We start from the raw sequence: 57,408 nt of genomic DNA on the forward strand, positions 1-57,408 counted from the left end.
GACTAGGCATGGCAATTTTTAAAGGCCTGCTCCTTTTAACAGCAGTTTGATCTGCAGTATATAGGCGATAATGCTCCACAAACTAGCATGTATAGTATCAAGAATACTACCCCTTAACCAGTTTTTACTGCTGCGATCATGGAACATTTTAACTTGTAATAACCTTCTTACTGCTTCTATACTCTAGCATAGAAGGAGTAGGACTTTCAAAAGCAGGTTTGAAATGTGTTAGATAGGCAATGTAGAACCAAGTTAAAAATTCTTGCATGTTTTTTTAAAGCGTTCTCTGCACGGGGGTTGGCATCAGAAATACTTGTGCCTAATAAATGAACATCGACCTAACAACACGTCAAACAGTTTGATCTCAAAGCACACACTCATTTTATGTATGAAATAGAACTACAGCACATTCAGTATTCACACTGTATTCAAACATTTTAAAACAAAGTTTACAACTGTATAATAATCTGTACAAGTAGTTTTTCACATAGACGTACTACTTTCATTGTATAAATATACAATATAAACAGAAGCACACACTCTTATATTGGCAGAAATTGCCATAGTAGAAACAAAAAACAAACAAACCACAGGGTTTTTTTTTCTTTGTTTGCTTTTTAAAGCAATCAACCACTTTCTTTAAAGCAACTGATGTTATGTTTCAGCTGGCAACATTTCACATGTAGGCAGCCCAGCCAACATACATCTGGCACAGCAAGTTCTCATCGGTTGCATCTTGAATGAGATGGTGAACATGTCCTTCAATTGACAATGGCAGACCCTTTACCCTACTCCTAGTTTTAATCACACCCTGAAGTCGCTGATCTATATCCAGGACATGGGTCTTGGCCTGAAAACAAACAAAAAATGCCACTTACAATAGCAATCCCTATTAATACACCATAATGAAATCTGAGTAGCTGTAATTATTTTTCTCGGACCACTGAAGTAGTGACAAGACCCATTGTCATTAATTACTGAACAGAGATTTCACAAACTATGTATTCTTCATAAGCACCCTCTAAAGATAATCTTTTATCTTTTCAAAAATGCAGGGCAGTAAGGAATGACAAGGAACATTCACATGCAAACTACAAACAGGCATTTCTCATGACAGCCTCTGGAGGCACACACGATTATCATACAGGAGGGCAAGGCCCCTAAATACTGACAGCTGGATTGCTGACAGTGTCCTCTCCTAATCACTCTGCTGAAGTGACCCTGGGATGGCAAATAGCCTGGAAGGTTGACTAGACTGGACCAAACAATAATGGTGGCACCTAAAAAAGGGCTGCAATTTATTTTTCAGGAACAGACCAAAGGGAGGCTTTGTTCTCCCTCAGTTCTGCACCTTAACCTCTGACAACCAAGGCAATTGGCTGATAAGAGAACAATTGCCAGCACAGTCAAGTGGCAGAATTCAAGCACCAAGCCAAAGCAGCACACTGGTTCATCCTTTCCCCATCAGCTGCCCCACCATATGGGCACAAAGGGAGCTCACCCACCCCACCAGTGGGGGGATGATTCTTAATCTACCTTAAGACTTATTGTGAATGTAAGTGGAAGGAAAGTGGAAGGAAATAAAATAAAAGGGGAAGAAAATAACTAAGGAGCTCCTTGGAAGGAGGGCAAGATACAAACAGAATAAGTAACTAAAATCATAGTTACACTTCACATACTGAGCTCAAGAAATAAAAATTATGAATTAAGCAACTTTATGCAAAACGAATTTGTATAATTAAAATTTACATAGATAAATTCTGTACCAAAAAATCTTTAATCTAGTTCTGTCTAGAAGTATGTGTTTTTCCAGCTCACCTTCTCATTGACGATTTCTCCAGTTTCATTTGCTGGGGTTTTTGTATTGCCTCTCACTGGTTTACTCCATTCCACAAGAGGATCATGGAGAAAAGTCTTCAAAACACTAAGCAGACACGAATTTTTAAAATGTGAATGAGAAGCTATATTCCATTCCACTTGTATTAATGGTAATGGTAGGAAAGTAACACCTTTTTCAATATCCTCATTTCTGTAACAATATATTATACTTACATCCCACTGTTCCTCCAAAAAGCTCAGAGCAGCTTTAATATAATTTCCACGTAGTCTCCCCATTCAGGCAACTTACTTTCTGACTTGTTTAGTGTCAGCATAGAGTACATCATGTTCTAATTCTATTAATTTTCCCAAATTGATCACATTCGATTTACAGTGTGATCCTATGCATGTCTATTCAGAAATTAAATCCCATTATGTTCAGTGGAGCTTCTTTCAGCCTTAGGTATGCAATTTTATTTCAGGATTCAAAATAAACACATTTTGTTTAAATCTGATTTTTGTTAAGAACCATGAGCAGAACTCTGCTTGTGGAACAGGACTCTCCCTTTACACACTGCAGCCACTTGCAACCCCAAAAATCAACTAACAGCCCAAATGAGAATTCAGATACTCTCAGAAATCATGGTGTACTGCAAGAAGAGAATCAAAGAAAATAAAGGCCCTCCTCCTCATGTGAACAGAAGTGTCTTGGACGTGAACGCAGCCCTTGGATACAGCTCCATTGACATAAATGAATTAACAGCACGATCCTACACTTGTCTACTCAGAAGTAAATCCCAATGTATTCAATAGGACTTCTATAAAGTGTGTATTTGCAGTCTAACAGAAGCACATGGCCAGGACATGTGCAAGTAATGCAACAGTTGCCATTTAAGTAGTTCAGCCATATTTCAATGTGGCATGACTGCAAGAAAGCAAATATATATGAATACTGTACATGGAACCGCGTTCTATTGACCCAGATAATTTGTCTATGTAGCCCAGTAATGTCTACCTGACTGGCAGTGACTCTGAAGACAGTAAGGTAGGGGTGGCCAACCTTTCAGCTATAAGAAGGATTTCTGTCATCTCCCAGATAAGATGCACCTGCTGAAATTCCCTCCTCTATACAATTGTTAAAGGTCCAGGAGCCTTAAACTTGAAAAGTTGGCCAACCATGCCCTAAAAGCAAAAGGTTTTCACACTAACACCTTGTGCATTATTATTTTTTTTTTTTTAAACTGGAGATGCTGGGAACAGTGCTGCCTCTGTGGCAGCTTTAGTTTATGGAACTCCCTCTCTTTGGAACTGAGAACTTTCCCTGGCTCTCATCTGTCTGCCTTTTGGTAGGGGTATCAAGCCTTTTTATTTGAACTCACCTTCAGTTAATCCGTTGCTGGAGGGGGTCACTTTGCTCTTTTGTTCTTTCTGCTTTTTGCTTAGTCCTTTTGTTTCCATTTTGCTTTGTCTGGTTGTTTATTTTTAAATGAATGCTGCCAAATATTGCTTTTTTTATCATATTGTTCCACTATGTTTATTTTCAGCTTTTATGATATTAATTTTTAACTGTATTTTACTGTATTGTACTGAATGTCTATACAGCACCTCTGATGTCATTCACATTGGGAGAGACTTATAAATGAATAAATATTCAACCTGAAACCCAACCCTGTGCTGTATCATGGCTTATATGCCCTTGTGGCATATAAGGATCGGACCCTCACCTCTGGTACCCAGTCCTCACTCAGTTTTGACTGCCGCTGGCCCTGCTGTCTTACAGCCCAATCCTGAGCTGCCCATTCCGCCAGGCCTGCTGTGGCACCAAAATGGCTACCACTGCATCCTGTGTGCAACAGGGCTGCTGCCAGTGCTCCTTGGAGGAAGGGAAATAGCCCCACAATGGAGCTATTTGATTCTGCAGCAGCCCAACTTGGGCTGCTGTAATATCAAGAGCCTCCATGAAGGGCTGCACAACCCAACACTGAGCTCAGGATCCGGTGGAACTGAGCTCCACCAGTCCCGTCTCCCTCCCCCCCCAACATCAGAAGGCCTCCTCCCTGCCTTCCCCCATGCTCCCCTGCCCAGCGGTTTGGGCGACCAGTGCACTGCTGTTCTACCGGCGCTAAGGGTTTGCTAATGTGCTTTAAGACACATTTGCGACAGTGCGTGCCAGCGGTAAGCCACTGTGCACTGTTTAGGATTGGGCCCTTTAACCCTTACTAGCCAACCAGGTTGTAAGATGGTCTGAAACTTCTGGAAGTTGCCAGCTACTAACAGTCTTTGCTCTTACCGCTCCCAGTTAGAATTATACAACTGCATGGAATCTTCCTTGATAAGTGCTCCCCCCAGTAATTGGCTACTTGCTCTCCTTGGCCACTGAAGAACAGATAGCACATTCCTTTCACAATAATTACTTTTCTCACCAGCTGCAGAGAAACTGTTGCAACTCCCAAATTGGTTCAGACTTGGGCCTAGATTTAACCTCTTCATGACCACCATCATGCTTAAAACTCTTTTCATATTCTGACACTGTTCCTGTTGCCACTTGCAGCTGTGTGACTGTAAATGTACATGCTCTGGTAGAGATATTATGCTTTAAGTCCTCATTAGACAACAAATGTGCAGTGGTTTGAACACTATGTTGTACACTTAGATCATTGCAGTTTTTCCCTTCTAAATAAAGATGGTTACTGTACCTCATTAGGGGTTCTCTCTGATCACGCATAAGTCTCAGTGTAACTTCACAAGCTCTTTGGAAGAGACCTTTTGTCCCCATTGGGCCCATCCCATTGACCATGTTATGAGTAAGACGAAATGGTACAATTTCCGGAAAGTCAAACGTTTCCCCCTACAAATTAATAAGATCACTAAATGAAATCTCACAACAAACTATGCTTTTTTTTAAAAAAGGAGATACAGTATTACCATAAAATATTATAGAAAGAAAAATAGTTTTCAACCAAATGACAATAAAACATACATAGTTTCTCACCTTATTGAACAGACAGTTGAAATCCACATGCACACATTCACCTGTCAGTGAATCAAACAGAATATTTTCACCATGGCGGTCCCCAAGGCCTAGGATGTAGCCAACCATTGACATGACTGCAGTGGAACGGCAATATGCTGATCTACTACTGTACCTAGAAGAAAGAAAGAACATAAGACCCAAGGACTACTGTTTAAAACAAGCAAACATTGGGTAAATTATCTATGTCCATATACAGCAACAAAAAAGATTATTACAATTAGTATATTTTGCTTTCATATACTTGACTATGCTAAACTTCGTTTTCTTAAACCCATAACATCAATTTGTAGTGGTAACAAACTGACCATGAAGTAGGATCAGGGAATGTTCTCAGGAACCATTCATGAAAAACTGGAGGGTGCCGAGGCAATAGAGTTTCTTTAAAAATTTTCAGCTTTTCAGATAAAGGCGCTGTCTTTGGAACAATACACTGACGTAGTTCCTTCCCAGTCATATAGACACCTAGAAAAGAAAGATCTGGGCTTAATAAGTTAGTGCCAGGCAGCCAAAGGAGCCAAGTACGGTTGCTTGGGAAACAAAAATGCTGCACTCCGAAGGATTTTACGACTCCCACCACATTCGCACACACATTTTTTTCCATTTAAAGAGTTTGCTTACCTTTCTCCTTGTATAGTTTGTTCAGGATATGTCGCAAGCCAGCTGTGTTGTTCACCCATTCAATTATACCACATTCCTCATTCAGAGGAATAACTGCATAGGTCCGGATGTGGAGTTCTCGCCTACGTGACTCTGCATCTTTTCTTAAACACTGTGACAGAAACACACCACCAGCCATTAATTGGATATGAAATCATTCACTTTAAAAATAGTTTAGCCTCCTGCAATCTAGAGTTCAAACTCTAAATGTACATATAAATCTTCCTTGCTTTCTTAAAAAAAAAATCCTCCCTTAAACCAAAAGTCCATCACTGAATTCAAGCAAGCAAGTTCAGGAGCCAAAACATGTCGCCTACAACTCTAATGTGGGATCCTTTAGACATGCGCAATGCTTGCATGTATTCAGTGAGTCTTTAATCTTTGAATGCCACCCCACTCCCATGCATCATAAAAAGTGCCTGGATTCAGGCAACTTTTCACAGGGTGCTGCTTCTCAGAACTCTCTGCCCCACTTTGCTGACGGTAGAGTTGGGTTCTGGTTTAACATGCCACAGAGTATGTTTAATGAACACCCCACTTAACCTATTCAGTGTTATACACAGCTGGCATCACATTTAAATAAGACTGTCCGTGCCTACACGGCGGTTTAGCATGGCCATCAGGCCATGGGTCCATTATATTTCAACCAGGCCTCGCTAACACTGTTTCCTCATTTCTCATATGTTTCTCTTTATTATGAAAAATTATCAGTTCTAAATAGGCAAATATCACAGAGAGGGGGGAAAAATCAGCCTGGTGTGTGGTTCCTGGAGGAAAATTACACATGGCTGCTTCCATCTTACAGTATGGGGGTGAACCTTGGCTGCATTCCGTATCTTACAGAACCAGCACCGAGCAGCTGAATCTGGCTTTATGACCACTCTTCTTATGAACTATACCCAACAAACACATTTAGAAAGAGTGAACCTTATTTATTAGTGAGTTGAACTCCATGAGTCGACAGTCCTTTCTTAGGTCATCTTTTGGCTTGCACATCATGATATAGGACTTTCCATCTGAACCATTTAAAGTAATTTTCTTTGGCTTCTGAAGAGATGCAAGGATTTCGACCTAAAGGAACAGACAGAAGGATTCTTCAGCCTTGAAAACCACCCACTTCACAATGTTTTGTTGTGATTTATAATGAATTCATACAAACGCAGTTGTTTTAGCAATTGGTAACCAAGGACTAATCTGGATTGGTGCATCAGAATTCCGTTCATATTGATCCTCAAATAAAATGTTTTTAACTTAATTGTTTTCATGCTATTAATCACTTCTGCAGGCAAGCAGATTGTTATAAGTTGAAAAACAAACTTGTTTCAGTCAATATACTGAAAACAAAACACTAAATATTTACCACGTCGCCGAAGCTAGTAATGTAAGCCCAACATCCAGGAAAAGGATCATGACTGGAATGTGAGCCAGGAACTGAAGGAAGAGTTGGTATCATTACAGATTGCAAAGGAATAAGGATCTCACTAAAAGTCGGCTCTTCTACCAGCTTCTTCAGACTTTTGAAATGAATTCTCATGCTTAAGGTAGAAGTGTTTCCATCAACCTGGAAAGGAGTAAGAAGTACTACTCACATTCAATATAATTACTGACAATGGGCTTATACAGATGATACTCCGGGTGCCCCAACACAATTACTTGTGAAAGGAGCATGCAGTTCTCATCCCTCCCCCTCAGTACATTCCCGCTGCCCTCTAATCACATGGGGGACAATATCAACCTAGTTTGACTACAAGATGATGCTTAGTTTATATCACACTCCACGTGACTGGATCAGCCCTTTATGCTGATAAACTTATTTTGCCTAAAATACAGCGTCTTTATCATCCTTTTTATCAGTGTAACAGCCCAATCCTCTGGAGCACACAGGCCAGTGCAGCACATGCTACTCCAGTGCTAGCTGTCAAAAAAGTACCACAGAGCACTTCAGAACAGGCTAGCAGTTGCTGGTACTGGTGCACTGGCAGAAGGAGCAGCGCACACTGGATCAGGTAAGATTACACTGAATAGTGCAAAGGCAGAACAGGGTGGGGGAGGGGTATAATGGGGCAAAGGGAGAGCAGCAACGCAGGAGGCGGGCAGGATCAGCAGCAGCGGCCACATTGTATACTATCCCCCTTCCTGGGCCTGATCTGCCGACACAGATCCACTCAGACTTGCACCAGCTATTTAGCTTGCACAGGTCTGGGTAGACCCACTGAGCTTGGGTTGGAGCTTGGGCAAGGGGGGACGGATGTCCCCTTAACATATGGAAACCTCCCAACTTCCCTATAGGATGCAGCATGACCCATGCTGGCCCTGCTGCTTAGGCGTGGGGGGAGGGGTTGGATAAGATTGTGTTGTCATTTATTTGGCTTACAAGATATTTTATCGTCAAATAAAACAGGATACTCCACTTCCACAAAAACAGACCTTTTATCCTGGACAGCAATTAACCCACAAAAAAAATAATATGCAGAATAAATATTACCAGCTTATTACAAAGCTCTAGGAGTTTATCTGTCAGGCGAGCTGCATCTCCAATAAACTTCCCCAAAGATGCTTTCATGTGAATAGCTTTGTTGAAAATTTCCTTGCATCTATTCACGCGCATTGGATAAGATGACTACAAAAGAGAACACCAATCACTCATTAAAACTCATATGCCAAGTCACTTCAAAGTGCATACTGTAGTTCAGTCATAGAAAACAGGCTAGAAAGATACTGAAAATTACTGAATGGTATACAGTTTTTCTCTTCTCATTATGATATCTTCCTGAGGCATACGCATGATTGCTCCATAGGACACTGCAAGGGAAGTGGTAGTTCCACATGCACAAAGTGACTTCTACTTCAATTGTTTTTCTCTTCAGGGCAAAAAAGTTTAGCATGTCAAACTAAAAGAAGAATGAGACTATATTTGTGGAGTTACCTTAGATACTGCAGCCATCATCCACATTGCTTGTTGAGGGTAGGCTAGAAAAACTTTGGCAATGATTGCCATAAGAACAACAAAGACTTCATCATGGGAATGGCAGATTCGGGAGATCAGCTGAGAGAAAGCTGTCAAAAACTGATAAGGAGCCAAGACTTGTGTGTGCTCTGAAATCACCTTGTTGATTGTAGCCAAGTCACATTTCATTTGTACACGATCATGACGACCAGCTAAACAACAGAATACACAATGTTAATCTTGTTTCACTGAAGTCCTGTTTGGTACATATATACTTAACTACCCCCACTTTCTCCAAGAAATTCAATACTACATGCACAAACTCCTCCCACTTCCTTTTTATGCTAACACACACCCTACATGGAGAGATACAGCAAACACAGCACAAGGGCATCAACAATTGGCCATTGAAAACAACGGACTTTAAAGGCTACTTCAAGTGTATTTGATACATTTGTTCAAAATAACAAAACAAACTTGAACTTTTCAACACATATTATAGAATATGGAAAGATCTACATCTTCCATATTCCATAATAGATAACAGTTAACAAAGAACAATAATTGGATTTTTAAAAAAAAAACCTTGTGCAAGCACTCTTAAAATTCTGTGAGCACTCTTAATTGAACTGCTTAATTCTGAACTGCTGTATCACCCTCATTTCACAAAGGATTTATATAAAATCTGGAGAGGATGCTGTGACCACACTGAATATTGGATGGATAAGTTTAGGATGTAATCCTAACCACACCAGTAGAAATGTTGCTCAAGTTCTGTGTCTTAGTTCAAAAACCAATTTGGAACTTTAAGTTCCTCTCCACAAAGGAGAGGCAAACTCCCTAAAGTCATCTTTGGAAACATAGCTCAAAGAGACCCACCTTATCAGATCTCCTCACCAGTCTTCAACACCCCCATTCTCAATACAATCTTTTCTGAAAAGGGGAGGAGCTAAGAAACCCAAGCTCCTGGCCATTCAGTGGGAGAAGTTGGAGATGAATAGCAGAGTTAAATCACTGAGCAAAAAGTCTCTGCTGTATTGCTGAACTGTTTGAGAGACAGATTGCAAACAAAGTATCCTTTCTAAATAAACTCAGTTTTGTTTGAACAGCTGCACTGTCTCTACTTCAATCCTGCCCAAGTTTTTAGCAGAGAGCTTGAGTTAAGAACATGAAAGGGAGTGCCCCTAAGGTCTAGCAGAGAGTGAGGCCATGACAAGCTAGGGATTGGTGGAATAACATATCCTACCTTTATCACATTCATATGCTTTTGCTCCGAAGTCGAGCCACAAAGATAACATTCTTGGCATTGACTGGTAGATGAACTGATTCCCAAACTGTAGAGATCTGAAATTATTATTATTAAGAATATTTATATACCACTTTTTAACAAAGTAGTTGCTGAAGTGGTTTACATATCTAAACAATTTTTTTAAATAGTTCCCTGCCCCAAAGGGATCACTATCTAAAAGGACCAGCAACATCCACTAGAAAAGACACCATGCTGGGGCGAAGAGGCACAATTTCTCTTCTTTGCCAAATATAAGGACACCACTTTAAAAGGTGCTGTTTTGCCAATACTGGAATATACTGTAGTATAAAGTCATTTCCTCAAAATCATTGTGGAGAATACCATACATTCTAATGGGATGCACTACTATGCATTCCTCAATAGGTCACTTTCGTCCTAAGGAGCATTTGACATTATGGCAGCCTACAGCTGCCTGTTAGCCACACGGACAACAACAGGTTTGCCACCCAAACAACAACACAAATAATCACATAATGCACACCAAGTGCATGTGTTGTTTTCTACCATGCTTCCAGTTTATAGCCCTAGAGAGACTGGTGAGCAAGCAATACAAAAAAGGTACATACATTCAGACGATTTCAAAAATGGTAACAGTTTTAGTTACCTACAACAGACTGATATTTATACTTGTATTGTATAACTATGCCATCTAACCTTCCAAAGTGAAGAACTATATATTTAATCAGATCTCCCTGTTTTTCCATCTTATTTTCAGTTACTGTAGGCATCAGCTTATCATAGTATTTAGCAAGGTAGAAGTGTCCATTTTCCCACTCTGGCAAGTGAACTGTGACATCCTGGGGGATGGAAAAATGAGGAAACATTTAATGTATAAAAATGAACTTTTGACAGTTAGGACCTTGTTCCAAGGCAACTAATGAATAAACTTGCAAAGATACACAAATGGAAGCAAGTTTATCATCATCAATAGTAATAATAACGTATTTAGTTGCAAAGTTGAAGCCATAAAAGCTTCAGGCTACTTCAGCAGATTTTGCATAACCTTCTTCCACTAACCCAGAAAAATAACTGGGTAGTGCAATATAGGTGCAAATATCAAGTTAGCAAATGAAAGTAATCATGTCAAGAGGATGTGTAAAGGTATAGGAAACACTAGGGGGTTTCAAAAACTGCAGGGAGTTTTCCTATTACTGGCATTATTTGCTAGTAACATAAAACAGAAAAAGTCAAGGTGCTTACAACACAAAGCTTTTCCACATTGGTGTATGGTGCTTTGCTGATTTAAAAGTAAATTCTAAAGCATATTTCAATATACCTGCACATTGTACAGTTAAAATAGTTTTACTTAAAACTTTTCTGCCGTTTGTGCTCACCTTATATTTTTTCATGACAGCATTACTCTCAAAGTTGGCAGTTTCTTCCATAAACCTGCCCACGAGCAACAGGGCCTGCCCATGGATTAGTTTGCTTTTAGCGTCAGATTGCACTTTACTATCAGGAAAACATAATTCAACCCCTTTCTGAAGAATGATTAGGCCCTGGTGAGCTTCACCCTTTAAAACAAACAAAAAGAACACACGTGCACAGAAAATCCAGTATCAAATTTGTATTCATTTAAATGACAGATACTTAGGTGTAGCTCTAACATTGAGTGGTATTTTCTGGCATTCTATCATTGTAATTTATTTTTCCAAGGAGCTCCTTGGATCGGGGCTTAATTGGGATTTGGGTGCATAGCCTGAATGAGGTAGCACTCTCTTTGAAAGGCTGGGTTCATAGCTTAAGAGTGCTTTCGGATCCAGCCTTCTCCTGAACAGCCAGGTGACAGTCACAGAGAGAACCATTTTTGCAAAGCTTTGGCTGAAGCACCAGTTCATCCCCCTTTTCTACAGCAGGCATATCTGCCCAGTGTTACACATGCCTTAGTTACATCTAAACTGTCTCCTGTACCCATCAGAGCTCTCCCCCCTGCCCCCTACTGTGCAAAAAAAAAAATGCTGGAATAGAGATTGACCTGTTCTCTGGCATAGAATGCCTCTTCTTATTGGAAGAAGAAAAACTTCACTGAAGTTTTCCAACAGCTTCATAACCAAAAGAAAAGAAACTTTTGTTCGAAATCATTTTTTGAAAAAATGATATTTGGACCGCTCAGAATTCTATTAAAGCTCACAAGCCATGTCACCTACCTTTGACGATGGTTTTATTTGAAGACATAACATTGAAGACAAGACACTGAAGACATTTGAAGAAGATAAATAGTAAACACTATGAATTAAGGCTGATGAAGCTGCAGTGAATTCCTCCAACTGAAAAGTCTCCAATAGGAGAAACCTATAACATGCTCTAATTTGAATACCCATTTGACCAAGAGTTATATTTAACAAAGATTTTCTAAGTAATGTTTTTATTTATTTAAAATGCATACTCTTTTCTCCCACTGATGGACTCAAAGCTTACAACAAAAATTTAACACTAATACAAATCGTACAAAAATACCTCCAGCATAGGCAGCTAAACACTTTTACCAAAGTATTTTAATCAAAAGCAACATAGACAGCAACCAATCTAGGAGAGCCCAGGAAATTCCTGCTAAAGAAGTATTTCATAATGTGAACTGCAACCTTGTGTTTTAATCCAGTGCCATAATTCTGACACACACACATTAAAAGTGGATGTCACTTCTGCATTTATTTAAAATTATTCAAAATGTTCATATCCCACCTCTCAACACCATCAGATTTTCCACTGTCTTAAAGCAGAGTGGTTAAAGAAGACTTAAGCACTCGGCTTGATTTCCCTCTTTCTTACCTTAGACCAGAGCCACTTTGCTCTTTCCACATAGAGTTCAGATAACTTGGATTCCCCAGCATTGAGGAGAGCATTATACGCTGTTTGGTGATGACCAGCTTTACGGGCAACTCGGGCACTTTGGAGCCAACATTCTCCCATCTGCTCACTGTAATCCTCTCTGAAGGGATATTTTAAATCAAAAATATAAAGAGCAACATAGGAATGGTCTAGAACAGAGTGGTCCAATATGAGGCTGGCAGGCAGCCTGCAAGGCCCTTTTGGTGGCCCTTGAAAAGCCCCACCACAGCCACCACCCCCTCCTGCTTCAGTGGCTTTTCTGTCTCTCTGCCACAGTGTTACAGCTTCTCCTTTGGAGCGAAGATTGGTGGTGGGCCCCCAGTCTCATACTTTATTTATTGGTGCAGTGGCATGAAAAAGATTGAAGACCACTAAACTAGGGCATCATACCTATGCAGGATGAATGGGTTCAGGACATACTGGTTAATTCTAGCTTAGACAGGAGGTCTGGTCTAGAGGGTAGAGCCTCCATTTGCCTGAAGATAACATCCACAAGGTCGCCAGTTCGAGGCCACCGGCACCGTGCGACCTTGAAGCAGCTGACAAGCTGAAGCCGACCTATTCCATCTGCTCTGAGCGTGGGAGGATGGAGGCCAGAATGTGAAACCAGATCAGAATGAAACACCTGAATGTTGTGGTTCTTGAAAGAAAGAACCTTCTTTCAATTGTAAAAATCCCTATGGGGATTTAAATAAGCCTGCCTATGTAAACCGCCTTGAATAAAGTCTTGAATAAAGACCAAGAAAGGCGGTATATAAATACCTGTATTATTATTATTATTATTATTATTATTATTATTATTATTATTAGACAGCCAAAATGATATAGTCTATGAAGCATCACCTGCACAGGCAGATCAAAATCCAAATCCTCATTCAGTCACGAAGCACACCTTGTAACCTCAGGCAACCACCATCTCTCAGCCCAACTTTTACCTCACAGGAATGTTGCCAAAATAAAAATGGGACAATCCCCAGAACTCCATTCAATACAGAATTTTGCTGTAGTGTTCTGGAAGTAACTGGTAGTGAACTTATTTTTTGCTCCAATAGTTCATATTAACTTGCAGCTCACTTAAGAAAAAAAACAACTGCTACAGTTTCAGGGAATAACACACACAATAAGCCTAGTCTTACCTTTTAGCAAGGCTGAGCAAAGCCCTTCTAAGTGCCAAGATGGGCTCTTTCGCTCTGTATGAGTTCTGTGTCATTTCTATACGAGCATGCCAATTCAGAGAATCTTTACCATAGTCACTACCAGGTTGTTCAAGCATTGATCCAATGCTGTGCTCCAGCTCACACAGCATGTGCAACCTGCAATACAGATTTAAAGATCAGAGGAAGAAATAACATGCTTTAAAACAGTGGTTCTCAAGGTCCTACAAAATCCTACCATGAACTTTGAGACCATGGTAAGTATTTGTGGGGGTGGGGTGGAGGCCCAATGACACCACAGCTTTTGCAGCAACGCCAGGTCCCAGGGGCTTTTACACCATCTGGGGGGGGGGAGTTGCACTGGCCTCTGGGAAACTGCAAGTAGCTCCAATCGCAGATTTTATTTTTAAGCCTATCAGAGCTATTTGCAGCAGTGGGGATGCCCACAGAGGGGGCTGTGAGCCTCCCAGATGCTCCCAGAGGCCACTGCGATCCCCTAGGTACATTTAAAAGCCCCTCGGTCCCAGCAGCAGTGCAATCACTGTGGCGTCGTTGGTGCACTCATTTCTGGGCCACTCTTCTTAAGGGAGAATGGCCCTCTTTGGTTCCTCTGGTGAGTTGCAACCCACCAGTTAGGGAACCACTGCTTTAAAAGTTGCATTTTATTTTATTGTCATAGCCCCCACTAGCATTTTATTTGAATAATACCCCTCAATAAACATTTCCAGGGCAGTTCACATAAGACAATTATAATGCAATATATAGCAAAATAACAGCAATCAGTATAATCAAACATACAACAGAATAGGAAATTGCTACATAAAAATCTCTTAGTAACATAAATGGCCTGGGAAAAGAAGAAGGTCTTTGCCTGGCATTTAGTAACAGTAGCAAAACTCATTCTGGTTGTGTCATGTGTTGTCTTAGGGGAGTGCAAATAATAATGGTTAATACACTTTGGGATTTTGGCCAGACTTCCATAGTGTAAGTGGGCAGGAAAATATGTGAGAATAATTCAGTTGACTCTCATAATTTCCTGCCCATTTCTCCAGAAAGTTGTGTTAAAAGTGTAAGTATCCAAAGAAAGTTGGATGGTGCAAGAAGAGCAATCAGGCAATTTAAAAAAAAAAAATCAGATTCAGAAACGTAGACCAATGAACATGACTATGCTCTAGAACAATTATAGTAAGTGTATGCTTTTGACCAGAATTGTGGCTTCAATTTTATTTTGCTCTGGTTCCAGAATCCCAATCCCAAAAGCAAAAAAGTTTCTCTAATTTACATTTGAATTTCAAAAAGAAAAGTTTGAACACAAGACAAGAGGCTATGAAGGAGTATTAAGAGCTTCAGACTTTGAAATATAGAACATGCAAAACAGAAACCAAAACAGACCTGATAATGTATTCATATCCTCGCTGATATGACCCCCTTTCAAAACTTGCCGCTGAAAGAGGACCTATCTGCTCTGATCTGACAAGTTTCAAGGTTTCATAAAAAGTGGCAGCATCATTTTTCTTTGCTGATAATAACAACTGTCCAAGCCTAACACTCCAAGTATTAGACTTCCCATCTGAAAAAAGGAAAAATCTTTTCAATACAGCTTAGTTACAACTCCAGAGTTTTTTTCCTACTGATTACAGAAACACTGCTGATTACAGAAATCTGCACAATTTATTACAGTTTCAAACGAACAAATTTAATATTGGCATTTATTTGCTAAATAAATTCTAGTCACATTTTAAATGACAATTTCCAGAATGCTTAATCCTCAAAAAGAAGTCAAAAGAACATGGTTTTTTTCACTATATGGACCAATGAGAGATTCGAATACACAGGAACTTCTTTTAGGCCTAATCATACTGGGGCCTAAGGTGAGAGGTGAGGTGAATGCCAGGAGGCTCAGCAGGCACAGCTAATCTGGTGGTGGGGGTGAGTAATGGGACATATTGAGGGTGGAACTTGGGGGTGCATCAGAAGAGGGAGGGGTGAATCTGGCAGCAGTCATTTGCACCAGATCTTATCCTCCATTTAATGCCTGCCCTGCCACTGGCTCTCCTCAGACATGCACCAGCTATACAGCTAGAATAGATCTGAGGCAACCAAGCAGCCTACTGGGGATAAGTAAAAAACATAATATAGAATAAAAATAATTTTACTTACCTCTTGCAGGTTGTCCAACTCCCCCCCCCCCCCATAGCATGCAGTACATTCTCTGTTGGTGCAGCTGCATGCTTAGTGGCAGGGGACAGGATTGGGCAGTCAGTATCACAGTGACAGATAACCAGTATACCTTTGTTCATATCTAGGAAGTTAAACTTGGTACAATCTTAGTTCTGTGCTAAGTCTAACTTCCTCAAACAAAAAGATAAAAGAAAGCTCTCTAAGGAGTTTCATTTTGAAAGAGGTATGCAAAACACTCCAGATTTCATTATTGTGCTTCAGCAAATAGTCACTGATCTTCATATTTTGGATGGTAGTATTCATACAAATCAAAACTCATATGGGAATTTTTAAAATGGTTTTTCAACAAAATATCAAATCACCTGGGATATGAGGGATCTCCTTATACCTCCAAATATGCATCTATTAAAATGTTTTCCAGAATTATGTGATACTACTTCCCCACCCCCAAAAAACCCCAAATATTCTTCCTTGTGAAAGAGGGAAGAAGGATTACCAGTTTACAAAATGCATTCAGCTAGTACTGACTGATTTTATTTATATATATATAAATCAATTTATATCTTTATAAATAAAATCAGTCAGTGCTAGCTGAATGCATTTTGCACACACACACGCACACACACTGCATAGGAGGAAACTGTACCACATCCAAATTCCTGAACAAATATGAAGGTCTTCATTACTGTACAAGGATTCTATAACAGTTTAGATAGAAACCTGCAGCTATGTAATTTTCTAGTGAATCCCACTGTGCCAGTTTCCAGGCTGCCTCCACTCTGTAGGTGTTCAATTCAGATGTCCACTCAGGTCTATTAAAACAGAAAGCAAACTTAGTCGTACACACAGGAAGAGTTCATTATTTACTGTTACTTTGCACTATTTTTATGTACGCTTGTGTTGAACATGGTGAAATCCCTAGCTAGCACCAATTCCATTTTGTAGACCAGGAACCATTTTGAAGCTGCTGTGAGAAGGCTGTGCTGTTTCAGACAATGTGAGGCACCTCATCAGCCTTCTCAGTCACAGTGGAACTCTGAAGCCTGATACGCCAACCTTCACACCAGCACAAAGAGCTCCAATTAAGAACAACAAGGTGTAGCTGTGAATCTCCAGTTAGGAGGGGGTGAGCATGATTGCATGGCACTGCATCAGCTGATGAGGTCATCTTCCAGAAGCTTTGGTTGGCCCAAGCCCCTGGTTGTTCAGAAGTTACCTTCAAAGTATATAAACCTGTTTCTAGGGTTGGAATTGGTGGTTGCTCATTGCTCTCTTCCCATTCCGTCATGAACATCTGTCTGTATCTCTTCTAGCACAACAAGTGGAAGAGCTACCACCCACCTAAGCTCAGTAGTTAGTCTGCCCCGCTCACGACTTGCTATCCATTCCTTTCCCCAAGAATTCTAGTGTAGACACAATGCCACTGAACCATGCAAATGAAGTTTCCTCTTACTCAGAATTTGCAAAAGGACTCCAAATTCCTGTTAGCATTAACCATAGCTGATGTTATTGCAAATATAATGCTGAAGCAAGGACGAGACAAAACAAGGGGACAAGCAGAAGGGTCTCAAGCTCATTATATGGAAACTGATTTCAGGAAGCCAATGACCAGACTAATACTGTATATATACAAAGTGTATTACTATATAAGGCTTTAAATTTTAAAGGAACTTATGAGATACAGTACCTCCTAGCAAGCACTCCATTCACTTGAGTGATTACAGTAGACAATTGACCAAGACCCAACATAGACTTCACCACCCCATGATAATGAATTATCTAGAAGTATAAAAAGAAAACCAGTTCTAGACAGTCTCATTATGGTTTCAATTCTTGGACCCATTTTTTAAACACAGCATTGAAAAACTCTGAATATCAGCATAGCTGACAATCTAGAGATATTTTGCATTACATTGTCTGAACAGCAAGATAGCTTTTCAGGTGCCACAAGACTAACAAATGTATTGTATTACGTTTACTAGCTTTCATGAACGAATAGCCAAGCTCAGCCTTGGGCCAAAGAACTTGAGTGTATCTACATGGGTCAGAGTGCTTTCAAATCTTGCCAAGTGGCCAAGGACAACCATCTGTGCCTAACTGGTGGTTCTGACATTCTAGATGCTAGCAAATCATGCCAAATATATATTTTCCCAATTGGATAAGCTGACCTTGCCTTACGTTGTATATGAAGAGACACTATTCACTGAATCCTCTACTGTTTTGGGAAAAGAAATTGCTTCTTGTTCTTGGTTTTAGTAACTCATGTGGTTGAGTCTACAGAAGAGACACTTCACTCCCCCTAGTTTCTTATTGTTTCCCAGATCATTTTCTTCTCCTAGCAATTCCCAGATTTGTTTTCTTTTAAGAATACAGTCAAAGCTGCATATGGTATCTTCAGCCTGGAGGAGGCTAAGTAAATTTTACCCTGCATTTCTTACCACAGATGGATGCCAGTATCTAACCCAGGAACTATTTTGATTCTTTTTATTTTGGTTCTTATTGCCCATCCCCAGTGACAAACAAAGCTCTTTTCTGCCCATTTTGTTATCCACAGGGTACACACTAGGTTGGAAACCTAGTGTTCTGCCTTTTATTTCTTTGACTGTACAATTTTAAAAAGGAAGGAAAACGAAAATCTGATTTGTATTTTACCTGGTCAGGCTCTAGTTGGATTGCCCTATCATAGCAAGCTGTTGCATCTCTCAGTAAACCAATGCTTTCGTGCTCAAGGATCTGTTCTTTGAGTGATGGCTCTGCCTTCCGTATCGCACTCACTCCTTCCACGCCATCTGGCTCATGCATAGCAGCATACAATTTCTTGATATGAACAAGAAAAACATTCCAATTGGAAACAAACACTAGTCTAAGCATTCTGCCAGCAAGACATTCGTGCTACAGTTATCAACTACGATTGTGTGAAAAATTTTCCTAGAACATTTAAATGGTACAACTTTGCACTGCACAAAGATAAGCTCCTGATGTTGCTCGTAATATTATTTTTAGAAGACTCATTCTTTCCCTTCTGAAAAAATACACGATGTCATTTTTTATTGCTCTGCTTTGTTTATCAGTTTAATAAAGCTTTACAAATATGCAAACATAATGGCCACATGCTTTTCTCATATAAATATTCAAACTCTCACATAAATACTCAAACTCAGGCCATATAAATACTCAAACATGAAGTTTTCCTTCTAATAATATCTTACTCCCAAACTGCAGCTCGTCTTCCACATAAACATGTCACAGCCCATATGATTTATAGCAAGATCCTATGTATGCTCACAAGTAAGTCTCATGTCTAATGGAATTTTCTCCCAGGCAAGCATGCTTAGGATTGCAACTCTAGCCTATATAAACTTACCTACAAAGGGAAAGTAAATTTAAAGTTCTTACATTATTAGACAAGGGAACAATTCTTCACTTGATGACAGGGCCATAGCTTGGTAGTAGAGAACATGCTTTGCACACTCTACAGGTTCAATTCCTATAATGCCCAGGGAGGACTGGGAAGAAACTCTGTCTGAAACCCTGGATACTGCTCCTCAGCGTAGACAAGACTGAGCTAGGTGATCTGACTTGGTATAAGGCAGCTTAGGGCGCAATCCAAACCTGCGCTGGAGCAGGCAAGCCAGGAGGCTTGCACTGCATCTAACACAGTTTTTTGGCTGCAGCGGCTCAGCCAGGGGCAAGGGGAAGCTCTTCCCCTTACCCCTGAGTAAGGGCTGCACACCCCAATGGGTCTCCTCAGACCTACGCCACCTCTGGAGGTGGCGCAAGTCCGAGGAGAGCGAAGCGGCTTGAAACCGCTCCGTTCTCCCTGGGGACGGGGGTTGGAATCCGGCATAGCCGCCAGGTCCCAGCCCCACCCCTGGGTCCCCGTGCACCCGCCCACAGGGTCGCCCACCGCCCGCCCTCCCCTGCCCAGAAACGCCCCCCTCCTGCCTCCTCCCTACCCCCCATGCCTACCTTCGCTGCATGTGTCAGCGCAGGTGCACTGGCACAAGCGGCAGGAAGCTGCTGCAGAGGCTTCTGCTGGCCTCTGTGCGTCGGCGCATCTAGATGCGCCACGCAGCTTCCTCCCACGGAGGCGCAAATGTGCTTTACAGCATGTTTGCGACCCTCCAGGGGCTCCTATGCCAGCATAACTGCCAGTTAGGATTGCGCCCGTAGTAAGTTTATTCCAGTTTCAATTCTAAAGAACAGTAGAAATGGTTACTTCTGGAACAAATGAAGGCAACCTGCCTACTCATTCCATGACCTTATAGATGGAGAAAGTAATAGTATGAAGCACTGATATTCATGTTTATTTCATGTTATAACAAAAAGCCAAACCTGCAGAAATCCAAGGTGTTCCTGAATGTTTTGTTTCTTTTCCATGATAAATGATTCAAAGTGCATTACTGCTCTTGTGTATGCTTTGGAGCGAAAAGAAGCTGCAGCGAGTGTGTCCTGAGGTATGAGATCAAGAAACTGGACCACACTTTGATATTCTTCATATTCTTCATTTGGTGCTAAGGAACAAACATTTTAGAAGCATGCAGTTGTAAGTGAAGTTTGTAACACCATTACTCAGTTTATGCATTGCTATAAGTTGCCTAAATGAAACCTCTGGCAGCAATACCCCAGAAACCTCTGTAATATCATGGTCTGTTCATTAATGTTCTAGTTACCTCGAGATCTGAAACAATCAGCAACAAGATTCAAACACAATTCAGCTTAATGAGAGCACATTTATTGCTCACTTATTGGCTGGAACTAATGCTTCACCTTGAAGCACAAGGCCTTGTGTGGGCAGTAGGTTCTCAGGACTACAAATCTGAATGAGAACAGACCCCAAGAGATAGGATGGCAAAGGCGCAGGAACCCCCAGTGTACAGAAAAACTAGAAACCGAGAAATATGAAGGCAGAGCAAGTAGAGGCTTGAAGCAGAGGAAGTCAGAAGATAAGGATCAGTTAATAGAAGGGGACTAGAAAAAGCTCACAGAGAATCTAAGCTCAGGAAAAGCTACACTAGAAGGAGACAGGATAGTGGAACAGTGCTGGTCAAGAGTCAGAAATGTACAATGTTCTCCTTTAATTTAGTAAACAGTCTCAAACTTCCTATTAGGATTGAAAAGGTGGGATATAAAAGTTTTGAAACAAGTTTTAAAAAGGAACAAACTGTACACAGGCACTTTCAAGCAGTTATCTTCTTTTTTAAATCAGCAATGCGAATGGGAGAGTTAAAAGAGTTACAGCGTAATCCTATCTTGCACTGGAACAGGCAGGCCAGGAAGTCTGCACTGTACCCAGTGCAAGACAGGGCCCCAAGATGGCTCAGCCGGAGGTAAGGGGAAGAGTTTCCCTTCCCCTTACCCCCAGGTAAGCCACTGCAGCCCTAATGGGTCTCCTCAGACTTGCGCCACCTCCAGGGGTGGCACAAGTTCGAGGAGAGCAGAGCAGCTTGAAGTTGCTCCGCGCTGCTCTGGAATGGGGGCTAGGATCCGGTATAAGAGCCAGGTCCAAGTCCCGTCTCCCACTCCCCATCCGCGGGACCACCCTCCACCCACCCTCCCCCCGCCCCGGAACGCTTCTCTCTCACCTCCTCCCCATGCAACCCAGAGCCTTGCATTGGTCGAGCTCAAGGTTGGATTCAACCTCCACGGGCCAGCACATGTCCATGTGCTGGCCCAGCCTACTCTAGAGGAGCCGCAAACATGCTGTACAAACTTTCTTGGTGGTTCGTGTGGGGGTCTAAAAGGCAATCCTTCCCCACGGAATACTTTATCATATGATGCGACTGGTCTTGGTTATTGGCAAGTAACAATATTTCTTTGCTTCTTCTTTTGAAAAGTTAATTTAAAAGTGGGCAAATCATTTTAAAACAAGCCAAAACAAGAGAATTACCAACCTCGCAGTTCCACATTATCCTTGTTTAATTTGCTAGCAGCTTTCTCAGCACGAAGTTTCTGGAATTTATACCTAGCCCACTGTGTCAGATGATCGAGCATGGAGAATACCGTCTGAGTGCTTAAATGACTCAGATCCGAGGCACTATCCTCACAACGTCGGGCACAGGTGTCGTCGTTTTTCAGGACAGCCATAATTTCTGCATAGACCTGGGAATAGTTAAAAAAAACTCACAATTTTCTTTGTTAAAATTGGTGTTCCTAAATTGTGTGGAATTTAGTAAGAAACCCAGAGCTGGTTTGTACATTATCCCGATCATATGGAAGGCACTGGAAAACATTTACCTGTGGCAGCAGTTATAGGGGAGAAAAGGGGACATCATAGATCAAGGGCGCAATCCTAACTGCTCCCTATGCTGGCTGAAGTTCCTTGGGCCGGCCTGGGAGGATCACAAACGTGCCGTAAAGCACATTTGTGCCTCCTCAGGAGGAAGCCAGGCCAGCGCTCTGAGAAGCGCCGGCCTGCAGAGGCTGACGGAAGCCTCTGTGCCAGCTTCTCCCCAGCTCCTTGTGTCTGTTCAGATGAGCCGACACAAGGACGAAAGGTAGGCGTGGGGGGCGGAGAGGAGGGAGGGAGGCATTCCTAGGCAGGGGGAAGAAGGGCGATGGGCGGCCCCGCGGGCAGGTGGGCGGGAGAGGGAGGAGGGGCTGGGATCTGGCAGTTATGCCGGATCCCCGTTCCCAGGGAGAACGGAGCAGCTTCAAGTCGCTCTGCTCTCCTCAAACTTGTGCCACCTCGGGAGCTGGCGCAAGTCTGAGGTGACCCATTGGGACCAGCAGCCCTTACCCGGGGTAAGGGGAAGAATTTCCCCTTGCCTCTGGCTAAGCCGCTTCTGGCCACAATTCTGCACTGGATACAGCGCGAGCCTCCTGGCTTGCCTATTCCAGCGTAAGTTAGGAATGTGCCCTAAAAAAGAGTGACCGCACTGTTCCTCTCAATGCTTTTACCATACTGATCTCCTGAAATACATGGATGATCAAGCCATTGCTAGAAGAAAGGAATGGTGGCAGTACTGGAGACTCCAAGTATTTCAGGAGAATGATACAGTAAATATTTTTCTAGAAGCTTCCAGATACCTGGAAGATATAAACTGCCCAAGAGCTGACATCATAACACAGTGTTATCTAGGTCAGTTTTGTCCTATATTAGGAGAGGGTGATGTGTAATAAAGTGTCTGTAATAATATCCAAACAGCATAATGCATAATCAAATGCAAGTGTACTCCAAAGTAAATTTCACTGTTCAATTAGGTTTATTCCCAAGCAAGTGTGCAAAGAACTGTAGATTAAAAGAACTTTTACTCAGAAAAGTATGTACAATATATGTTGTTCCTGTCAACAAAAGTACGTAGGTTGCATGAAAAATTGTGAAAAAATCTGAACAATAAGCTTCAGGCTGAAGGTTACAATATGCAATAAAAGACACCAGAACAAGGAGCTGCATTTCAGAAGGGCATCTGTAACTCACCATTTTGTTTTACATGTTGGCAACTTGCTAACTAGCTGCCTTCCTACAGCAAAAATTATGGCTACAGTGTATGTGTTGAAACTGTGCCTAGAACTAAGGCAGGTGTTTCCAAACCCTGGCCTAGGGACCGGATGCAGCCCATGACAAGCCACTATTCAGCCGATGGCAAGCTTCCAACCCTTGCAACCACAATCTGACCAGAGCTGCGCTCCAACTGTGTTTGGAGGGTATACTGAGGGCCGGGGAGCCTCCTCTCAGAATGCCTTCTAAAGGCCCCCCAAAAATCATAAGAACATAAGAACAGCCCCACTGGATCAGGCCATAGGCCCATCTAGTCCAGCTTCCTGTATCTCACAGCGGCCCACCAAATGCCCCAGGGAGCACACCAGATAACAAGAGACCTTATCCTGGTGCCCTCCCTTGCATCTGGCATTCTGACATAACCCATTTCTAAAATCAGGAGGTTGCACATACACATCATGGCTTGTACCCTGTAATGGATTTTTCCTCCAGAAACTTGTCCAATCCCCTTTTAAAGGCGTCTAGGCTAGACGCCAGCACCACATCCTGTGGCAAGGAGTTCCACAGACTGACCACACGCTGAGTAAAAAAATATTTTCTTTTGTCTGTCCTAACCCGCCCAACACTCAATTTTAGTGGATGTCCCCTGGTTCTGGTATTATGTGAGAGTGTAAAGAGCATCTCTCAATCCACTTTATCCTTCCCCTGCATAATTTTGTATGTCTCCATCATGTCCCCCCTCAGGCGTCTCTTTTCTAGGCTGAAGAGGCCCAAACGCCGTAGCCTTTCCTCATAAGGAAGTTGCCCCAGCCCCGTAATCATCTGAGTTGCTCTCTTTTGCACCTTTTCCATTTCCACTATGTCTTTTTTGAGATGCGGCGACCAGAACTGGACACAATACTCCAGGTGTGGCCTTACCGTTGATTTGTACAACGGCATTATAATATTAGCCGTTTTGTTCTCAATACCCTTCCTAATGATCCCAAGCATAGAATTGGCCTTCTTCACTGCCGCCGCACATTGGGTCGACACTTTCATCGACCTGTCCACCACCACCCCAAGATCTCTCTCCTGATCTGTCACACACAGCTCAGAACCCATCAGCCTATATCTAAAGTTTTGATTTTTTGCCCCAATGTGCATGACTTTACACTTACTGACATTGAAGCGCATCTGCCATTTTGCTGCCCATTCTGCCAGTCTGGAGAGATCCTTCTGGAGCTCCTCACAATCACTTCTGGTCTTCACCACTCGGAAAAGTTTGGTGTCGTCTGCAAACTTAGCCACCTCACTGCTCAACCCTGTCTCCAGGTCATTTACGAAGAGGTTGAAAAGCACCGGTCCCAGGACAGATCCTTGGGGCACACTGCTTTTCACCTCTCTCCATTGTGAAAATTGCCCATTGACACCCACTCTCTGTTTCCTGGCCTTCAACCAGTTCTCAATCCACAAGAGGACCTGTCCTCTAATTCCCTGACTGTGGAGTTTTTTCAGTAGCCTTTGGTGAGGGACCGTGTCGAACGCTTTCTGAAAGTCCAGATATACAGTGTCTACGGGTTCTCCCGCATCCACATGCCTGTTGACCTTACCAAAGAATTCTATAAGGTTCATGAGGCAAGACTTACCCTTACAGAAGCCATGCTGATTCTCCCTCAGCAAGGCCTGTTCATCTATGTGTTTTGAGATCCTATCTTTGATGAGGCATTCCACCATCTTACCCGGTATGGATGTTAGGCTGACCGGCCTATAGTTTCCTGGGTCCCCCCTCTTTCCCTTTTTAAAGATCGGCGTGACATTTGCTATCCTCCAATCTTCTGACACCATGGCCGTTTTGAGGGACAAGTTGCATACCTTAGTCAAGAGGTCTGCAACTTCATTCTTCAATTCCTTAATAACTCTTGGGTGGATGCCATCAGGGCCCGGTGACTTATTGATCTTTAATTTATCAATGAGGTCTGAAACATCTTCTCTTTTAACCTCTATCTGACTTAACTCCTCGGTCAGGAGGGGCCGTTCGGGCAGCGGTATCTGCCCGAGGTCTTCTGCCGTGAAGACAGATGCAAAGAACTCATTTAATTTCTCTGCCATCTCTAAGTCTCCTTTTATCTCCCCTTTCCCTCCCTCACCATCCAGAGGGCCAACCGCTTCTCTGGCGGGTTTCCTGCTTCTAACATATTTGAAGAAGCTTTTATTATTCCCCTTAATGTTGCTGGCCATGCGTTCCTCATAGTCTCGCTTGGCCTCCCATATCACCTTCTTACATTTCTTTTGCCACAGTTTATGTTCCTTTTTATTCTCCTCATTAGGGCAAGACTTCCATTTACGGAATGAAGCTTCCTTGCCCTTCACAGCCTCTCTAACTTGGCTGGTTAGCCATGCAGACACCCTCCTGGATTTAGTGGAACCCTTCTTTCTTTGCGGTTCCTTCCTCTCAGAATGTCTTCTAAAGGCCCCCAAAAAATCACTTTGTAGTTTTCCTGAAAAACCATAAGTGACGTTTATGGGCCGTCTGAAGGCCTTGGCTTTCTTATTTAAATTTTATATTTAAAATTTATTTTTCCAGCCCTCTACACCATGCCAGATATTTGATGTGGCCCTCTGGCCTAAAAGTTTAGAGACCCCAGAACTAAGGGAAGAGAATAAGAGATCAGTTATTCTAATATAGCTGCCACATCCTTCAATGGGAAAACCAAGGAAGTGCTCATAGAAAGTATACTAGTCAAGGGGCTCTCACCTCTTGCTGATCCTCCTGACTGCATCCCAAAAGAACATAGACAAGAATGTGTGGAAGAAGATATATTGTCACCTTGAAGTCATTCTTCATCATAATACTGCAACAGTTGAAAATCTTGCTGGCAAGATCATGTCGCACCTAGAAGCATTTTCAGCATGAATTTACTTTGGCATGCAAAATGCACACACTAGCACAGCTGATGAGAAGTTGTAGAGAAGTAACATTACAAGCCTGCTCCAAAATTACGTACATGCTCACTACTCTTACCTTTGTTATAAGGTAACCGGCCCAAGTTGCTGACCATTCTGTGAAGTTTTTGCCTAACTTGCTCAAATAAATTGGCTTCTTCACCTTACACCAGTTTACGGCCTTCTGGTAACTCTTGTATCTGTAAACGTAATTTTCAATACTGATTCAACATGTATTATGACCTTAACAGGAAAGACAGAACAATGAACCAATAGTCTGGCACGAATTTCAGGCATTTCATACTAGAACTTTGCTGAATGATCTGTTTTACCTCTGATTTGAGATAACCAAACAGCCTGTTGGAATAAAGACAATTTAATATTCTGTGGAAGATGGTAGAAGAGGCACATGCATGGGATGGCCAGGAGAGTCATTTTCTTTTGTTTGATGCAATTAAGATCCCTGAACTTATTTTCAGCATCACCTACCGTGTATTTAAATGAGGTTCCAGTATTTCCTGAACATGATCAGGAAACATTTTCCAAAGCTTGGAGCCTGGAGAGTCAGTAACTGCCTCCCTACAATCATAAATGGATAGTAACTCCTAAAAATAAAAAGAGAATGCTTTACATGAACTAGTACAGTGTAAGGCAGTAATACACCACTACTTATCCTTATGAAATAAAATGTTTTAAAAGCAAAGAGAAAAGCTTTGCTAGAGTCTTTTTTGGAACCATCAAAAAGGGGTTGAGAATAGAACAGCCAATATTATTAAACCATTGTACAAATCAATGTTAAGGCCACAACTGGAGTAATGCATACAGTTCTGGTCACTACATCTCAAAAAGGATATAGTGGAACTGGAAAAGGTATAGACGAGAGCAACCAAAATGATTACTGGGCTGGGTCACCTTACTTATGAGGAAAAGCTACTTTAGGACTCGTAAGTACAGAAAAAAGGAGCCTGCGGGGTGGTGAGATATGATTGAGACATACAAAATAATGCATGGGATGGACAGAGTAGATAGAGGGAAGTTCTTTCCTCTTAGAGGAAAGTGATGACATGGCCAGAAATGACATCAAGGAGGAAAAATTTTTTAACAATCCTAGGTTGCAATCCTATCCGCACTTACCCAGGAGCAAGCCCCATCATCATTGTTAAAAGCATATACATTGTAGCCTGTTCAAAGTACAAATCTCTCCAAATACAGTCACATACCATGTTGGCATCAAGTCTAATGTACTGAAAATAAAATATTGAAATGTCACAGAAGTAAAACATTTTTATTGTCTTCAGCTTTTTAAATGGTTTGGAATCTGTGATAGTGCCTTGGACTTTTTATTGTTTTTGTTTAAGTGGTAATTAAGTTTGGGTTTTTTTTTAATCGAGTATGCATCACTTTAAGTGCTCTTTAGCAGAAACGAGATTAACTAATGTTTATACACAAACCAACCTTTCTTACCTGAATAGCATACGAAGCAGAATCCTGAGCCCGAACATTGTCAGCATAAGCGAGAAATGCTCTTGTCAATTCCATTAATAACCCATATGCAAAATACGGATCTTCTACCCCAGTCTGGAGGGAGGGAAGTTAGATTTCTTGGATTACCAACTTTTGTTACTATCCTCACAACCCAATACTATCTAACTCCCCCCACCGACGAAGCCACACCACCAAAGCATATGCTGTATACTGGAGGGAGGGCAGTCCTGGAGGTCTCCTCTAGGTAAGGAAACATTTGTTCCCTTGCCTGGGAACAAGGTCTAGGAACAAGGTCTACTCAGACGTGCACCAGTAATTTTACTGGCACAAGTCTGAGTAGACCCAGGAAGGTGGATCAAGACAGGGAAGGGAGATAAGATAGTAGTTCCCAAACTATGTGCCATGGTGCACAAGAGTGCCAGGGAGACCCAGCAGCCTCTTCTTACCAGCTCTCCTGGGCACTGCCATCTTCAATCTCACACAATTCTATACGGTGGCACCCGGGAGAGGGGACAATTGTGCCACCGTGACTGCAGGATGGCATGACCACAGGACAATGAGACCACAGTAAGTTTGGGAACTGCTGAGGAAGGATATTGGAAGCATTGCTGGCACCAATACCATCCCCCTTTCTGCCCTCCCTGCCCTCCCTGCCCTGTTCCTCCTCCCCGCCCCATTCTCCCCCCCCCCACCAACTTATCAGCACAGGGACACTGTCAGAGGCAGTTTGCTGCAGCAGCCCAGCAGCACAAAGTGGCATGTACCACCAGAAAACATGCTGTACCACCAGAATGCAAGATCTGATGGTGCAGCAGGCCCATACGATTGGACCCTTAGTCATGTTGCTATTAAAGCCCAATGGCAGTGAACTTCCCATGCATGTCTATTCAGATGTAAATTAACTGAATTTAACAGGTCTTACTCCCAGGGAAGCACGTAAAGGACTGTAGTCTATGTTTCAACATTAAATTAGAAGAGGAATTCTCAAGAGCCACTGAAGTAAACAATAAAATTCACTGACAGCATCATTGCGTTTGGTCACTACATGTGGAAGAACAGAGTCAAAACGTCTCTTCTGACTGACAGCAGTCTCTTCTGACTCTAAGCTGTCCAAGGGATCAGGAAATATCACCTAAACATTCGCCACAAAGCAACAGCACACAAGAAAGGAACATAGCAAATCCTATACTTTTTGTTTGATCTGAGGCTATATTAATATTCCTCACCACAAATGTGTGCCCTTTTCCTTGGTTGTTGCTTGTTGAAAAGTCCAGCCTGCCTGGATCTACAGCTCCCAGTTCACCTAAACATTCGCCACAAAGCAGCCGCGCATGAGAATTCACATCTTGGCAGCCAATGAGAAGGGCAGTTACCAGCTCAGAAATAACTGGCTCAACTGTTTCACTGTCTGTTGCATATTTTATCAGTTTCTCCTAAGAAAGGGAATAGAAATAAGTCATATATGTACACTTCATATTAAAATGTGTACTGTTTTGATAATCACTTTCCATGTGGTGCAGCATTACAGCCAAGAACAACATTTTTACACACACATACACACACACACACACACAAGAATAAAATTAGAATAAAAGAGGAACATATCCTTTAGGACCACATTAGATGTCACTGAAAATGCATACCTGCCATCACGTATCAAATTCACCACTCCATTACACTACATTTTTCTGCTTCAAACCACTGGTGACCAGCAATGTGGAGCAAGGAAGCACAGTATCATGATGTCATGACAGAAGGTAAGTTTACATTATATAAAGGGGACGTAAGTGGAGACAGGCTATGGTGGAAATGGGAGGAACTATAGCTTAGCAGTACAGCACATACTTTGCAGGTTCAATCCAGACATCTGGATCTCAGCTATGGGATCTCAAGTATCAGAACTGAGAAAGATTCCAGCCTGAAACCCTGGGCTGGATAAACCAATGGTCTGACTCATTATAAGGCAGACTCATTTAAATATTGGAGGAGGAACTCTCTCTTAACAACACCAAATCAGTGCTGAGTAATCCAAAGGCAAGCCGAGTCTCAAGTCATTTAACATTAGAGAATGTACTTCTGAATACTTCCTATTGTCCATTAATCATTTGGTAAGCACACTTACACTCTTGGAGATGGAATTAAGAAACAGATACTTTAAAGAGACTGAGAGAAAGAATGCTTCACATACAAATCTTTCTTCTCTTGTCAGGCTGATACTGAAACAACAAGCTTGCTTACTGTGTGGCAGGTAACTGAATATCATGTAATTTATCTAGTAAGGATCACCTTTCTCAGCAAGGCTGACAAGAGAAAGGAAGAAAGACAGTGGACTGTGAGAATAAGTGAGTGGGTGCTTTAAACCCTTTGAGAAAACAGACATTATCTTTATTTGCTGGGAGCAAAATAATATTATTCTGATAAAGGTCAGAATCAAAGAAAAAAGTTTCCCTGGGTCACAAGCACAATGTAGTTAAGTTCAGAAAACATTTTTACATATCCTGCATTCTGAAATCAAAGGGTAGCTTTATGAATATCATGGGATATTGGATATTACTTGTCTGCTAGCAATAAGAATTCATTTGCCAGCAAGGGAAAGGTGGGATAGAAATCTTTTAAATAAAGAAAGCAATTTCAAAACCAACAGTAACAGATGCTGCTATAGAAAATGGTTGGGTTCACTCAAAGAAAAATCATCATTTATTTAGCAAAAACCAGACATTTTGCATTATGTCTGAACCAGAGTCTTACCAGAAACTGATCTGTTTGGAAACAACAAACCAAGATTGGAACCATGACTGTTTTATAAACCAAGATGAAATCAACTATGGTTTTTGCATTCTAGCTGAATTCACAGACCATTGATAATCTCGTTACAGCCATTGCTGCCCCCTTAGATGTTACTGAACCATCTAAGGTTCATAGGTGCCTTCATAGGCTGAATGCTGAGCAGCTCAGAAACAGACAAGCAGTTCTATAGCATATTATACATCAGAAATCTCAAATCACACTCCAAAAACTTAACTATAGTTGGCAAAACTACAATTTTGCCTTTCATTTGAACCCAGCCAATACCATGGTAGATCCCTAACTGTATTCATAGACATGAAGTATCTTAGACTGTTGAAGTGTTACTCTTCATTAGATTTCAAGGCTCAAAGATGTACATACTTGGTTTTTATACAATGTTTCCCTCAGACTGGTGAGAGCATGGATTCGAACATCTACATTCTCATGCTGAATGGCTCTCATGGAGAGTTGTAGTATAGTCTGCAAGTCTGTACTCCTGGAGGTCTCCTAAAGTGGGGAAAAACCCATACAGAATAAAACTCCAATAGTCTGGTATCAAAACAGCCAGGACCTGGTGATCTCTACAAGCCAATGAAGCTGCTTGAACAATGCTGTTAGTGTGCTTGAAAAATGTTAGTGGTGCCCCAGGCCAGCACAGGTCTCCATCCCCTCTACACTCTCCTACTCCCAACCCAGTCAAGCGAGGTGCAAGAGGAGCCATCTGTGCTCACTGCCACGCTCTGAGACCACACAACAGGCTCCTTCTGTTACCCAGCACACCCAAAAAGCAGCACAAAAAAGAGATTCCAGCCAGATAACTGGTACCAGGTGCAAGCTGTGGAGGTGGGAGTAAAGGCTGCAAGCTGCGTATTCAACAATCTGGCACAACCCAAGTCCCAAAAGGTACTTTAATGCTGGGGTTCTACTGGGAACCTGTGGGTAGCACATGTTCCAGTGATCAAACACATTAGGCCCACTGTTCTATGCAGTTGTACAAATAGCTTTTAGGTGTAAAGTATCGCACATCCGCAACTTGTTCTAGTTTTTTATTAAAAGATTTTTTATATATGTATGTCAGATTTATACAAATATAAGTATATATACAATTGTTTATATATATATATATATTTATATATATATATATATATATATATATTTCACTGTATACTTAGAATAGTATGCATCTCACTTATTGTGAATTAAAATGCATATATCAGATTCTTTTGAAAACTATTTTTTTAACCACCATATTTTTACAGTGCAATCCTATGCATAAATACTCAGAAGTAAGACTCGCTTTGTCTCATGGCGCTTACTCCCTTGTAACCATGTTTAGGATTGTAGCCACAGAAATGTTACTAATCCAAATAATCAACCAACCTGGTCTCCCGTATTGTCTATATTAAGGTAATTTACATAGATAAACAGGTGTTCTAAAATACAGCAAAATCTATACCTTTCTATATTCCTGAAGAACGGCTTGGATTTCTTTTAGTTCAGGGTGGTCAGGGAGAAAATATATTTCATGTAGAAAGTCTTGTACTGCATCTCTAAACAAAACAAAACATATTTTAAAAATGTTTTCAGAAACCTATAGAACAGGGGTGCCCAAACCCTGGCCCAAAGGCCACTTATAGCCCTAGGGGCTCCTAATCCGGCCTACGGGCAGCCCCTGATCTCCAATGAGCCTCTGGCCCTCCATAGACGTGCTGGAGCCCGTGCTGGCCAGATGCAACTGCTGTCAGCATGAGGGTGACTGTTTGATCTCTTTCGTGAGCTGTGGGCCAAGGGCTCCCTCCCCTGCTTGCTGTTTCATGTGTGTGATACAGCACCGGCAGCAAAAGAAAGGCCAGCCTTGCTTTGTGCAAGGCCTTTTATTGGCTTTGAGCTATTGCAAGACCTTCATTCATTCATATAAGTTCCATCTCTAATGCCATCTCTAATACCATCTTACATAAAATTTATGTAAATTTATTCAAATTTGAAATGTAAATTAATTGTTGTTTTTTTCCTGGCCCACAACAGTGTCAGAGAGATGATGTGGCCCACCTGCCAAAAAGTTTGGACACCCCTACTATGACATTAAATTGGAACACACTATTACTGCAGTCAAAATAACTTTACAAAAAAAGTGTAAATATCTCCAGTGAAAAGGATATATAATGAAAGCAAGACACTACAGACAAGTAACAGCCCAATCCTGAGCTGCCCGGGGCGCCCAGGCTCGGCAGCACCGAGGAGGGCTGCCGCCGAGTCCAGTGCCTCTCGCACTACCGTGGGGGGCGCCTCAGGAGAAGGGGACATTCGTCCCCTTCCCCCGAGTAAGGGAAGCCTAATGTAGCCTAATGGGGCTACTCACTTTACCGCTGTCCCAAAGGTCAATGGTAAGGAAAAGGCACTTGTGTAGGGCGCAGAGCCCTCCCCAAGTGACTTGGATCCTGCGGAGCAGAGCTCCACAGATCCTCCTCCCTCACGCCTCACGCCCACCCCGGCACCTCCCTCCGCCCTCTCTCCACCCTCCCTCCGCCCCCGCCAACCTCCCCCCTCCCTGGAATGCCTCCTCCCTTTCCCTGTCCCCGCCCCCACCTACCATGCCGCCGGCCGGTGCTGGGCTAGCACTGGGTGAGCCCCGCGAACGTGCCTTATGGCTCTTTTGCGACTGTGCTCGGCAGCACGAAGCCGTGCCACTGAGCACAGGATTGGGCTCCAAGTAGATTATGGGTCCAAAGATATGCTTTGTGATTATGCCTGCAGAGTTTTCAGAAGCCAGAGAAGTGTTTAAATAAGACCCAGTGAAGGGTTTCAGGACCCTGCTCTTCCAGTGAAGTGCTTCAGGGCTCCATGTGCTAAACATGATTTGTCGGACCAGAACAAAACAAGCAGGCAAAATTTTCCTCAATTCGCATAATTTATAAAAGCTGCAGAATTTTAACTGTGGTATACAGTACAGTGTTTCAACATTCTTTTGGCCACAGAATACACACAGCCCCGACGAGAGCTCTCTCCCAGTGTAAGAAAGCTGCCTCCAACGCATCCTTTAGAACATTACATTGCCATACCTGTTCTCAACTATGAGAAAGTGGAAGACTGCTGCGGTCTCTTTCGGCTGAACATGCATGAGGGGCAACAAAGCTACTATCACATGACTGAGAAGGGAGCCAAGGTGACTCTGGTCCAAACATCGTACGAAGCAGTCCCAAGCCCTAAACGGGAGGAGGGAAGAACCGCACTACATAAAACACGGTTACCTTTTTCTCTTTACACAGTCATTTAAGATCAATCATTACATTCTCATGTAATAGCCTTATTAGCACTGTTTAATGGTTCAAGATTCACAAGAGAATGCAACAAAGCACTTAGATTGTGATACTAAATCATTGTTCCAGCACAGTTTTCTTACTTGCAGCACAACTCCGGAAAATCATCTTTATATCTCAGCCCTGTCCTGAGTGTAGTCATCATCTTCACTCTCACTGCGCTTATATGTTTGGAACCCATAAGCTTCATTAAAGTCATCAAACTGTTTAAGGCCTACAATTGAGAAAAGAAAATTCAGGCTACTTGTAGGGTGAAAAAGTACTCAGCAGTTAACAGTCCTTTGTTCTCAGGTTGACCTGAAAGTGCCCAGTGAAGGATATGAAAACTCTGGATTTCTGCCCATTTCCATCTAAGTTTTATTCACTTTATACTGCCCGAGTCTATTTATTAATTTATTTAAAAATGTATATCCTGTCTTTCCAAAAAGCTCAAGACAGTTAAACAAAACTCATAATACAAATCAATAAAATCATAAATACAAAAAATAAAAACGTTAATGATAAAATTAAAATAATCAATAAAACTCAAAAACTACCAATGCACAGAACCTAACACAAGCCCCGTTCAACCTGGTAGCAGCACAGATAGACAACAATGAAAATGGCAACATAAAAAATCAGAAACCTGGATAAAACAGCAAACTGGTAATAGTAAAAAATGCATACATTGTAAAAGGCAGCTTCCCCCCGCCCACAGTACCCCACACATGCTCAAAACACCAAAATAAAAATATCTTCAGCCCCTGTTGGAATGTCTTTAATGACATCTATCCCTGTGGTTTGTGTCAAAAGATGTCCCAATTAGGGATTATTAAAAAAAAAAAAAAGATATCCTCTGTTAGATCTCCTCTGTTTCTGTCTAGTCCTTTGCAGACCCCCCCCCTTTGCACAATCCCTATTAACAGAACAGCCTGATTCCCTCCCAAGGTAAGAACATAAGAACAGCCCCACTGGATCAGGCCATAGGCCCATCTAGTCCAGCTTCCTGTATCTCACAGCGGCCCACCAAATGCCCCAGAGAGCACACCAGATAACAAGAGACCTCATCCTGGTGCCCTCCCTTGCATCTGGCATTCTGACATAACCCATTTCTAAAATCAGGAGGTTGCACATACACATCATTGCTTGTACCCCGTAATGCATTTTTCCTCCAGAAACTTGTCCAATCCCCTTTTAGTATTTAGATTACCTTTTAGAAGAAGGTAATCTACTTCTGCTTTGTCAACCAGCAGAAGGGTTAAATAGGGACGATCTAAACTGGGTTCCAGGGCACCTTTTAGGAACACCTAATTTCAGAAGCTGAACAGAACCAGTTGGAAAGAAGATTCATACATGCAGGATCAATCGAGAGGTTAACTGTGCTGAAAACAAAAAGCCACAGAGAAAACACTGACACTCTTAAGCACTGGCTATAAGCTGCTTATCAACTAGTAGATACCATTACCAGCCAGAGAGGAAATATAACCTACAAGCACCAGCCGTCATTCAAGAAACTACTACACAAAGCTTTGGTCACCAGCTTAAGTCAATATTTTGGTACCCGTGCATGCCTGTGTGTGTATGCAAGTGCATACCCAGAAAAGTAAAACACCAAATATAACCATATCTGTTCTACTTTCTAGACAGGCAGTTTACTCACCATTTTCTTATCTTCAATACCAATACTGGAGCTCAATAGCTGCATGTTGAAGAAAGCCAAGATGCCCAGCAGTTTTGGTTGCAGATAATCAGCCTGCATGTTTACAAAAATAAAACTGTGAGACTGTTTTGAAGTATTTTTAATACCTGATACTGTTAAAATTCCACCATTTAGCTCTTAAATAGGCAGTTGTATTTTCATTCTGTTATAAACAGCAATCTGAGATACATTATTTCCATTCACATCATAACTGTTAACAGAGAGGACAGTGAAAACTGGACCTGGTGACTATGTAATCTCCGACTGCAGAGTCAACTCGTGGCAGTCACTCTGAAAGAAGTGAACTTCTCTGGGCAAACTGAATAGAGCTCTGCGTTCATTGAAGAGTGAATGCTTTTTAACATAACCACTGGTCCAAAACTGTTCTATATTGAACAAGGGTAATTTACTAGGAATATGCTAAAACACCCTAATGCTGTCTAGCAACATAGGTCACTCTTGTATATCTGAGCCAGAATACGCCACAGAGCATTACATTCACAGTTTTGCTACGTGGGATATGAACACAAGTTGTTAGCTTCTCATCCACTCATCTCCAAGATATGCCTCTATTAAAGACTCTTCTCCAAATGCAATGGAATGCCATCTGTGCTGCATGTTTTTAAAAGATGTACCATATTAGTACAACTCATCCCTTTCCTATTAGTAGCACAGAGGAAACCGTGATGGCATTGCTGCTTACCATTAACTCAGGAGAGGTTATATCCTTAGGTCCCTGATATGGGTCATCGTTAGATGCAAACGAAGCCAGAATTGATAAACCATTGAAGACTTGCTGATAGTGCTCTCCTATACGAAGCAATAATTCATTATGCAATCCCTGATAGTCCTGTCTCAGCAAGCTTCCCAGTTCTATCTCCGTTTCATTCTGTAAGGTACCAATGCCAAAAGATTAACAAGGCAACATCCAAGCACACGAATAAAATACTGTAGTAGACCAGGGGTGTCCAAAGTTTTTGGCAGGAGGGCCACATCATCTCTCTGACACTGTTTCAGGGGCCAGGGAAAAATAAGAATTAATTTACATTAAAATTTGAATAGATTTGCATAAGTTTACATAAATGAATATATTAAAGATGAACTTACATGAATGAATGAAGGTCTTGCAATAGCTCAAGGCCTATAAAAGGCCTTGCACAAAGAAAGGCTGACCTTTCCTTTGCTGCCTCTGCTGCATCACAGACATGAAAAAGCAAGTAGTGGCGGGAGCCCTCATCCCACAGCTCACATGAGAGGTCAAACAGTTGCCCTCACGCTGAGAGCAGTTGCGTCGGGCCAGTGTGGGCTCCAACAAATCTCCGGAGGGCCAGAGGCTCATTGAAGACTGGGGGCTCCCCGAGGGCCGCATTGAGAAGCCTTGAGGACCACATGTGGCCCCAGGACCAGGGTTTGGGCACCCCTGTAGTAGACTGTGAACCACTAAGTATGAAAAGCACCATCAGATTCAGGAGGATGCCAGAATGCCTCCCAAACAATGTTCCCTTTAAGGGGTTCGTGCCAGTTCAGCTTCTGGCCCACCTCACCCCAGCACTGTCTGTTCTAGTGGCTGTCTGCTGGTATTCATTTGCATCTTTTTAGATTATGAGCCCTTTTGGGACAGGGAGCCATTTAGTTATTTGATTTTTCTCTGTAAACCGCTTTGTGAACTTTTAGTTGAAAAGCGGTATATAAATACTGTTTATTATTATTATTATTATTATTATTATTATTATTATTATTATTATTATTATTGATGGCTGTGGGAAGTTGTATGCTGGACTGGATGTGTATTTGTCCTGATTCAATAGGACTTTTCTTATGTTCTTACATACAGAAAATGCAACCTCTGAGTCAAGTATCACAGACTAGTGACTTCACACAATCCCATCTCCAGACAGTCCACTGAAAGCTCCTACAGCTTTTTGGAGACTATTCCCAATAAACATCAGTCAGATGAAATTGAAGAGGTCAGTTTTGGTTATGCAGCCAGGGATAATGGCAGCTATTAACTGAAACCTGTTTTTGCTGACAAAAATAATTTTTTTTAAAGAACCAGGAGGATCCCAGATATCTCATTGGTTCAATAAGTTATTGCATGCTTGCACTAACTTCTGAATGTGAGGGTGCCACTTATTTGTGTTTCAATTTCAATGCAATCCCCAACTAGTTCAACTCTTAATTGTTCAAGCTTTTGTGCACACAATTCAACAGTTACCTTGAGATAGTGCAGTGCTCGCTCCAGCTCATCCTTACTACAGAAGCAGACTAGATGAGAGAAGATATACTTGAAGTTGTTGATGAGGATCTCTCTGCGGTTTACATTCAGCTGTTTTGCTATCGTTCGGATAAGCGCAGAAGCGGCAGGGCTGGCCTTGGCAGCAAGGTCAGGCAAAAGATCCTGGAGAATCCTCTGAAAAAATAAGAGATAGCTGCTCCTTTGAAAACTCATTCCCATCCTTTGTGTCAGTGAAAATAAACTTCTGTACTTATAATTAAGAAATGCACGTGCTCCAAGCACATAAAATGCCCGTATATTTTTCAACAAAGGGAGAAAAATAAAACTTACAACAGCTGCTGCGAAGTATGTGTACAGTGCTTTTGAGCACTCAAATTATTTCACATGCCTTATCCTGCTGTAAAACTTATAATACTACCATGTAGGGGGAGGGACCACAGCTCTGTAGAAAAGCACATACTTTACATGCAGATTGCTCCAAGTTCAATCTCTGAGTAGATTATAAAACAGCTTCCTATGGTCAAGGCAAATACTATTATTATCCTTATGTTGCAGATGGGAGCTGAATCTGAGCAGGAGTCTCAGTGTCTTCACAAATTTCAAACTAATGTCTCGCTGATTAGCATTAACCATCATGCTATATTCAGCTCTTTAAATACAACATATGTACATTCCTATAACCAGTAAGTGTTTTCATTTAGCCTAATGTCAAGATTTTCTGTGGAAGCCATCATTCCCAAGCACCTTTGCTCCATTGTAGGTTTCAGGACTGAGGTCTTTCAAAGTTAAGGGCCAGATTACCCATGATGGAGGCAGTCATAAAGAATCATGCATGTGTCTGCCCCATAATGACTAGTCTGACCCCAAGTCCTCCTTTAGTCAGAGGATTCCTTTTGCATACTGGCAATTGCAATTGTCTTACTCCAGTGTCACCTCCTGAAATCTTCTGCAGAATCAACTACCTATCCAGCAGAGGGACACAGCCATCAAGTAGCACTGACTGCTTTTGAAAGACGCCTTCCTAAAACAAGCAGAAAGAAGTCTTCCCAGAAAAATTTAGGAGAAAGAGGAGGAAGGTCCACATATAGTGTGGAAGGGAAATCTTGGAAAGAAAGCAGCACTCCCCTGAACTCCATTTCCCTTCCAGATGCAAACAAATGTGGAAATCCAACAACCCTAGGCCACTACCTGCAGTTCAAAAATGAAAGAATGTTGCAATAGGAAACAGTAGAAACAGGAGGAAACTTAATGTTACATTCCAAAGGAATACTATTAACTTACACTGAGAAAACGATTGAGGTCTGGAAAGTCAAAGACATTGGCAATTTCAGATAATGTGTCCAGGGCTGCCTCTCTCTGATGAGCAATCTCTTTTTTCTGCATTTCATTGCTTTGGCAGGGAGTGTTAGAAAGCATGGCCATCTGATTGGAGTGCAGTGATTCCACTAAAAACTAAGCATTGAAAAACACATTTTACTATTAATTTCTAATGAAACAAATTCTTACAGTGCAACCGTATGCATGATTATTCAGAAATGTCCCACTGCACATCCCAGGTAAGTGTGCATAGGATTGCAGACTTACTTAATAAAATTATGACAAAAACTATTTGACTATTAATAAGAAAGTAGTTTATTTCTTCTAACATTCTTTAACATTTAACAGTCTCAGTCAGAAACCTCATGTCAGACCCAAAAAGATCAAATAGCAATATTGATGTCATTCCCCAAACATTTTCCCATTTCCATGGAAACCACTAGGCCAGTAGTTCTCAAACTTTTTAGCACTAAGACCCACTTTTCAGAATTACAATCTGTCGGGACCCACCAGAAGTGATTTCATTAACCTGGAAGTGATGTTATGGCCAGAAGTGACCGCATCAAGCAGGAAAAATTTTAGCACCCCACATACAACAAAATCAAATCAATTAAGGGTGCAATCCTAACCCCATTATGTCAGTGCTTTCCAGCACTGACATAAGGGCAATGCAGCTCTGAGGTAAGGGAACAAACATTCCCTTACTTTGAGGAGGCCTCCGTGAGTGACACCCAAACGCAGGATGCAGCACATGTCCCATAGGCACCGCTGTGCCAGTGCTGGAAAGCACTGACAAAAGGGGTTAGGATTGTAAATTAAAAGTTTACCATAACTTTTAGCATGCATTTAAAATAAAGAACCTTCCGAACTCACCCAAGCTGATCTATTTAAAAAAACATCCCAAAAAAACATTCCCCAAACATCCAAAAGGCTGCAATCCTATCCACACTTACCCAGGAGTAAGCCCCATTGACTATCATCGTTAACAGTCTACACATACGGTAGTAGCCTGTGAAAAGTACAGATCTGTAGCATTTCCCCAAATGCAGTCACATATTATGATAGCATCAAATCTAATATAGTAAAAATAAAATACACATTAAAATTAATGGGGACCCACCTAGTGAGCTATAGCATATGGAAATTCCCAGGTTCAATTCCTGCCATCTCCAAAGAGGTCTGGGAAGAAATTTTGGCATGATAACCAGGAGCGTGGCTGCCTGTCAGTACAGACAATATAGACCGAGGTCTGCCTCAATATAAGACAGTTCCACAGGTTCAATAAGTCTATGATCAAACAAGCTGCAAAAGAGTTCAGGGAGTGGATATTCTAACCGGTTGCCTAGCATCTCCCACGGAACTTACGGCTTGAACATGTGCATGTTTGTCTAAGCAGCAACTAGGTGAGCCATTGATGCTGGTGGGTACAGAATTGCTCAGAGTGAATGCCTTTTGAACTTGCATGGTGCCAGAAGTACACAAACATGTCGTTGTCCACGTTGCAGAATAAGGAGGCAGAATAAGAGGCAGGGTAGAAGAGGGAGAAGATGTTAGCCCAGCACAGAAGTCAATACAATGTAGCCTCCCTATTAGCAATCTTTACCTGACAGATGCGTTTCTTGTACTGACTGAAAAAAGCCTGCAGCTTCACCGACTTGGCAGCTGCCAATGTTCTGATTTCTGTATATGCTGCTCCAGCCACAGATGCTGATTTGGACAGCAAGCAATGCAGCAAGTGCAAGAGCGCGAACGCCACCAAATCCCCTTTTGCAGCCCTTAACAGAATAGTAAAAGAAATAGTATTACCAATACACAATGCTGAACACACAACACCAGTCATGCAAAAATAGGATATGAAAACTCTAATTTGTGTAAAACTTGCTAACACAAATTAAACTGTGTTTAATTTGTTCAGTCTTATACAGACTTAACTGAGGGCCCAATCTTACCCAACTTTCCATCACTGATGCAGCCAAACCAACAGGACTTGCACTGCATCTTGAGTGGGAGGGGGATGGCAGAAGTGGAGGCCTCCTCAAGGTAAGGAAACTTTGGTTCCTTTACCTCAGGGCTGCATTGGTGCTGGAAAATTGGATAGGATTGGGCCCTAAATATGGAAGCAACAATTTAAAACACTGAGAGATTTAATATTCATGCTTTTACATGCAAAATCTCCTTAACTGAAATACTAATAAGAGGTTAAGAAAAGACCCATGAGTACCTTCCAATATCTCCTGTTGTAAGAATTAGTGTATCCTTCAGCTCACCATTTCTTGATATTGTAGCCTTGGTATAAGCCTCTTTCATTCTGGAAATGATGAGCTAAAACAGCAAATGTGAAATGAGTACAATATTCATAATTGCAATTATATTTTGAAACAGCCATGTATTTCTTGCATGGTACAAAGCACTTAAGGTTCACCTCTTTTATGAATCCTTCCTCAGCATCCGAAGATTCTAAAATGCATTTGATTTGCCCACTAAAAGCAACTCTTACATCTTTGTCTGGATCTTCCATTAGCTTTAAGAAAGCCCCAATGACAGCTTTCACATTCAGTTCATCCTCTCTGAAGTCCAGGTGCTTACAAAGTAGAGGAATGTTTTCTATTAGAACTAAAAAGAAGAGAAGAAAAGAGGGAAACAGTTACATATTCAAAATTGTAGGTCTCTGAGCAAAGTTCATATGGCATGCAGTGTAGCATCACGTATACATCATTAGAAATCTCTTGTAAAAGTGTATAACTTCAGAGTCCTTCCAAATTACAATGGTTTTCACAAAGTAGCAAGCATCTCAAGACTCATTATGACTTCATTCACACAAATTGTTCCCATTCTAAGTGGTATTCGAACACCGCTGCTATCTCATGGCTTTGGTTTCTAAAAGTTGGTAACGTACGCGGGTTTAGACTGACTATGTAACAATGCCTCCTCATTATTTTAGCTCAAGGTCAGGCAGCTGGTGCCTGATGGTAACGTCTCTAGCACGTCAAGCCACTTTCCCTTGACCAGACTGAGAGCATGAGAGTTCCTCTCTCTTCCAGACAGGTGAGAAATCAGCACTGCCATTCTCCTCACAAAAAGCCATGAGACCACATAGTCACATGCCACCTCATTCTCACCAACACCTCTCTCTCTTTCTGGGAAATGTGAGGGGACATTTCGCCAGAACTGATGCCTGCTAAGCTGAAAGGGCTGCATGACTTTTGTGCTGCTGAGAAGTCCCCTGGAGGCCTCTATATGATCGCTGAGATGAGCTCTCATTTCCCAAAAGGAAGAGGCATTTGCAGGAAGGAGCAACACAACTCCCAGCAATGAAGGCTATTCCCATGAACTCTCTCATCTTGCAAGAATTCATCCCTGTCAGTTTCTTCATCTACAAGAACAAATGTGAAAGTTCTTACAGGTAGGGGACGCCACACATGCAAAAGAACTCCCATGCCTGAAAGTCACCACTAGCTCAACTTAAACATGTTTGATAAATATTAAAAGATACAACTAAGAAACAGCAGAAAAAAACCAGGAGAAAAAAGTACAGTGACTGAAGTAGGCAGAAAGTAACTCACCAAGCTTTACAGAACTGAGTACACTGCTTTCAAGGAAACTTAAAAATGGCTGGAAAATATCAGCTTTTACTGGACATATTTCCTCACAAGAAGAAGTCACAACAAGTCTGCTACAGAGAATGCTATCATTTGGCAGCTGGATGTCAGGTTCAGTTGAAGATGCTTTTAAGTGAATGTTGCCCGAAAGGCAGCAAGCTAATTTTCCAATGATACTTGCATAAGCTTTCTGAACTAACAGAGATTCATCTCTTACGCGGTCTCTGAAAGAAAATAAGTGACTGTAGAATCTGTGACAAGTGACAGAAGCATCTGTAATAACACTTTCAAACTAGAGATAAGGATTGCCAACCTGCATGTACCACTTTCAAATCTATATATTTATTTTGAGTGCCATCGCATCTCATCTTCTCCCAACACAAGCCCATAAATATAAATACAACCATACGCCGCTTAACAACCATTAGCTTAATGACGGGCCGCATATATGACAGTGGTCAAAGCACAATAAAGATGCTCTTAATGAGGCAATTGTGTCTCCCATAGCCTGCAGCAGAGTGTCTGTTTACACAACAGAGAGGCTCTTAATGCAAAGAAGAAGCAATCCCTCTCCAGTCGCCTGTGTAGCCAGCTAGTGTCTGGCAGGGAGTGTCTGTTTACACAACAAAGGCAATAGATTGGACTAAATGTTCATTTAATGACCTAATCATATAACAATGGGGACCGGAGAACGTATCCCCATCATTAAGTGGCGCACACCTGTATAAAGATCCATAATATTCCCCATTTGTGTCTTATACTTTACTAGCCCATTCAAATCAAACATTTCTGCCCTGCAAATCAGGCTATGCACAGATGTTATATGAAAAGAAAATGTTTTAATGCTACTGCAGTTCCCGCTGCTTGGCTAGCCATGCACCCATCCAAGACCTTGTTGAAGTGATTGAACAGAATCAGCAAAAGCTATGGCATCCCCTTTCCCATCTTCCCAGACTAGCTGGAGAAGAAAGCAATGCTATCTCTCCAATAGACAAAGTAAAGATAGACCAAGTCAGTTCACTAGATATTGAGGAGGACAAGGATCAAGAAACCAAGCATGAAAAGAGGAGCATAGTCTTCCCAGCAAAAGCAAAAATGAACAAAGCAAGCCAGCACTAAAGAAGAAAAGGAGAAAAGACTAATCATGCTAAGAGAAGACAGAGGAAAGCTGGCAAAAGGCATTGAGATCATGCTACAGTGTTTGAGCAAGACTTTTAAAACATTTTATTGTAAGAGCTGCAGCCACGTATACCCTAGAACAGTGGTTCTCAAACTTTGAGGGAGCGTTACTCCCTCAGTAAGTTCTCGCCGGGGAGGGGCTAGGGCAGCGACACAACCCCCAGCTAAGGGGGCGAGGGGGGTGCTTTGCACTTACTTTATACAATGTAGGGCTGCAGCAGGCTGCAGGAGGTGCAGGGAGCCCTGCGCAGCACTCTCCTACGCTTCGAATCTGCCATCAAAGTGGGCGCAAAGCATCTCCTACAAAACAGAAGTGCTTTGCACCCACTTCTATTGCAGGTTCCAAGCATCGGGGACCGCTGCGGAGGGCTGCGCAGGGCTCCCCACACTTCCTGCAGCCTGCTGCAGCACTACATTGTACAAAGTAAGTCACAAGCACCCCCCCCTCGTCCCCCTTAGCGATGCGATCCTGCCTCCCTCCCCCGCCCCTTAAAGGGACGGGAGAAGTGTTACACAAACTGGTGGGTCACAACCCACCAGTTTGAGAACCACTGCCCTAGAAAGTCTAAAAAATGGACATGTTCCAATCAGTTGCCTGCAATAAACTTCCATATATAGTACTTCTGAACTAGGAACAGATAGAGGAAAGTGATATTTTATTTGTATTTATCTGGGCATTTATAGTTCACCTTTCCACTCCCTAAAAAGCCCTAAGGTAGCTCACATCCTGTAAAAATAAAAATAAAAAACTTTATTTTTTAAAAAGCAATCAGTTAAAAACAAAAAAGTAAAGTATATCAATGACAAAAATCTCAACAAAAATGTTCTAAATGAACGTTGAAAGAAAACCACTGAAAGGGCCAACCAAGTCTTTCGTGAAGGCAATTTCAAACCCTGGGGACTGTGAGTGAAAAGGCTTGGTCCTGTGTCCCCATCAATCACATCTCCAAAAAGAGTGGAGAAACAGAGCAGGCCCCTGCTGATGATCAAAGTGGGCAGGTAGATTTATGTGGGGAGAGGTGGTCCTCCAAATATCCTGGTACAAGCTTGTTCAGGCTTTAAAAGTCATACCCCACACACCTTGAATTGAACTCCAGTGACATACTTGTTGCCAATGAAGCTAGTGTAGGACAAGAATAATATGTTCCATGCACAGGCCCCCTCTTGGCCCCAGGCCGCAGCATTTTGCAATTTGTTGTTAGTTCCTGATAGAGATTTTAGAGGGTTAACCTAACTTCTCTTCAGATGAGAAAAATAACTGAAATTGGAGCCAAGAAAAGGACTGGTGTTTCTCTTAAAAACAGGATAGCCATTATGTCAAAGTGACCTGAACAAAGAGAACATGCACATCATAGCTTTCCCAAAAAGGAAAATTCCAGGGTCTTGTGTAACCAAAGTTGTGGGCCAGGAACTTTTCCTTGGAAGGGCAAAATGACTTCCTAGTTAGAGCTGGAACCATGCACCAAACAAGTGTCATAATATGCCCAATAAGGAGGTGGAAGTGACATGCAGTGTCACATGGGTACTTGTTTGTTTCAAGGCATTTAATATGAAGTTCTGGGTGTGGTTCTCGAACTAAGAAAAAAACGAGGGGTAAACGTCTGTATCCAAACTGAATCAATTAGTCTGTAAATAGCTGTAAATAAAAGCCTCCAAAAGCTTTTAAAAGGTCTGTGACTGTTTAGCATTTGCGTCAGTGACAAGAATCTGAAAATCCTTCCATCATTCCTGAATACTACAAGAGTAACCCTAAGTATAGCACATTGAGGGTGACCAGATACAAGGACGGACAGAGTGCCTATGCCTGTAACCATTGTATAGAAGAGGGAATTTTGGTAGATGCAGGTTAACTTGGAGAATTTAAAAAGTTGCATCTTCCAAAATTCCCTCTTCTATACAACGGAGAAAGGTACAGGAACTCTGTCCTCCATTGTATCTGGTCACCCTGAGTGCAATACTCCAGACTGATTGTGATGAACACACTTGTTAGGTCTGGCCAGATGTGTCCTCCTCAGAAAGGGATGCAGATGGCACATCAGCTGAAAATTTGGCAGGAGTATCCCTGGCATAGCTGCCACTTGTTTATCCAGGTGCAGAGCCAGATCCAGGGAGCACTCCTGAACTACAAACCTGATCCCTCAGGGAGAGAACCTCCTCATCAAAAACAGGCTGAACTCTCAACTCCAAGTCAGCTTTCCTACTGACAAGCAAATGAGTCATTCTTCCCCACCACTTGGAAGCATAAAATACTACATACAGGAGAGGTGCAGGCAGTGTGGTGTAGGATTTTACTCCCAACTGGTGTAGCAGAATAGGAAATCCTTTAACGCAGTTAGCTCTGATAACTTCATGGGAACTCTGTAGTGCATGATGATAAACAGAATTTCTCCACTTCAGACATAATCTTCTTGGAATTAGAGAAAGAAGAAAGATACACTCTGACTGAGCTTCAGTTGCTAAAGGAAGAGGAAAAACAACCATTAGAGATGTACTACAACAGTAATTTTTTTTAAGCAGCTTCCACACACAGATTCACCTCCCATCTTAGAACAGTTAGCGATTAATGAGCACAACAGCTCATCATTTCACACAGCAAGGACTGCAGTTAAGGTTACTGCTTTAAGAAGAAAAGACTTAGTTTTAAGTAAGTTGCAGGGTAAGCTAACCCAACAAGCTCATGCTAATACAGTTTCCACATTGCTAGCTAAAGGGCTTTTAAAGTCCTGTATTAAGTTTGCAAATATTTCCAATGCATGGCAAGAGAACTATATAAACAAAATGTAACAAAGCAGCTTTGCTTACCAAAAAAGTTTGCAGTTTGTTGGCTCAAAGCAAGAAGATCTAAATGAAGTGCTGGCAGCTTGAGCAAAGACTCATCAGGATGGTTGAAAATCCATGGCAATGACAATATTCCAAATAGGTTTTCAATCACCTCATCATTAAGCTGGATTTTTACTTTGGGGGAAAAAAACCACACACCATACCAATTTAACTAAGATGGCTTATAAAAAGAAGAGGCATACACCTGAATAGAAAATATTACTGTATTCAAAACACAGTACCACCAAGATGCTTAGGAAGGGGGCGGTGGCAGGGCAAACACTCTGCTTGTTAAGAGGTTTAGGTTTACCCCTGGCACCTCCACTTGAAAAGATCCCAGGCAGTAAAGCTGGGAAAGACCTCTGCTTGAGTCCTTGAAAACCTCCTATCAGTCAGAGTAGATAGTACTGGAGCAGATAGACCAACAGCCCAATTTGGTACAAAGCAGTCTCATCACATGTAGTGACAAAAAGCACTGTGAAAGTGCAAAAGGCTCCTCCATTCAATACTTGCTGTCATAAAATGCCTATATTTTATGTGTATGGAAGGTATAGTGGATTGTCATTTCTCCTTGCTCTGCAAGCACTCCTGCGAGAATGATTTTGATAGAGATCCCTGGGGTTCAGTCTTGTTCTAGGACGGGGGTTTCTGCCCAGGGAGCACCTCAGGCTGGTGTTATCCGATTCATTCTATCAAGATATTTCCTTATTCAGCTGAGTGCACAAAGAGGGGAAGGAAAGGAGTGAGCTTGTAACCTCTAGGCCCTACTGCCCTGGATCAGCATGAAGACGCTGGTGACCCCTCTCTTGATCCTGACATTTGCTAACTACATTTTTAAAATTTACAGACAGCAATTAAACAACAAGTACTGTTATTTTATATGACATCTCACCTTGCATATAAAGTAATGCATCAGATATTTTCACCAGTCTTTGGATGACTGGTTCTAGGTCAGTTATCTGTGAAGCAGACTCTAACAACTTCCAACAGACTTGAACTACTCTCATGATAAACTCAGAAGAAATCCAGGTAATCTGGACACTGTCCCCCGATTCTGAAGGCCAAACAGTATTACGTTTACGAGCGTGAAAACCGCGTAGATCAGCACGATGACCAGTGCTGTTAAGGAGAAGAATGAGAAATCTGGTCACAGAAATGGTTTGATCAGATGGCATGTTATCAGTTTCAGATTGAAGACCAATCTCAGTATAAAGCAATTCTGATACTCTGGGTGACATTTCATGAAATGCAAGCAAAGATCTTCAAAAACCCTTCTACAACTGCTTATTCCAGGCCCTCTCCCAGTTACATCTATCCACCTTGTGAAGGACAATCCCACCAACTATGCCTTATTTATCAGCTCAAAAGCTGACCGAGCAATGAGCAATGCAAATGTTTCTACAGAGCAACTGAACAACAAGACAGTTGACAAAGCCACTTTGCTTTTAAATGTGCAACAATACAGTAAGTGAAACAATGACATGCGGACACTTATAGATTTGGATGATTTTTGTAATGTTACCTTTGCAACAGAACTGTTATCAAAAACAAAACTGAAAACGATAATTTGATACATCTACCTGTTGACATCCTGTGTACAGTGTACTGTGCAAAGAGCTGCTAGCTGAACTATTAAAGAAATTCCTTCTACGGTCTGTAGAACGTCCACTGGAAGAGTATCTTGCTCCAGGAGAAGCAGAAGAGATTCCATTTTCTTGGTTACAGCATTCCACAGCATGCTTTTTATGTTCATATTCACAGTACTGAGGATGTGAATGAACATTTTATTTTAGAATGCTTTCTGTAAAAAAAGGTACCTTAAAGTACAGTACAAGATCTGAATGTGGAAATACACCTGCAGAAGACAGCAAAGTCCAATTGTATCTAAACTCAAATCTTTTGACAAAGGAAACACAATAAATTAAAACTTAAAGAATTACTTTTGATTATGAACCCATTCTGCCCAGCCCACAGATGGACACATTTGATCCCTGTTTCATATATGCAACGTTGCGCAGAAATGGCTTAAGGAATTAGTACTAAGAAAACCAAGGTGGATATACAAATGTTCAAGACACAGGGGAGCCTGACACTAGGGATCAGATTAAGCTGCAGCTGTGCAAGCTGTAACTTAACACCACTGCAGCTGAAGCATTACAGGATCCCTGGCAAGAAAAGCAAGACTAGATGCTGCATGTGTTTCTCCCCACATTATCCTTGTATTCAAGACTGACATTTAGCCACTTCAAGCGTTTCAGCTCAAGTGGGATGGCAGAACACCCAGTACAAGAATATATTTTTTAAAACCAAAATGTAAAATGCAGTTCAAAAGCAGCTACTAAGAAAGGGTTTTCAGCAGTTTTACCATTTACTTAATAAGATTTAACCACATTTCTGTAGGAATCTCTGTGGAATGAAATACCATACTCTGTAAGCACAGGCGACTTTTTAGATGGCTTTAAGGAGACACTCAGACGCAGTCTTTTTTCCGGAACATCATCACTACTGCTGCTCCAGCCATCAGCCTCACAACGATTACTGTACTGAAGCCCCTGAATGAGTTCTGCTGCTTCAGTCTTTAGTGCTGCATAAAGTGGACTCAGAAGATACTAAGACAGATAAGCAAACAAAAGTCAGCACAACTTCACATTTCTTACACAATTTTAAAAATCAAAAATATATTTGTTCCTGCAATATCACAAAAACTGATTATCTTCCATTTTTGCAAATCTCCTCAAAATTCCCCTGATGAAGGCAAACAAGATTCTTCACTTCAACTGCAGACAAATTCTTTAGCTATTGTGACATTTAAATGGGCAGCCCGATCCAACACCAGAGCAGTGTTGGCCAGAAAAATCTGGACCTGAAGTTGGCCAAGATTAGATCATTATAAACACACACCATACTGCGACCCATAAACACCTATTATATGTACATTTTCCAAAATCAATCTTTGCACAAGGTTTACATCTGCCCTTAAACCCAAATGCAAAGACTTTGTTGTTTCATCACATTTTACACACCTCCTGGTCCACCTGGCTTCCAATGACTCCAACAAAAAATCTGCAGATGCTATTAATACGAGTCTTTCTAACTGGAACAGCAGATTCATACCCAGCAGGTACAAATGTCAAGAAATACTGCAGTATGTGACATAAGGCTACTTTTAACTTCTCAGATGGAAGAAATCTAAGGACATCGGCTTCAAACAATGCATGGAGTTTCTCCAGTAGTATGTTTAGATAAATGGGCTCAATATTCTCATGGGAATGTCTTTTAAAAGGAAACAAAGCTCTGATCAACATCGACAGAGGTTCTTCATATAGTTGCAACTTCATAGCATCTATTTCATGCAAGGTTTTTAAGATTCCAAAAAAAATGGAGAAGAAACTGCTAGCAAGCTGCTCCGGAGGCCCTCCTAGTTGGATAAGCTCTATAAGAAAAGTCAAACTGCAAGATTTAACTTTTGGACTCCCATACTCCAACAGAGAGCATCCTATTGCCCAAAGGATGGTGTCTTGTCGTTTAAAAAACACGTCGGGAGCTATATCTTTAAGAATTTGCATCAACACTATCTCCAAGCATTCCACATTGCTCATGCTCATCAACTGCAATGGGACAGAACTTAAAAAGCCCAGATGTACAGTGGAGTTGCTTGAAAATCTGTTCATAACCACAGGCCAACTCAATAAATCCCCCTGGAAGTGCATTTCTGTATCTCTTTCGTGGAGTAAAATCAGATCTTGAAGAAGTTGCAGCAGTTCTCTCGTCAACAAGTTAAAGATAGCACAGTTCTTGACTTTGAAGAGACAGAGTAAAGAACAAATGACCTTACTGACGTTGTCATGTAAAATGTGACAATTTGGAGTGGCAGCAATTCTCAGAAGCCTTGCTATGATCCAATTGCTAAATTCTAGACAAAAAAATAAAGAGAAAATCATGGCTACAAACCTAAACACACTTAAACCCAAGTAAATCCCACCAAACATTGAAACTTAATTCTGAACAAGTCTTTCATTACTTTAGACTGCAGGACATGCATGATGTTTCAGTCCAAGAGCTTTGTTTCAATTAAAATTAAACTGTTCAATTAAAATGAACAAAATAATCCTCAGTAAATTCAACAAGGTGTCACAAGAGCAGGACCTTTACTTAGCCCTCTGTTAGCTCAGATCACAAGCACAGGAGACCAAAGCTCAGTGCCATGATTAAGTTCTCTTCCGAGAGGTGGCCTCAAATACATTCCATTGCCAGTTTCAGGTTCCACCAGAAAGAAGTTTTCCACCCCTGACCAAGTCTCAAAGCACTGCCATTTCTGGTGATTCTCACCAGAGCTTTACAAAGAAAAAATTAATCCAGAGTGATGTGTCTGAACGTAGGCCAAAAACATGCTCCTCTATGCATTAACATAACTCTAACATCTATAACAGATATTCAAATATTTTAAGTTATAATGCAGTACATAGCTAAAACAAGCATAACGTCAAATTTATTTAGCTTCCTGTTCTATAGTTCAAGACAGATAACAGCACTTTTTTGGTCATTCATTAATCTTTTACTAAGTTAATATTTGGACCCATCCAAATACCACAAGGTAATTCACAAAAGGGATCTCTAGAAAACAATGAAAAGGAAAATCAATACTGTACAGCACACTGTTGTCATATCATTTGCAGCACTGATTTTATTTATTTATTTAATTTATTCGATTTGTATTCCGCCTTTCTCCCGGAAGGGCACCCAAGGTGGCTGAATTCCAGAGAGTTAACATAAATGCCCAAATATACTCACCAATACAGTTAGTTTCTGTGTCACTTTGGTTATGAGTTCCAGTTGCATTTATAAACACAAGTGGGGATGATTTCATGATATGCAGAATAAAATCAAGCAGCATTACAGAACTTGGCTGAGACTCTGTTTTCTTCACAAGTTCTAGGGCCACTGAAAAGGAAACAGATTCATACTATGTCATGACTCATAGGAAACTCAAAGTTTATTTCCTATTTCAAGCCAAATTTAACATTTGCTGTGCTGCAACACCATTCCTATATGGCTACCACAAAAGTATCTTGCAATTGCAGTTTGGACTTTTCATATAGGTTTTCCAAAATATAGAAAACAGGACCTTCCCTTACTTTCTTCAATGTCAACAAATGAACTATGCAAAGTAACCAAATGCACAAACAAAAAGGTAGGCAGAAGACTGTTTATTGCCCAACATGTTTTGAGTCTTATGACTCTTCCTCATGGATAACTTAGATTCAGTTATTTCAATTGTTTATATACCACAATGATCTCCCACACCATCTCGGGCAGGAGCACAAGACAGCTCTGGTTTCTAATGAACTGAGTTGTTCTGAGGAAGAATTATACTCTGGGAAATGATCTTCTGCACTCTTTTAAGGTTTCTCTTTCATTTTGTCAAATGTCACGCCAACAAATCATGGATTCAAATAAGAAAACACATCCATTTTTAAAGGGAAACTGCCTCTCAGTGCAAGCACGCTGCTTTTGTTCACACTTTCAGATCAAATTGCATGGATAATATACACTGTTGTTAATCAACTGATGGGAATTCTACAACTAAACAAGATTGGCTTCCTTCATCATCTTGCCCCCACACCCCAGATTATGCTATGCATAAGAGCAGCCCAATCTCATGCCCTGGTGGCACCCAGAGGAGCAGCGGCACCAAAATGTCCACTGCTGCATCCTATGGGGCAGGGCTGACACCAGAGTCTCCTAAGTGTAAGGGAACATTTGTTCCCTTACTGCAGGTAAAGCCCCAGTGATTCTAATGGGTTTCCTAGGAGCTGTGCCAGCTGTTTTGCCTAGGAGGCCCACATAGGGCTCCATGGGCTAGAAGGGGGCATAGGATTTGGTGGCAGTCTGCCACTCTCTCTGCCTCCCCTCCAGGGACCAATCCTCCCCCCCGGCCCACCCTCCCTTTAGCTCCCTCCCTGTCATCCTCCCTCCCCAAAAAGCCTCACTTCAGGCTGGTGGCCCAACTTACTGCTAGCCACTCCCCCAAGTTGTCTTCTCAGTGCTGAGGCACAGAGCTGACTGGTGTGGGCCTCAGCACTAGCCCAGCATCCTTACTGCCCGAACAGAAGTGCTTTACATCACTTTTGTAACAGCAGCTGCACAGGCAGAGTGGTGGCCACAGGCGCTGCCCAGGTATAGTATGGAGCCCTTAGTTTGAAAACTCATCTAGTGTTTGGGAACTTGCCCACTGATATATAAAATTAATGATAAATAATATGCAACAGAGATCACACCATCTGCCCCCCACAAGTAGTGAAAGTCTTGTTTTACTCACCAACATCCACATCCATAAGTATTCGGTCAATGAACTGCCCGAGTATTTGTCTTGGTTTCTGCACAACAACGTTATATTCCTCTGGGCTAGCACTGAAATTAAGAATTATAGTTACATTTGTGTCGCCCATTCAACATTTTACTGTTATGCTAATTTTACAAGTCTTTGCATAATGCAACAATTAAAATACTGAATTTCAGTTAACAACTTTTCCCAAAAGTAATCTTGGTTTGATTACTTTGAAGTTCTCCCCCACACACACACACTTTTACTAGCACACAAATTAATCAAGATTCTTAAATGTCAAATTGCAATATACTTCAAAAGGACCTCTTCAAACTTGGTGACTAAGCAACATAATGACAAGGGATATACATGACAGTAAGTGAATCTCAATTGTTGCAGATAGGAGATATACTAGTTTTGATAACTTAGAGAAGGTCTTGCAAGGTCTAATAGCAAGAAGAACAAATCAGGTCAGCCATGGCTCCCAAGTGGCGAGGTAAAGAAGCTCTGTGCATGATGAGAAGCTTCCTTATGTAGCTTGCTAGCAAAAATACGAGATTAAGTCCTACTGGTCAAGTAACGAGTCAACTCAGTTGAAACCTATTCTCCTCACTAGGAGCCAATCTCAAATACACAAACATTTGCCTTCCACTAGTGACTTGGGGATCCACTGCTGGGTCATCATTCACAGTCTGCCGTAACCCATTTCTGCCAAATTATGGCTGCAGACCATGGGTGGATCCAGGGGGGGCCATGAGTGCATGCCCCCCCAAACTGTTTCACCAGTGGGAAGCAAAGATGGGAGCCAGGGAAATGTCCAGTGGGCATGGCATTGGTGGCCAACAGATCTTGGAATGGGAGCACAGGTGAATCAGCAGGTAAATCTGGGCTCCAAGTCCAGGAGGGAGCCCAGGTCTACCAGCCTACTAAATGGCCACAGAGGCCTTAAGCTCAACCGGGAGCCCAGGTCTACCCAGCAGGTGGATCTGGGTTCCTAGTGTGGGCAGGGGCCCAGGCCTACACATCCAGCAAATGGCCAGGGAGGCCACAAGCTCAACCAGGAGCCAAAGCCTATCCAGAAGGTAGCTGTGGGCTTCATGTTCAGGTGGGAGCCCAGGTCCACCCTCTCAGCAAACCTCAGCCAGGGAGGCCACAAGCTCAACCAGGAGCCAAAGCCTATCCAGAAGGTAGCTGTGGGCCAGTTCAGCTGGGAGCCCAGGTCTACCCACCTGGAAGGGATGGCTCTTGGGGCAGTCAGAGTGGGAGTCCAGGTCTACCCAGTTGGTGGATCAGGGCTCTGTGTCCAGGCTGGAGCCCAGGTCTACCCACCTGGAAGGGATGGCTCCTGGGGCAGTCAGAGTAGGAGTCCAGGAATACCCAGCAGGTGGATCAGGGCTCTGTGTCCAGCCTGGAGCCCAGGTCTACCCACCTGGAAGGGAGGGTTCCTGGGGCAATCAGAGTGGGAGCCCAGGTCTACCCACCTGGTTCAGCTGGGCTCTGGAATTAAGGGAGCGCTCATAGCCCCCCACCACCACTGGACCCTCCCCTGCTGCAGGCCTACCTGCCCAGCCCCCTGAGCGCTGGGATCATGGAGGCCATCTCCAGCCCCTGGTCTGTCATCTTCCCAGCAGACCCGTCCCTGCTGCTCTCCCGCCACCTCACTTTGGTCTTCGCATCTCTCCCCGCCTCCTTCCCGGGACTGGTAGGACGGCGGCTGGCAGGAGTCAAACCTCCTACAAACGCGTTTCGCTTGTCTGTTTCCTCCTTAGCTGCTGCTGCGCACGGGGACTATGTTAGAGCTTCGGTGGTCGCACTTAGGAAAGGAGGAGGGCGAGGGTGATGGGAAGAGTTAGAGCACAATCGTAGGGTTGTCTACTCAGAAGTAAGTTCCATGGTCCTCAGTGGGGCTTACTCTCAGGAAAGCATACATAGGATTGCAGCCTTGGATTAACTGCACTGCTGTCCTTGCAGAAGGAAGGTCAGAGCAAACCATCTTTAGGCTACATGCCCAAATTAAGTACTGGATATAGCTAATTAAGGCTGCAATCCTATTCACACTTTCCTGGGAGTAAGTCCCATTGATTATAATGGGGCTTACTTTTGAGAAAACATGCATAGGATTGGGCTCTAAGGCTACAATCCTATCCACACTTTCCTGGGACTAAGCCTCATTGACTATAAAGGGACTTTCTTCTGAGTAGACATGCATAGATTGGACTATGAAGGCCAATTCTATGCTTGGGATCATTAGAAAAGATATTGAGAACAAAACAGCTAATATTATAGTGCCGTTGTACAAATTGATGGTAAGGCCACACCTGGAGTATTGTGTCCAGTTCTGGTTGCCACATCTCAAAAAGGATATAGTGGAAATGGAAAAGGTACAAAAGAGGGCAACTAAGATGATTGCTGGGCTGGGGCACCTTCCTTATGAGGAAAGGCTATGGCATTTGGGCCTCTTCAGCCTAGAAAAGAGACACCTGAGGGGGGACATGATTGAGACATACAAAATTATGCATGGGAAGGATAAAGTGGATAGAGAGATGCTCCTTACACTCTCATATAACACCAGAACCAGGGGACATCCACTAAAATTGAGTGTAGGGAGAGTTAGGACAGACAAAAGAAAATATTTCTTTACTTGGCCTGTGGTTGGCCTGTGGAACTCCTTGCCACAGGATGTGGTGACAGCATCTGGCCTGGATGCCTTTAAAAGGGGATTGGACAAGTTTCTGGAGGAAAAATCCATTATGGGGTACAAGCCATGATGTTTATGTGCAACCTTCTGATTTAGAAATGGGCTATGTCAGAATGCAGGGGAGGGCACCAGGATGCAGGTCTCTTGTTATCAGGTGTGCTCCCTGGATTGGGGCCGCTGTGAGATACAGGAAGCTGGACTAGATGGGCCTATGGCCTGATCCAGTGGGGCTGTTCTTATGTTCTTATGACTGTAAGGTTGCAATCTTATCCATATTTGCCTGGGGGTAAGCCCCATTGACTATACTGTAATGGGACTTACTTCTGAGTAGACATGCAGAGGATTGGACTGCAACCGCCTGGTTCTAGGCATATTTGCGATGAAGTTCCACTGTCTCACGCCTAGGCATGACTACTTAGAAGCAAGTCCCACTATAATCAATGGGTCTTCCTCTCAGGTAAGCGTGGATAGGATTGCAGCCTTGGAGTCTACAAGCTGCAGGCGGCGCCTGTAGGTTCGAGACCTTCCTAGAAATCATCTCCTCTGCTCAAAAGGTCCTGGTCTCTCTCTAACCCCGGATGTGTAGGAGATGCTGCTAACGGGTGTGCACGTTTGGTCCCTGTTGCGTATATTAGGAGACCACCTTTCGTCTCTTTGCACTCGTTTGGGGGGCGCCTGCGCAAATGAGCTCGCGTCAGTGGCGTAGCTGGAGGGGGGCAAAGCACTAAGTTTGGCAGGGAGGCTCATCGCACCGTGCAAGGGGCACCTCCTCCTCTTATTCCAGGCGGGGGGAGCAAAACGGAGGCGTATGCCTGGAATGGTGCCCCTTGCACGCTCCGGTGAACCTCCCTGCCAAACTTAGTGCTTTGCCCCCCCCCCTCCGACTGGCTCGCATTATTGTGTTCTATTACCGTGTGATCCTCACACCCCGTGGGAACTGGCCGGATATTTGCTGGCAACCACACAAGAAAAGTTCCCTTTCACCCATGGCCAGCTATAACCTGCCTCCGCAAAGCCTTAGGCAGATACATAAGAGGGAGGCAGGAGAATAATTTCTGGGCACAGAGATGGCATGACCATCTCTTCCAGGAGATGTCCATGGACACTTAACCCCTCCCCCCCAGCACCCACACACACAGAGGCAAGAGAAAGCAGTGCAATTAATTAGCAATGCAGATTAGCGATTTGAGGGCTGGTAAGTAGCATTTAACTTGGAAGCGATGTCCTTGAGCGGTTCAGTGACAGCTGCAATTTAACCTTCTCTCCCCCCCATCTCCAACAGAATCTATTTGAAACAGTTACTATTAAGGCTTGACATTGTTCTTGAAGTTAACCTGCCTATGAATAGGGATACAGAGAGATGAAGATATCACCGTCCATGAACTTGGCACTTTACAAGAATTAAGGGGCAGACCCCTGCCCTGGGGGGTTTACAGCAGTGAATCTCACACATTTAGCACCAGGACCCACTTTTCAGAATGAGAAACTGTCAAGACCCACCAGAAGTGACGTCATGACCAGAGATGACGTCATCAAACAGGAAAACTTTTAACAATTCTAGCCTGCAATCCTACCCCCACTTACCCAGGAGTAAGTCCCATTGACTATCATTGTTAAAAGCATATACAGAGTGGCCTGTTCAAAGTACAGATGTGTAACACTTCCCCATGGTAGC

General features: G+C 42.3%; 1 protein-coding gene across 1 annotated transcript; it reads right to left on the minus strand.

Annotated features, from left to right (window-relative positions):
- Positions 1-357: 357 nt before the first annotated feature.
- ATR (ATR serine/threonine kinase) lies at positions 358-54,680 on the minus strand. The gene is made up of 47 exons (XM_066619244.1): positions 54,597-54,680; positions 53,030-53,121; positions 51,502-51,651; positions 49,734-50,623; positions 49,138-49,319; positions 48,291-48,473; positions 47,603-47,829; positions 46,693-46,845; positions 46,148-46,346; positions 42,676-42,935; positions 41,535-41,725; positions 41,334-41,434; positions 40,716-40,887; positions 39,077-39,247; positions 37,775-37,969; positions 36,263-36,448; positions 35,521-35,613; positions 33,965-34,095; positions 33,624-33,767; positions 32,021-32,114; positions 30,946-31,071; positions 29,004-29,210; positions 27,757-27,870; positions 26,782-26,897; positions 26,372-26,492; positions 26,105-26,242; positions 21,824-22,031; positions 20,265-20,443; positions 18,582-18,746; positions 17,617-17,708; positions 16,650-16,741; positions 15,141-15,318; positions 13,731-13,907; positions 12,535-12,694; positions 11,100-11,279; positions 10,420-10,562; positions 9,703-9,800; positions 8,436-8,668; positions 7,995-8,129; positions 6,870-7,070; positions 6,437-6,580; positions 5,471-5,621; positions 5,158-5,314; positions 4,811-4,964; positions 4,515-4,666; positions 1,819-1,924; positions 358-850 (listed from the first exon to the last, which is right to left on the minus strand). The coding sequence occupies exons 1-47, from the start codon at positions 54,653-54,655 to the stop codon at positions 677-679; spliced, it is 7,974 nt and encodes a 2,657-aa protein (XP_066475341.1). The 5' UTR covers positions 54,656-54,680; the 3' UTR covers positions 358-676.
- Positions 54,681-57,408: the final 2,728 nt, after the last annotated feature.

Source organism: Tiliqua scincoides, chromosome 3, assembly GCF_035046505.1.
Source record: "Tiliqua scincoides isolate rTilSci1 chromosome 3, rTilSci1.hap2, whole genome shotgun sequence".
Lineage (NCBI taxonomy): Eukaryota > Metazoa > Chordata > Lepidosauria > Squamata > Scincidae > Tiliqua > Tiliqua scincoides.

Bases quoted from the DNA above. Each gene is read 5' to 3' on its own strand.
- ATR (XM_066619244.1), bottom strand. From the start codon at position 54,655: ATGACAGACCAGGGGCTGGAGATGGCCTCCATGATCCCAGCGCTCAGG. The intron at 46,846-47,602 runs GTGAGATGTCAT...TTTCCCCCAAAG, and splicing joins TGCATTACTTTATATGCAAG to TAAAAATCCAGCTTAATGAT. The intron at 20,444-21,823 runs GTTGGTAATTCT...TTTGTTCCTTAG, and splicing joins GGATAATGTGGAACTGCGAG to CACCAAATGAAGAATATGAA.